The sequence below is a fragment of the Carassius auratus genome, unplaced genomic scaffold (assembly GCF_003368295.1).
Source record: "Carassius auratus strain Wakin unplaced genomic scaffold, ASM336829v1 scaf_tig00016634, whole genome shotgun sequence".
Taxonomy (NCBI): Eukaryota; Metazoa; Chordata; class Actinopteri; order Cypriniformes; family Cyprinidae; genus Carassius; species Carassius auratus.
Genome location: NW_020524697.1, coordinates 458 through 72,546, shown reverse-complemented (window position 1 = coordinate 72,546; position 72,089 = coordinate 458). Strand labels below are relative to the sequence as shown.

General features: G+C 37.1%; 3 protein-coding genes and 1 long non-coding RNA gene across 37 annotated transcripts in view; 1 reads left to right on the top strand and 3 right to left on the bottom strand.

The window, feature by feature from the left end:
* LOC113075265 (LIM domain kinase 2-like) overlaps nt 1-18,728 on the top strand; it is a 26,729-nt gene extending 8,001 nt beyond the window's left edge. The window contains exons 3-16 of the mRNA XM_026247960.1: nt 3,983-4,118; nt 7,189-7,298; nt 7,997-8,188; nt 8,549-8,654; nt 10,978-11,189; nt 11,397-11,583; nt 11,956-12,042; nt 12,927-13,058; nt 13,624-13,680; nt 14,213-14,278; nt 16,479-16,656; nt 17,302-17,357; nt 17,602-17,759; nt 18,477-18,728. Coding sequence (XP_026103745.1) covers nt 3,983-4,118; nt 7,189-7,298; nt 7,997-8,188; nt 8,549-8,654; nt 10,978-11,189; nt 11,397-11,583; nt 11,956-12,042; nt 12,927-13,058; nt 13,624-13,680; nt 14,213-14,278; nt 16,479-16,656; nt 17,302-17,357; nt 17,602-17,759; nt 18,477-18,639 — 1,840 coding nt within the window. The 3' untranslated portion in view covers nt 18,640-18,728. The remainder of the gene's footprint in view (nt 1-3,982; nt 4,119-7,188; nt 7,299-7,996; nt 8,189-8,548; nt 8,655-10,977; nt 11,190-11,396; nt 11,584-11,955; nt 12,043-12,926; nt 13,059-13,623; nt 13,681-14,212; nt 14,279-16,478; nt 16,657-17,301; nt 17,358-17,601; nt 17,760-18,476) is intronic.
* The window catches only part of LOC113075267 (uncharacterized), a 25,462-nt gene extending 5,201 nt beyond the window's left edge, over nt 1-20,261 (bottom strand). The window contains exons 1-2 of the long non-coding RNA XR_003280904.1: nt 18,724-20,261; nt 18,451-18,610 (exon numbers count right to left, since the gene is read on the bottom strand). This is a non-coding gene — a long non-coding RNA (uncharacterized LOC113075267). The remainder of the gene's footprint in view (nt 1-18,450; nt 18,611-18,723) is intronic.
* Nucleotides 20,262-21,013: 752 nt separating this feature from the next.
* LOC113075266 (phosphoinositide-3-kinase-interacting protein 1-like) lies at nt 21,014-28,321 on the bottom strand. Its single transcript, XM_026247961.1, has 6 exons — nt 27,882-28,321; nt 27,466-27,564; nt 26,948-27,064; nt 25,416-25,610; nt 25,245-25,323; nt 21,014-22,382 (listed from the first exon to the last, which is right to left on the bottom strand). Exons 1-6 carry the CDS (start codon nt 27,955-27,957, stop codon nt 22,166-22,168), a joined length of 783 nt encoding a protein of 260 aa, XP_026103746.1. The 5' UTR covers nt 27,958-28,321; the 3' UTR covers nt 21,014-22,165.
* Nucleotides 28,322-38,669: 10,348 nt separating this feature from the next.
* LOC113075261 (calcium/calmodulin-dependent protein kinase type II subunit beta-like) lies at nt 38,670-71,498 on the bottom strand. Of its 34 annotated transcripts, none has more exons than XM_026247923.1 (19): nt 67,827-68,757; nt 67,608-67,691; nt 66,870-66,964; nt 66,107-66,229; nt 65,914-65,997; nt 65,784-65,826; nt 64,294-64,389; nt 59,750-59,787; nt 55,940-55,972; nt 53,897-53,965; nt 51,056-51,100; nt 49,277-49,325; nt 46,993-47,067; nt 45,717-45,857; nt 45,411-45,578; nt 44,165-44,240; nt 43,972-44,066; nt 43,649-43,883; nt 38,670-42,667 (listed from the first exon to the last, which is right to left on the bottom strand). In XM_026247923.1, exons 1-18 carry the CDS (start codon nt 68,080-68,082, stop codon nt 43,651-43,653), a joined length of 1,803 nt encoding a protein of 600 aa, XP_026103708.1. In that variant the 5' UTR covers nt 68,083-68,757; the 3' UTR covers nt 38,670-42,667; nt 43,649-43,650. The 34 variants fall into 34 exon arrangements, with proteins under 34 accessions (XP_026103708.1, XP_026103709.1, XP_026103719.1 ...); XM_026247924.1 differs by having other exon boundaries at nt 59,750-59,784; XM_026247934.1 differs by lacking the exon at nt 64,294-64,389 and having other exon boundaries at nt 59,750-59,784.
* Between the last annotated feature and the right edge of the window lie 591 nt (nt 71,499-72,089).

The following is a 72,089-nucleotide window of genomic DNA, read 5'->3' as shown; positions in this document are numbered from 1 at the left end:
TGTAGACAGGCTTGAAGATTTTGTGGCCTTCTCACAATAATGTGATCATTATCAGATCATCTCAGCACTATGTTGCTTTTCCATATCCTCCCCATTTTCATTCCATTGAGTGTTTTTTTTCTTTCTTTTCTTTCAGTTTTCCCCATTTCTTTCCTTCTATTTCCCCTTTTTTAGCACATGGTGTACCGGAGCATGCCAGATGCTTCCCTTTGGCACTTTGTCTTGTTGGGTTTGTCAGAGAGTTGTTTTCAAGTGATTGTTGGCCTTCAGTTTACAGGCCTTGATTTAGATGCTAAACACTTTGCAAAGCGTAGCTCTAAATGTGAACTGCAAGAGTTCTAAAATTGTGGAAATAAAAACTAGTAGAACTTGCTTTAATTTTAGTTAGTAAACCCTTAGAAATGTCCATTCATAACGCACACCAAGACATTCATGCTGTGTGCCAAATCAGTTTTAATAGGGTAGTTAAGTAGATTAATTGTTAATCCCTTCAGCACTGTGCGCTTCATTGTGGAAATAAAGATCATTGTACTTCTGGAATATGGCCTGAAGACGATTTCCTGCTTGGATGCTTTGGTTCAGACCTGGCTGTCTACCTCCTTTCCTGACCAGAGTCTTATAAAAATTTGGGTAACTGTTTTCCAAACAACATGATTAAATATAAAATTCTGTGCAGAATTGTTGCTTCACTTAGTGGAAAATATGACCTTATTTGCTCCTTAGATTTGTATTATTTTATTTTATTCTTTTTTTAAACACATTTGGGAATATAAAATTGACGTCTAAAAAAAAAAAATTCACAATTTGTTCCTGTGCGTGACCATAACGTAAAGACTGAAATGACATATGCAGTCATGTAAATAAAATAAATAACATAAGGCTATTTAAATTTGTTGAATAAAATAACAAGTTATAGACCTGTTCTATCAGAAAGGTAACTTTAAATTGAAGTTCTTTTGTGATCTGGCACTAAAGAGAACATATTCTTAAATAAAATTATAATATAATGGCAGGGAAACACTGAATAATAACTTCACAGTAAACAGGTGTACTGTTAGTGTGTTTTAGCAATTGATTTATGAAATACTTGACGTAGTACTGCACAAGTAAGCTGGATGTCAGTGATCTTCATTTGAGGTATTCTGTTAAAATGAAAGTGTCTTCAGCCAGTCTGTGTTCTGTAATTGATCTCGACTGCATTGTTTGAGATCGCAGTTGCTGATTGTAATGTTACTTTCGCAACCTCTATGCACAATGTTTTGTTTTCCCCCGTTGTTTTAAAAGAGAATTATTGAAATTATTATTAGGAATTTATCTGTTATAATATTTGAGAGTAGGTTTTTGTTACGCTAGTTTTCATAACAGGGTGAGTGTATATCTCTTTGATGTTTATTGATATCCTATAATTTTAACCATCAAACAGTAAGATTAAAATATGACTACTGACCAAAACACTAACAGGACAAGTTTACTAAATATGATAAAAACTAAAAGTTACATGTGACACAGGACTAAAGACTAAATTAAAAATAGCTTACAAAATTAACACATCTGTCAAATCCTGGGTGTTATGACAGTATATATCTTAACTGCAGGATATCTATCATTAGAGATTTTGCTATATTGTGTATTCCTCAGTATGCAAATATTTCTGTGAAACCATAGTACTACTTAAAAGTTATATACACCTTGGAGAGACAAGGAAACATGCAAGAATGAGAAAATAAAGATAGTTGATAGTTATTAAGTGCAATAAGCAGTGAAAAATATCTCAATGCAGTGCTCGCGATTACTGACACACACACACACACACACACACTGAGAAAGCCCCTCTCTCAGACAGCATGCAATTTAAAAAAATATCTCTTTTGTGCTTGAATGTTCAAATACGCACACAATTATGTCAAAATGCCCTTCGTGTTTAAACATAGTCAGTTGTGTCTTAAATAAATGTAAATAGTCGAGTGAAAAACGGATGTGTATCAGTTGGTCTTAAAGGGATAGCAGTCTAATTTACCTGCTGCTGTCTGTCATGATTAATGTTAATCACTCACTGCACTTGACTGAATCACTTTTGGATCTTTAAGAATCAGTTTGATTGATACAGTGAAGACTATGCAGTGTTTTATACACTAAATTAAATTTCTGTGAAATTTCTTACTACATGTTAAAGGGGTCCCAGGATATACCCATTTTTCACAAGTTGATATGATTCTTTAGAGTCTTAATGAAAAGTCTGTAACATAGTTTGTTTAAAATTTCTGAATTGTAGTGTAAAAAAACTTTTTTTAATCGAGATTAAAATATTTATTATATATATATTATCATAATGTAAATCGAATTGCATCGTGAGCTGAGTGAATCACTACATCCCTAAAAATTAGGATTGTTTAAATTTTTGTTTATTCCATTATATTAATAGTTGTTTTGGGATCATTTACACAGCAGCACACATACAGTGACTATGACTGTGTCTGATGTATATTTAGAGGAAATACCTTGGGCATTCATTAAGGTACTGCTATTTGCCTCTAAGGCTGTAATTTTTTTCTACTAAAGTTATGTACCCATTAGGTGTTTCACATTTGATGTAGGTCCCAGTTGCCCCCCTCCTCACCTCTAGTCTGGCAAACAAGTTGTGGCATGTAAAAAGGAACTTTTTGCTTTTTATGCATCCTTCCCTGTCTCCTCTGGATAAATGATCCTTTATTGTTTCAAAAAAGCCTCAAGGTACAAGTGCTCTGCAGTTCTAAGTCTTTAATTAGGTTCTTTTTTTTTCTCATGGGAAATAGATAATAGTTTAATGTGGCATAGCTTGTGTCCCAGCATCAGGTTCCAATTGTAGGTAGGGTGGCTGGCATGAGAGAGTGTGTTTGTGAGAGTTTCATGACTAGTTTTGGCTCATGGCCCAAATTCCTTAACTATAGTGTTTGTGTGTTGCCTGGTTGGACTTTGTCTCAGTCACAAGTGAACGGCTATTTTTGCATGTACTGTATGTGTCTTCTTTAACATGCTGTGTGTGATGTGTGCAAACCTGGTGACCAACTACAAAAAATGTCTTACCTCTGTATTTGCCAAGGGTTTATGTCATGTACTAAGTCATGTTTTGCTTGGGGATCAAATAATCATTTTACTCGCTGAAATGCAAATCAGTTTCTAACCTTTAAATAATGGGGGTTTTTTTTGGATTGTTTTGGTTGGTTTTCTGTCTGCTTTATCCATTAAAATAAAACTACCATAAAAATTTACAGACACTTCATTTCTTTGTAAGTGGGCTAACTTACAAAATCAGCAGGGGATCAAATAAATATTCCCCCCACTGCAAGTCTTTTTCTTTTTATCTGTATTTATTATCTTTATATATTTTTATATATTTTATCTATATTTATTATCTTTATACTTATTTCTTTTTACTAAGTTATTAAATTACTGTTCAATTAGTTTAATAATTTTTCAGTACTTTTTGAGGATTTGTTTGAATTTTTACTTCTGAATTACCATAGTATTCTGCAGTGAAATTTAGTTGGTATCTAAAATGTAGACGTCATAGCAACCTTATTTAAAGTAAATTATTTAATATTTATCAAATATATATCACGTCTTTAAATAAATAAGTTGTTATTTTTGCCATAATTGAGCAGCCCCAGTTGTTTTTCTCTAAGAGGAACAGAATAGTGTCTATGATATTCTTCAATTTTTCTCCCTTTTGTGTTCCATAGCTGACGCAGAGTAAGTGATTGTTAGGTTAATTATTTTTTTTAAACTTTACAGATGAAATTCCAAGTATGCAGTGAACATGTCAAGTACCTAAAGCAGTCACATGCTTCAGTACTGTTTATGGCCCAACAAAGCCATGATCCTCACTTGCCAAACATTTCAGTCACACAGGTTCCTTCTTTTTCTTGGAGAGCTGAGTTCAGATAAGGGAATGTCTACAAGCAGAATGTTTCACTTACAGATTTTTCCATTCTTGTTCCTGCAGGTGTTCTGTTTGCTTTGATCTCCTGACAAACTGGTACTTTGAGAAAGAGGGGAGGCTGTACTGTCACAAACACTACTGCGAGAAGTTTGGGGAATTGTGCCATGGCTGCTCGCTGCTTATGACTGGACCTGCTATGGTAAGAAAAGCCATGTGAATTTGTCTAAATTGCATGTCAGTGTGTTTATTTTTCAGAGTTTCAGCAAAAAAAAAAAAAAAAATCCTCTGAGAGAGTAAAGAATTAGACTATTCTTAGAAAGGCCTTAAGAAGAAGATTTCACAAGGCAAATGCTAACCTGCACAAGAACCACTTAGATAACATGCCATTGTCTCTTTAAGTAAATATTTGCATGGCTAAAACAAGAGGTCTAACGAAGGCAGGCAAAAGTCAATAAGTGCAGATGTTTCATGGTACTGAAGAGGTCACTGATAAGGTTAAGGGTGGTTTAAACTTTCTTTTCCACTTTTCCACTCCTAATGTGAGCAAATGAATCACATAAGTGATACTTGTGGGAGCAAATCATATGAAACACACAAAGCTTGAATCTTTCCTTGCGTCATTATTACAAAATGATTTCTCATACTTATGATTCTAAAACTTCCCTGCAGCTGTCTCTCGCTTGAATCACAATTTACTTAACCTCATGTGAAGTATCATGAAAGATTTATTGAAGAACATTTCTGTTGATTTTATCTACGAAGATCAACTGAATCTAATACTGTCCAGCTCCAAAATGAACATTTTAATTAAGCTTTCAGAGCTTAAAGGTATCGATTCCCAAGACTCCCTAATATGGACAGCTGTAACATTATTCAAATATTTGTTTTGTGTTTCTTTCTTCTCCTCCTAGGATATATAACTCATTTGTTTGTCTTTGAATCATAGTGGTCTTTATATCATATCTCACTGGAATCATATCTCGGTCTTGATTTCAGACTAGCTGTGATTGCTGACTATTATAAATGATCTCATTCCTGTGAGCAGAGTGACTGTGATCTGAAGGCTGGAGTGGCCTCAGTGTTGTGTGCTGTTTCATCATGCGTCTGGAATGCCTTTGCATGGTCTTCAATGAGGAGCTGTGTAATTATGACGAAGCCGTATCAATGTGTGAGAGAGACTTTCAAATCCATCTTTTATTTAATCGAATCAGTGTTAAAAAAAAAAAAAAATGGTAGTTTTTCAATGGGTTCAGAGAGAAAAGGGGGAGAGAGAAGAGAATTTGCCAGCGAGCAAATCTCATAATGGGCCTTTTCTGTTTGGGCCCAGATTGACGGATGCCAAGTATTTCTGGTCAGGGTGCGTTGCCAATTGTGGGCTCAGAAGCACAACCGGCAGGGTGTCAAAACCTCTGAAAGACAGGCAGGAAGAAATCACATGCACAGCTGAAGTGCTGGTTTATATGTGTTTGTGCATTTGCATAGACCATCCATGATAATGAAAACTTCTCTTTGGGTGGATTAAAGTTACTCACTGCTCAGCTGAGTTCAGTTTTTAATCGTATCCCCACCTCTTTTCTTCATCCTGGAGTTTAAATTGTCTAAAAGCTGATGTTGTGGATCTGCTACCGCTTTTTAGCATATCAAATTCTTGGGTGACCAACTCTAATGTAGATTTTTATTTATTTTTATTTATTTATATGTTCTGTGTTCAGTTAGCCATGGTGATATGACTCCTTGTGTCCTAAGGGAGGGGAGGCTCTTTCACAAAGTAATGCTGGGAAACAGTCTTTCTCACATGCACATTCACACTCTGCTGTAACACACAGACAGGAATGATGTATATGCACAAAACACTAGAACACCATGCTTACTCACAGGTTGAACCAAGTGTCAAGCTGTTACACTAACTTCCATTGTAAATGTAGACATTTGATTACTCCCATACTTTGTCAGGACGGTGAGTTATTATTTTATATACAGTACAATGCATAAAAAACATATACATACATATATATATTAATTCTGTGAATGTTATTATTATTATTGAGTGTTATGGTAATTTGCCATGGTGAGATTCTTTGACATTTTATGCTAGAATGACCAAGTAGTCATAAAATCCTCTAATTGCCTGTCTACATGTTCTGAACTCTGATTGTTGAATAGTTTAGACTTCATGAGGGGGTGTGGCTTCCCCAGCCAAGAAATTACCCAAGAATTTGGTTAGTCAAACCCCGGGACCGTTGATTCACAGCTTGGTAAACATAACTGCTAATCTGCCTTTTGTGGTTCACATTAAATGAAACCTCAACGTGACCTCATACTTTCTCAATTCAGCCACACTGAAAGGAAGAGCCAGAGGGTTATTGGTTAAATAATTTTCCATTCAAATAAAAGAACAAAAGGTTGTTTCTAACCCTTCTTAATTGACAGCTATTTTTATATTGAATTTATACAAGTAAATGAGAGTGGGCAAACCGTGTGTTTATCTTGGTATTGGTGTTTGGTATTGAGACTTTTTGAGTAGTTATGCTATATACAGTGTGTGTGTGGTATGTGTGTGTATATGTGTGTGTGTATATATATATATATATATATATATATATATATATATATATATATATATATATAAACAATTAGAGCTGTAAAGAAAGGAATCTGGGGTAGTTCATTGTTTACATTTAAAAGATGTGCGGGTGTTTGATTTATGCAGTTGATTTCTGTGGAATTTTATCTGCTAATTACTAGTAAACAGATGTTTATGGTTAATGTATTTCCTGTCAATTCTCAGATTAAAATGTTATGTATGGTTGCATATTTGAATGTTTTTTTCCGGTTTATTAATTTTTCAAGAGCCTGCGTTAGAGGTAGGTGGTGTTAAACAGAGATTGACAGAAATTATGTGTTGTCTAAGGGCATGGGATCATGGCTGTGGAGAAGGGTCTGGCAGCCTTATGTCACTTCTGATAACAGACAGACTCAGACACATGCAGGTGTTACAGAAAAAGACAGGATACACACTCACGTCACTGTTAAAGAACGCAGACTGTAGGAAGACCGTGCACTGACACAAAGCAGCTAAAGCACAATGAGGGCATGATCCACCATGTCTGGGCTTGGCAGAGAGAGCAATCTGCATACACGCAGGATACAGGAATATCGCAGAAAGAGTGCATCTGGACCACTGTCAGGCCTGGTGTTGCTGGTACTGAGGATTATTGTAAGACTGTATGGCAGTGTTCTGATGTGGACTGGGCATTCGTGTGTTTCAGGTGGCAGGAGACTATAAATACCATCCCGAATGCTTCGTGTGTTTAAGCTGCAGAGTGGTGATTGAGGATCAGGATTCCTATGCCTTAGTGGAACGTATTAAACTCTACTGGTGAGCAACTTTACACATTTCACCTTCAAACTGTACATGTATTTACTGTAGACTGTACTGGTGAGGAAACTTTACACGCATTAGATCCAAACTGTAGTGATGATTCCTCTCTGTTGACTTTACAAATCTTAGCTAGGGTGACCAGATGTCCCAGTTTTATGAGGTGTGTCCGTTTAGTTTTTTTGCAAGGAAACTAATTTTATGCAAATCTGGCTTTTTGACATTCATTTTAAAATCTTATTGATTCATTCTTTAATAAATTGACCCATTTATTTGAAAGTACCAACTTACAAAATAATGGTTTTATGTACACACATTTTTTCTATTCATGTTTCATGAATAATGCCCATTAGTTCAAAATTTTACTGAGGAAACATCACATAACTGCGAACAACCCATAAGTAGCCTTTTCAGGTTAAATTCAACCTGTCGGAACTTAAATGCATATTTGAGTTCAGGTAAGCAGCGATGTTTAATACTTGTATATTTAATCATAACCTCCCAATCTCCTTTATTTATTTTGACTGTAGTTTCACTTCATTTGTTGTTTTCAGTAAAGCGCAGGCAGGTTGACACACATCTGTGTGTTTCATAACATGTCTAGAAATGACTTGCTCTTGTCAGGTCTTGTCCTGAAAGTTCAGGTCCTAAAGTTTTCGAACTCTAGTGATGCATTTCAACTTCTCTCTCTTACTCAGTGGTAAATGCTACAAGCAGGTGGTCCTAACACCAATGCTGGAGAAGCGGGGTTTGGTTGACTCTCCAACGGACCTGCTCCCTCACACAGTGACTCTGGTGTCCATGCCTGCTGCCACCAATGGCAAAAGAGGTTTCTCTGTCAGTGTGATTAGAGACTGCACCAGTGCCACGGCCAGTGTTCAAGTCAAAGAGTAAGTAAAGACATGGGAAATTAACACTTGATGTATTTTTTAATTACTTTTGCTTGAGATCTTTGTTAAGCAAGCAGTCAAATAAAGCTGAATATGTTGAGAAACATTTGGAATAATAGAGACTTGCTTAAGTTATTTATCACCTCGGAGATTCACCACAATGTCACCACACCCAGTGCCAGAGACAGATGGAATGTGTTGCATAACTGTGGTGATACGACTGCGTATGCTGGACTGAGGGAACAAACTGCAACTTTCTTTGTGTTCTTCAGATGTGAAACCATAACAAAAAGCTATGAGATTCATATCCATATTCATGTCTTTTCATGATGGGAATCTCCCAAAATCTTATCCTTATAGGGTCAGAGGGATGCATATTAGTCCAGAGGTTCGGAACGCCATCCATGTTGGGGACCGAATTCTGGAGATCAATGGACTCCCAGTGTCAGCTCTGATGGAGGAGGAGGTACTTTGCATTTTTACTACTACCATGCTTGGTATTAGTTTTGAGGTGAGGTGAAATTGTGCCAACGTTAACTTGTTTAATCAATGTGACAGTACAGAGGAACAGTATGGTAAGCATTTGGAATACAAACTCATACTATAGCTTGTCCTAGAACTTACAATGACACTCCGTTCATCTATGGTAATTATTTTAACCTGGTCATGCACTAAATTTACACAACTCCCTAGAAACAGGCTGTGTTTGTTATATGGCTTTGATGTGTTTCTTTTTGGATCATAATACATGTGACACTATGGCTGCATTTATACTTGGCATTAACACGCGATGATCGTGATCCGATCAAGCAGATCGGATCATCAGTCAATCAGAACATGTGTTTTTACACTTGGCAACATCATCTGACTTTTCTGTCTGGATAACCAATCGGATCTGTCTTTCCTGCGCAATATTTAAGTAAATCTGCAGAGGATGGCCCAGTGCAAAGTCAACCTGAAGCGGTGGGTTTTCTTTTGAAAATCATTTTCAATCGTGGGTCATTTTACAAATCAGAGAGGGGTGTAGGAGTCTCATAGTGCTCCACACAAATTTTTTTTAATGACAGTTCGCGAAAAGGGGGTAGCGTTTTTCGTAATGTCGACCTGTGTATGCAGACACGATGGCTGGATTGCGTTTACATTGAGATCCACAATGCGTCCCCGACTACCTCTGGACCAGAACACGCTTATCGAATAACATTCTGATCACAAGTGCATTTACACTTGTCTTTTCAATGTGTATGTGGACAACATCCGGATACTGGTCGCATGTTGATGCCTAGTGTAAACGCAGCCTTTGTTGATGTTGCATAAGCAGTATTTAGTTTTCTAAAAAGTAGTGCAAGAATTTAACTTTGTAATGCATACCTATCTTGGGAGTTATGTGTATGTAGACTCTTGGACTAAAGTGACTTGTCAGCTCCTACAGTATGTAAGTGCTTTGCATTCTCATTGTGCATTTGTAAATGTAATTTAATTTTCCCACCATTTCTCCTTAACGTCTGAATTCCACTGCTTTACTTCTGCTGTCATGGATTTGTGTGCCTTAATTTAATCTTGTACAAGGAGGTTTTTGGACAGACTTTGTTTGGCAGCCCTCTGCCCGATGTAATAAGCAGCCTAAAGATTTTTTGTTATTAAGGACGTAGCACTATCTGATCACTTCTGTATTATCTTTGATATATTGATCTCTGCTACCACTGAATCTAGATCTGTCTCTGTCAGAAGGAGATGCATTAACGAGAACACAATTCATTTATGGAGGCTATATCTTTAACACCACGCATTTCTGCAGACTCTGTTGAAATTGTCCTTGATTCCTTCAACTCAAAAATTAAGAATGTTATTGATGATATTGCTCCAATAATAGTCAGTAAGAAAACAAACATACATAAATCAGTTTTGAGAAGATCAACAGCAGTTCAGACTATGAAAAGACAATGCAGAAAAGCCGAGCAGATGTGGCGGAAGACAAAACTTGAAATTCACTATAACATCTATAAAGACAGCCTTAATGTGAAATTAGCCACAGCTAGACAAAATTTCTTCTCAAACCTTATAAACAGTAACTTAAACAACACTCGTACTCTTTTTGCCACTGTTGAGAAACTGACACCCCCCCCCCCCCCCAGTCAGATTCCCAGTGAAATGCTCTCAGACAGCAAATGCAATGAGTTTGCTTCCTCCTTTTCTGAGAAGATCATCAGTATCAGGAAGGCGATTAGCACATCCTCAAGCCATGCAGAGGTCAGACAGATTCAGCCACAATATCAAAAAGATACTATGTCTATTTTTGAAGGAACTGATAGCAAAGTTCTGGAAGACATAGTGCAGCACCTAAAATCGTCCACCTGCTATCTTGACACACTTCCCACATCTTTTTTCAAAAAGTGTGCTAAACTGTTTAGAAGCAGATCTTTTAGAAGTGGTGAATGCCTCACTTCTTTCTGGGACATTTCCAAACTCCCTGAAAACAGCAGTTAAGCCCCTCCTGAAAAAGAGCAATCTTGATAACACCATTTTGAGCAATTTTAGACCAATATCTAATCTTCCTTTTATAGGCAAAATTATAGAAAAGGTAGTTTTTAATCAGCTGAACAAATACTTAAACTCAAATGGATACCTGGATAATTTTCAATCTAGTTTTTGACCACATCACAGTGCAGAGACAGCACTCATTAAGATAATAAATGACTTAAAGCTGTCCTCCAGGTTTTATTGCTGTTGTGACCCTAATCAAAATAACCACAAGAGTATATGAACTTCTGAATTTGGATTGTTTGTTCAAGGTGGAGGACTTGATCCATCGGACCAGTCAGACACTGCAGCTGTTGATGGAATATGATCCAGTCAGACAGCGTCTGGACCGGCTCCGCCTGGGCTCCTGCAATCAACTGGGTGTTCCCGCAGCTTCCCGTATGCGTATGTCCTCCTCAGCAGATGCTGAGATTGAACGAAGTGTCACAGTGGGCAATGGGACGTTAAAAAGGAGGTCCCTCAGGTAACTTATGTCATCCAATTAGGTGTCATCACGAGGCATGTGTAGGTTCAACATTCAAAGTTGGAGCACATTTAATTAATATTTTTGATTCCATGTGGATGTGGATATACAAAGGTGGTGCAAATAAATACATTATACAATTGATTAACCTTTTCCAATTGATATTAAGTTTGTAAAAATACTTTTGTCTTTGTCTTTGTATTGTAGACGTAGCAACAGCACCTGCAAGTCTCCAGTGTCTTCATCTCCAAAGGACCCTCCGATTCTAACTCGAGATATCGGGCGCTCTGAATCCCTACGTTCTACTTCCAGTTGCTCCCACCGTATATTCCGTCCCTGTGACCTCATCCATGGAGAAATCCTAGGAAAAGGCTTCTTTGGACAGGCCATCAAGGTGTGTGTTCATTCAACCTTTCCTCATTTTCTGTTTATTGCAATGTCTAAAACTGGTCATTGATTCCTTAATGTTGTCTAGAAGAGCTGGTTCACTGCATTGAAGCTTAGTTCAGTGCTGGAAGACAGGCTTGAATTTGCTTTCGTAAATGATGAGAAGTAATTCAGATTCCAGTTATGAATTGTGGTTTCTTTGTTGTATTATTGAATAACTTAGCTAAAGCACTTCTTTAGTGGCATAGTAGTTCCATTCACAGTTGGCAGAAGGATGCAGATGAAATTCATTAAAACTATTTGGTTTCAATATTTTGGAAGATCTGGAAATAATTTATCTTCCAAACCTAATGCTGTGTGATTTTGATTTATTTTGTAGGTGACCCATAAAGCCACAGGTGAGGTGATGGTGATGAAGGAGTTGATCCGCTGTGATGAGGAGACACAGAAAACATTCCTAAAGGAGGTATGAACATCCCTTTCTTTCACCACATGCATCACTCATTTCTCCCATCTGATTACCATGTAATTTTTTTCCTTCATGTCTCCTATCTGCTTTTATTCCTTCCATCCCACTGTTGTCTGCTCAGGGCCAGTATCAGGGTGATTTAAACAGCAGATAAAACAGATCCATGTGGCGCCGGGATTCAGTGTTGCTGTAGCGTTTGTGATTGTTTTCAGAGGAAAATAGACTTAGTCTAGATTTATCCAGACTGTATTTAGTATGAATCATTTCAAGTCAAGTCAAGTTGGGCTTTATTGTCATTCTGCTACATGTGTGGACATACAGTGGAACGAAATGTCGTGCCTCACAGGACCACGGTGCTACATAAATACAGACATACAACAATTAAGTAAAAAAGTGTAAACCTTTAAACAACTAAACTACTGACGGATTTTGACAATAAATATACTATATATAAATGTTTTCTTATACATAAACTTAAAAAAAAATAAATACAGACTAGGGCTGCACGATGTGTCGTTTAAGCATCGATATCGCGATTTACGAATCCACGATATGTCAAATGCTTTACATAATACTGTACATGTGCAAAGGGAAACATCATAAGTCAAGCAGCTGGCTGGGGAACAGTGCAAGATGATTTGTGGTGCATGAGCATGTAAACATACGTATATTACAGAGTATTTTTTTGGATTATGTACACACTGTAGTGTGTGAAAAGTGTACAGGCCCACTCACCTGTGTGTAGCACACTTCAATTTGCACACACACACATAAAAAGTAAACAGTAAAATAAAAAAAGTTTCAGACAGTTTTCAGATTTTAAGAATCTTAGCAATTAGTATTTACTCCCCTCACTTTCTCTTTCCCTCTCTCTTTTGCAGGTAAAAGTGATGAGAAGTCTTGATCACCCACACGTTTTGAAGTTCATTGGGGTTTTGTACAAGGACAAGCGGCTTAATCTGATAACGGAGTTCATTGAGGGAGGCACTTTAAAGGATTTTATCCGAGATGCGGTGCGTCCTGATTTTAAAATCCCCTTTTTCCTTTCCTCTTGCTTCTAGGAAGGACTGTATATCAAATGTTAGTGGTTTAGTCTTTATCACTGTCTTCGTTCACCTGAGATTAACTTTATAAGGTGGAAGGGAGAAGGACAGGGTATAGGGGCTATAAAATACAAACAGTCGTTAAAAATGAGAGAAAGAAAATGCAGTTGTGTGGTTGCAGTGGATGAGAGGTAAAAAAGGTATGAAGTGTTTCCAGGTGAGGGATTCTAGAGAATGTTTTCCAGATCCACCAGTGGGTTTGCTTTAAAATATGGGTCTCAACATAAAACACAAGGATAACAGATGATATACCTCTGCTTCAGTCTTTCATTATGTCTCTCTATTGCGCTATAATGTTTTCTATAAAAGTGTGTCTGTAATAAGTGGCTGCCGTTGAGTATGATTTCCTCTCTAATTCATGGATAGCATAGTGTGCTTGTCACACTGGGCTGTATTATAGTGTGGTTATAAACTAGGCCAGCAATTCCTCTCTCTCTCTCTCTATCTCTATGTTTTTGTCTCCCTGTCCCTACAGGACTCATTCTCATGGGAACAGAGAGTTAGTTTTGCAAAAAGCATTGCATCTGGAATGGTGAGTGGTCTTCTGGGTCTGCACACTTATAGCTTGGTAAACAATAAAAGCTATTGTTGTAAAATATTTGAGGTACTATTGGTCCAGAGTTGACAGTTATATATACATACTTTGAAGGAAACTGTGAGATTATTAATTTTTTGGGGATGTAAAAAAAAAAATCCCATTCAAGCTTAATATTCAGAGACTAAGAGTAAGACTTCCATAGGTTGATTTTGCATGTGAAGTGTCAACAATTTGGGTCTGGTACTTCCAGCATTATGTTGTTGTTTTAGTGTCTCAACCAGTCTGATGCAACAACATCTGAGTAGTTGAAGACAGACAAGCAACTTTCTGTTTAGCAGGAGGATTTGTTGTGTCCTGTTGCCTAGTGCTGCTGATTGCATCACTTTTTCAGTTTTTGTCTTTGTTCTTCTTTTTGTATTGGCGATCAAGAGGTCTCATGCAGTTTGGTCTTTCCTTGGATGCAAGCTCTTTTTCTGTCTCATCTGATTTATTTATTTATGGTTTATTTATTCTCTTATTCTTTCAGGCATATCTGCATTCAATGAGCATCATACATCGAGATCTCAACTCTCACAACTGCCTGGTCAAACTGGTACGGGAGCACCCATTCCACATATTAACTCAGATTAACGTCTACACTTATTTGGCCTTGCTTGCAGAGTCAAGGGCCTAGAAACAGGTTTTCATAACCAAGAAGAGCTGACAGGCTTGTGTCAGCACAAACAAAACTGCTAAAGTAGACAAGTACTTAAGCGGTAGAGAGAAACCTCACTGAAGGGGGATCAACGCTTCATATTTTTACTAGTCCTGCCAACATTTTCAAAAATCACTAGCCAAAAATAAACATTATTAAAGACAAGTGACAACCAGTAAATAAGAACAAATTAACAAATTACAAGTATAACAAATTACAAGTAATAGGACAATTAAATATAAGCCTATAGCACAAAGATAGAAATGAAATGATGCTTAAGGTTTTTTTATGTTTGTAGATGTTTAGGTACAGAAATTGAAAAGTCACATATAAAAAAACATTTGCATATTCTTCACAAGTGCAATTTCTGATTTATATTAGATTGTGTAATTTCAAAATCAGAAGCAAAAACAGATTAACCTGACTTCAGCTTTGTGAAATTATGCTACATAAAACTTCTGTCTGAAACAGAAACATCAGGTGGGCTGAATGAGATGCAGATTCACTCTCTGACAGCAGGTGGCGCTTATGGATCAGTACAGTAATGCAGCGTTTCCTTTGTAACTGTTGTAAACATGGCAGGAGTGTGCATATTAACACTAATTAAAGACCGCGTGAATCGAAAGTTTGCGACTGATTTTACTTCCGTATTTTGACGTACTTCCAAGAGAAAATGGTTTGATTGAAAATAGGGTTTCGGGAGAACCTCATCATAAAACGCACCTCCTTGCCATTTCTGTTAGTTACGTGTTGTTTCCTCCACGCAATGTCAACGTTCATGGGGCACTGACAGTTGGAGGGGCGTGCTTAGGCTAATGCCTTAGGTCAGACTGACGTCATCACAGAAGGTCCGTCGCTTAAGAGGAGAGGAGCATTCTCAGATTTGTATTGAAGATTACGAAGGCAAACTATTTTTTTTTGTGTGGATTGACTTGCACGGATGGATTGTTCACCACAAAAATAGCAATGTGCCCTAACAAAATAAATATAATCAATTTTGATTTAATGTGTATTTTAAATGCATTATACTGAGACAAAATGAAAAGAAAACGTCAATCTGAAAACAGTCACTTATGTTCCCCTCAGAAATGGATTCTTGTAAAGTTCAATGTTTGGATTTTCTTTCTATATTTTGTGCATCATGAACAGTGGCCTGCTACAGTATTTTCTCCTCTTTGTGTGCGTCTTCAGGATCTCTGGCCTCTGTTAATGGCTGTTTACAGTTCAAGTATAATAAAAACAATATTTCCACACAAATGGCCAATTTTGAGAGAATTATTGTAGTGCAGTTTGTGTGCAAGCACGGAACAGAAGACAGTCTGAAATAAAACAAAAAATGTACAGTCGCTCGGTGCATCTGTACACCATTGTATAAATTCAATATAGATGAATCATTGTTAAAGCTACAAAGTTACTTGCCAGTACGGGTATTCTGACATACTTTTGTATGTATTTGCCCGTTCATGCGGCAGAACTGAAAGAAGTTGTGGCCTGATCGGGCAAGTGACAAAATCCGTCTGACAGATCCGTCTACTGTCCCGAACGTCTTTCACGCTGGCCCCGGGCCATCGGGCAGTCCTTATTATTGTCGAGCCCCGAGGGTGAAGATCTGTTCACTCTTGAGGATTGTTTAGTTAGTGGAAAGAAGATAAGACAGGAAATGCTGGCTGACCCTTACTGACCTCAGTGTTTCACATATCATGAGTGAATCACTTATGACAAGCTATTTAAAGAACCTTTTTTAAAGAGAACAAACCGCATGCCTTTGGGGCTTAGTAAAACATTTAGACAAGCACAAATAGTTTAAAGCTAAGATAGACTTCTGGTGTTATCAAAATCTTTCTTTTTACTTTGTGAATTAGATTTTTTATTTTATTTTCATTTTTATTTTTTATTTTGTTTTTCTTAATTTAATCTATTTATAAATTGATTTTTATTTATTTATAAATACATTTGCTTTTATTTATTTACCTTTTTCCCAAAATTCTTTAGATTTACTTTGTACTCCTTGAATTTATATCATACACCTAGCACTACCTGTCATGCTAAACATTTTTGCATATTAATATTTTTTGTTCCACTTGTCTGACGCCTGCAGGACAACACTGTCGTTGTGGCAGACTTTGGTCTGTCTCGTCTAATCATGGAGGACAAGGTCAAACAGCCAACCCCTGACAAACCAGCCAATAAAAAAAGACTGTTTAGACGCATTGACCGTAAGAAACGCTACACGGTGGTGGGGAACCCATACTGGATGGCTCCAGAAATGCTTAATGGTGAGAAGAGAGTATTACACTAAAGATAGTGCTTCCATAAGACTTAAGTTCAGATTTTGCCACCATGGTCACGTAATGAATTGTGGTAGTCCATTAAAGATCATTTATACAAAAGGTTTTTCAAATAACTTTTGAATCCAACATATTTTTGTTTTGTTTTGATTTTTCGTCTTTAATCCAGACTCCAAGCTCTGGTATAACCTTCACTTACATAAATGATTAATTTTAAAATTGGGTTAGTAGTATCACTTTCAACCCTGGATTGTGGTGCCAAAGATAAAATAATTCCAGTGTAGTGATGAAAGGTTCTAAATCAAGCTGGTTAAAAGCAAACAACTGAACAATGCTTGTTTCTTTAAATCTTAATGGTAATCTGGTAATCCCAGAAACATTTACATGCTGCATCTGAAAGATTAAAAAAATGTCAAACAGTAACTAGAATGGTGTACTTCCTCTCTGTTAATCTAATTTAACAGTTTAGTTGTATATAAATAAATAAAATCACCTTTATTGCTTTCTGAGAATATTGTGCTCAAGTTCTTTGTGCGTGTGTTCCTCCAGGTAATTGGCATAGTCTGCTATAAACATAGGTGTTTTTGTAGGCTTGTTTTTCTTAATGAATGTCTTTTATCTGTGTGTAAACAGGTAAACGCTATGATGAGAAGGTGGATATTTTCTCCTTTGGCATTGTGCTTTGTGAGGTAAGAGTCGTTTGTTGTGGTAAACATCTCTGACTTTATGAGGACAGCACGGGTTCTTAGAACTGTCATTTATGTAAGCACTTGCATACGAATGTCGGAAAGCCAAAAGCAAATGTTACGCTCTACTGGTTTGAGTCAACACTGCTATATTTCATTTTCAGTTATGTAAGAGGACACTTAAAAGTTTCCTGTTTACTTCACTTCCATTTGTCCTTCTTAATTCTGAACTCTTCTTTTGGTATAGATTATTGGTCAGGTTTATGCAGATCCCGAGTGTCTCCCGAGAACGCTGGATTTCGGGCTCAATGTGAGAAAATTCATTGAGAAATTTCTTCCTGAGCACTGTCCTCCGGCTTTCTTCGCATTGGCTGTGGCTTGTTGTGATCTCACCCCTGACAACAGGTTAGTGCCACTATGTTTTGTCACGAACGCCTTTCTTTTTTCAGCAGTAATAATGAAAGGTGAGTTTAAAATGGAAACAAGACAGATGACAGATGTGAAATGATCATTTCCCTTGGGTGGGTTAAGGTGGTGTGGCGTTATGATTAAAGATCTGCGCTGGTAAAACCCTGAACTGGGATTTTTAGAGTTGGTATCATACAGAGAATACTTTTATTCAGCAAGGATCCATTAAAATAATTAAAAATGATCAACTATTATGTGAATGTATTGTTCAAATAAATGGTGTTCTTTTGAACATTCAGTTCAGCGATTCCGAATGTTTTCAATTTATAATAATAATAATAGAAAATAGAAATTTCTGGGAATGATATAAATGTTTCTTGAGCACCAAATCAGCATATTCAAACAATTTCTGAAAGATCATGTGAAGACTGGAGTAATGATGCTGAAAATTCAGCTGTCATCACCGGAATAAATAACATTCAAACTTATTCAAATATAAATTTTGAATTGTAGCGGTATTTCACAATATCACTGCTTTTACTTTTTGATGAAAAAATGTGAGCATAAAAGACTTCTTTCGAAAGCCATACTGACCCCAAACTTTTGAACAGTAGTGTATCTAGATATTTTATGAATAATGGTGATTTAATATTACCCTATAATAGACAGAAATAGTTCCTGTTCTTACCTCTTTCCACTTCCGGTCTCCTTCAGGCCTGCTTTTCAGAAGTTGGAGGACTGTTTTGAGGCATTGACTCTGAATCAGGAGTTGAATATCCCACTGCCTGCAGAACTGGATGATCTTCAGCAGAAGTTTTGGAGGACTTATGGACCCAGTGAAATTGCGTCTGAAAACCAGGAGAACATCATAAACTAATCCAACAGCAGCACAGGCTGAGATATGGGCTGGAATCCTTTTTATTTTCTGGATTAGTTTACAGAACTGAATCGGAGCATTTACCTTGGGTTTGCATACGGGGAACATGCTGTTGCTGGCGTTCTTTGGTGAGATCTGTCATGACACTCAGAAAACGTCTAGAACTGCGAAGTGTTCTTGGCAGACGTCTGTTGAAGAAACGGGTACTATTTCAGTGACCCTGAACGTCTTTCTGACATTTTATTTCCTTCTAATTCCAATGGTTTAGTTATGATTTAACCATGCATCACAAAACCTTTAAGAGTGCCTACCACTAATTAAGTTATAGATTTGCCTAATGAAGTTTCAAATGTCAGATTTATGTAAATGAATTGTGTAGCATCCATTATACTGATCAATGAGTATTTTTCAATCACAACGAAAGTGTGTTCGTCATTAAACCTTTCAAGAACATGTCTGGGTCATATAGTTCCCCCCATAACAAAATGTTGTGAGAAATTTGAGACCATTAAGATTTGACTTTTAGGATCGTTTTGTTCACCCCCTTCCCAGATTCTCAGTAATGATATTTAAAGTTGTATTGTTAATGCTGATTTAAATAATAAAAACACCATTGAGGATATTGGGAAATATAGTGCTTAGTTGTCATGGAAATTTATTTTAAAAAATAGGATCAAATGTGACCTTGACATGTTTTCAGGTGATTAACCTCTTTATTTCAAATAATAAAAGATATGGAAGGTTCTTTTGACTCACCATGTTGAAACTCTATTGTTGAACCACACTGCCCCCTGCAGGTAGTAGTGCTTAAGTGCACGCAATCCCTTTACCACTAGCACTTGAGGTCCTGACCTCTGCAACTTTACAATCCAAAGACAGAGAGTGATAAAACTCTTATGAAAGGAAGTAATAATGTTTCTGAGATCAGATTTGATTTCCTATGTGTGGTTTCTTGGAAATGCGTCTTACATTATTCTTGATACATCAGCAATTTGAAAACTGGAGTTTATTTTACTGTTATGGACTCACCTTGTAAATATAACATGACAGGGTAAGGATCTTTTTTTTTCTCCGTATCTAAACCTGTTCTGGAGTTGTATTCTCCAAGTGAAATGATAAGTGAGATCGTAATGCTGGATACTGACCAGCTGTGTCTGTACTGAAACAGGCTGTTATCGAAATGTCTGCAACACAGAACTGAACGAGTGACGTTTTGTGAGGACGTTTGAAAATGATTGTCATCCATGTTTGGATAACAAATAACGTTTAAATTAACTGGATATATATTGTTCATGTTTGTATAGATTTGCACTCATGTGTTGGGATAATGTGGATTTGTAGTTTGCATATGTTTATAGAATGTGAAAAGCTGTAAAAGAGCATTTTTTTCTAATCTTATCTGTCAAAGGTACTGACAAAATACAAAAATTACAAAAAAAAAGTACAAAATTATAACCACTACTTGTACGCCACAGAATTTCTCACACTAATGTTTCATGAATAAAGATGAGTACGTATTGGCTTCATCTTCATTTGTTCTCTTTTTCACCAACAATTTAATATTTCTAGTAAGTGTTTAATCAGCCACAGGGAGGCGCTGTTGTATAAGATACTGACAATAAACGCAGATGACCTACCAGATTTGCTCAAATGTACCAAAACCGTATCCCATAATGCAGTGTCCTTGTCTTTAACTTTTCTTTTGTGAGAAAACGTACTGGACGTTATATCTGCGACTTTTAACATATTTTCTTGACCCGTATTTCCACTTGATTAATAAATTCAATACACAGAAGCCTCTATCGGAGTCGAAACAACACACAGAATTAATAGTGTAGTGTTTTCCAAACTTGCTCCAGGATTATCCCCGGCTCTGCACGTTTAGCATAGTTTCCAAACTCGATTTCATTTTAAACCGCTTAAAGGCTCGTTTCAAACCAAAGTGTACAACCGAATCCTTGCTGTAAGGGTTATTTTCGAGGCCGTTACTAAATTCTACACGCCGTGGTCACCGCGTCATTTTGCCGTTGATGCGGTCACGTGCTTCTATTCAAATCTCGAACTTTCTTAAAAAATAAAATAAATACCTGTATCGTGGTTTCCACACTTAAGTAACTCAACCATTTGTAATTAATGTAGCCTTAATGAACAAATTCTAAAAAAAATAAATAAAAAAAAGTGACTTTTGATCATTTCATAACTATATGTACTTTTTATAACTACTATAAACAAATAAGTAATATTCAGTGTATACTGCACTGTATGCAAAACTTTTTTTTGCCCCTATGCTCCCATAATAATGTGCAAGAAAGTGACCATTGCTACTAAGTGATACATGGAGCACGTCATGAACTTGTAGTGTACAATACGGCAAGAATGTCAAAAAATGTTTATTAAAACTGCTGAAAAAAAAAAAAAAACAAGATCTTCTGGAACCTCAAGCAGCTGTACAATCAACCATGGGAAAACAAATGCATACAAAAAACAAAAAAAACCTCTGTAAAATGAGACCACAGTGCTTTATTTTACTACGCCATCTTGTACCCTCTCTGTTTCAGGTGCATGCTTTAAAGTCCATCATCTTATTTCTGAACATCTGTACGGTCAGGAACAAATAAACACTGATACAGATAATGTAACCAGAGTACGCTAATCTGACTCGCTCTGACTGGTTTACTGAAGTGATGACCGCGCTCACTTGCTCTTTATCAGATTGGGGCCACAGGAGCAACAATACATTCAAATGTAATTTACTAAGGCAAGATCTCCGGAAAGTGTTCCACTTTATTCAGTCAAAAGCTTCACCTAGCTTAGCTCTAGCATCCCAGGCCACATGATCTGCCTAACGAATATCAATTTCTGGAAAAGAGCTATCAAAGGCATTTAACTCAATTAGCTGTAGTTGCTAACCAAAGCTCCCTGCAGAATGAACAGCCCAGCTGTAGAGCAACAGATTCAGTTACACAGGTACAATTTCAGTTTCAACTCTCCACCACAACTGCATTAGGAACATAAACAACAAAAAAGTCAGGGAAGAAGATAAGAATGGATTGTCTTTCTTTCAAAACGCCAGAACATCAGATGATCTGATCCATCGATACTTCATTAGAGGACGTGGATCTGTTAACGGGACTGTCACCCTCTTATTGGAGTTCAACAAACAGGGAAAACGCATGCCCTGTGATGATATGCATAAAAAGTACTTGCAATTTTTCTCCAGGTCAATCCCTGACATGCATGTTTATACAAAACCACCATATCACCTTTTCCAGTGTCTCTGCCTAAGTCCTACTTTCCTCGACAACTTTGCTAAGGAAATAAGGACACTGTCTGGGACAAAAAAGCCAAAAGTTTCCACCGCTCTCTCAGGGCATATGCCATACCTTTACCATGAAACTGTGCTGTAAAGTGAAAAGAGACAACAGACAGAAGGAGGTGGATGTGGAGTTTGGTCCTCTGAGATTCGCAGTGCTGCACAGACAAGTCTCAATGAGATGCCTTTCAAGGCACTCTTCCCGTTCCTCCATCAAGCTCCAGGGGTCCCCGCCGTCCCCATAAGGGGGTCGGCTCCCTCGACCGGCTCCTGAGTGGGGGTCTGGTTGATTGGTTCAGCCGAGATGATGATGGTGTTCTCGTCCACCAGCTCACAGGTGGGATTAGCAAAGGCAGAGAGGGGAAGAGTGATGCGATGCATCTCCCGCTCATAAACCCGCTGCTCGTGCTGTTTCTTGAGGTCACGACCCCTATGAAAAAAAAAAAAAAAAACATTTCACTTCAACCACTACCACAACACCAAGATTTTGTCATGTTTATGTCACTCATCAACTGAATGAATAAGAGAATGGGGTATAAAAAAGTATTTATTTTTATTTTACATTTTTTTACTTTCAAAATCTTTTATATTTTTTCATGACCAATTTTTTATTTTTAGTGTAAAGTTTCATAAAACATAGTGCGGTTCAAATGTTTCTTCTGCGTAAAGCCACAAATAACAATATAATACATGTATATTTTGAATATCTATACTCTTTCACATGACATTAGTAAATGTTAATAGTTTGAATCTCATGAAGTTAGAAGTTGCTTGGTACTAGACATATTTAATTAAAAGCTTGATTAAAAGTGTAATAGTAATTAAGTTTAACTTTTGTTTTTGTGGCCTGAATAAACAAAAAGTGAATGTTACATTACAATTTTATGCTTTAACATAAAAAAATCATTTGTGCCTGAACCATGAGGAAATGGTGAAGAATGGAAAAGAGCTTAGGCCGCCATTGTTATGTTCTCATGATCTTTGATTAAAGATGATAGGACTTCAACTATTAAGACCCTGTTTTTAAACTTATCAAACGTCTAAGATTTACAATTAAATGTTCCAAAGAGACTTTTCCAAATTCATACTTGCTGTCTTGAAAACACAGACTCGAAGAGCCATTCTGAATTACATAATCAAAATGAATGACTTATTCCTCAGTGCGTCTACTTCATCTCCTTTGAATATTCTGAAGTGACGCACTACAGACAGAAGGAGAGATTTGTCTCCAGTATAACCTATCTTTAGCATTGAGATATAAATGTGCTACTGTGGAGAGGACTAGCTCTAATTCATAATTTGCTGCCAAAGAAGAAACCAATCTCCTTTACTGATTCAATATGATGGGATGAATAATGCAGAAATGTCATATTACAGGACACACCCCATCTTATCCTTCCTTTCACTCCATCTCTAGCCATTCAGACTTTGCGTGGCAGTTTTGCGGCGTTATGAAATCCTCCTACACTTACCCAGCACTTTCCAGCCTGAGTGTCTGCAGTCAGCTCTGCTTCATCACAACTGAACTGAGCACTACCGCTCTTGCAAAAAAGTAAAGACACTGAAGAAGAGTTTGAATATATGAGATCCATGTGCTGTTACATTATAACATGGGTGACATTGTCCCGGTATTAAAGGTAAACCCTCCTCTCAGCCAACATCCTGCCTCTGCTTTTTAATACTGAGCAAATTAATTGCTAGATAAATTATGTCATATCACACACTATATGAGATTTTGATGGTATGATAAGCAAAAATATAACTATTATCATTATTAATATCATTATTTAATTTTAGTTATATGATTCATATACATATCATTTATATAACTTAATATAATTTAGTTATATAATAATAATCATACACATAATTAGATTTAATAATAACCTAATTTGAAGCAAAAACAGAATGTTCTGACAAGCTTTGTGAAATTATACCACGCAAATTTTTCAGAAGACCCTCAGCTCCCCTCAGAAACAAATTTATATAAACCCCCAAATCAATATTGAGGATTTTCTTCCAATGGTTTTTGCATCACGAACAGTGAGTTATTTGCTTGCTACACAATTTTTTTCTGTGCGTCTATCTTCAGCATATCTGGAAAATATTAGTGGATTTGAAACCGTGAAATTTTTAAATCGTGGAATACCTTGAAACCAGTAATCGGCCCATGCCTATTACACACATAATCAGCTGGTGCACAAGTGCATGCTGCCCAAAGCTATCGAGTCCCATGCCAAACTACTTACAAGATAGAGACAAGATATAACTGTTTCAGACTTAAATTCAGAAGTTTATCATCCATAAAGAGGGTGAATCACATGAAACCCACCAATAGTATGTCCATGTCACCAAATATATCACCAAAATCCATATGTCACCAAAAATGTAAAAAATAATAAAATAGGAAATTATAAAGATTAAACATTTTTCTATTGTTAAAATTTAATACGGTTAAATTTTATATTTGGCATAGTTTCCTACCTTTCATGGTAGTATTTGTTAGTGTCTTTAAATAAAAAAAGTCATTGTATTACAGTATTTCTTCTCATAAATTATGACTATGTATGTCACATGGTCCAACAATAAGATCAGTTATTTTAAAAATGATTTTAGGGTGAAATGTAAAATTTACCCAACAGTGAAACCTCAAATTTGATGGCTAGCTTACAAACCTGCATTTGCAGCACTTCTAGTATAATATGGGTTTGGGTACATTTACTATTATATCAATATTGATATCAGCTTTCAGAGTCCTTCTGTTCCTCCTCAAACTCAACACCTACTTCTATACGTCAAAACACCCTCCTAAATATAGACAGTCCAGATGAATCCAATATTTACACCCACTCACCATCTCTCTCATGTGTCTGATGTCATTAAAATGACAGTGTTACATGAACCTTGTATGTGTTTCCAGCTAACGCCTGATCTTGTGTTCAGTAAAATTGTATTCCCTTGAAAGCATGTAGCAAACCCAATCACATCCTTTATCCCTGCTCTTTAGAAAGCACCTCCGAGCTACTCAGAGTAGATCAAAACCAACATCTCAAAAGTTCAGACTATATCCCAAACAACTGTGCTCTCCAGCAAAAAAAGAGACTACAATTATTATGAACTGTACATGAAGTACTAGCCACACATCTCATCTCAAGTATCCTCATTCTGAAGAACCGAAGTGCCTTTTTTTTTTTTTTTTTTGTCTGTGGTCCTTTTCTATTGAAATCAGCTGTCTATTCTCCATTCTTAAGTGCGCACTGTAATGGGACATTGTGTTTCAGGTTATACTGACCGTTTGTAGAAGTATCCTATTGTGATGCCACCTCCAAGCAGGATGATAATGGCCATCATGAAGACAGCGAGAACATAACCTGCCAGGGTAGCAAAGACAACCAGTATACCTATGAACTTCTCAGTTCTTGAATGTATTTTGAGGTTTTAGTAATGTCAACCCAACACCTACCAAGAGTCCCAAGGTCTTTCTTCTTCTTGGGTCCACTCCTGACCTGCTGATGGACTCCCTTCACGGGCTGCACCACCACACCCTCCACCTGCGAGGGAAAGGAGTCTGCGTTTTCGAAGGTCACTACCATTCTTGGGGTGAGTCCCTGAGTGGGGACATACTCTTCTGGAGCCGTGGCTTCTGTGGAGTTTTGGTCTATGGGGTGACATGATAAACAGGATATGAGTGTTTTTCAGCTTTTTCTCAATCTGTGCTGCTAATGCAAGTCAGCTCTACACTCCCATTAGTTAACCAAATATTTATACTAAACAGTTTTACTGTGGTCTGGGAGCGAGTGCTCTCAACTGACAATTGTGTTCTCTACCATCCATGTCTCTCCTACTGTAACAAGGTTTTTTTTTTAACATAAGCAGCAACAAATGTTTCCATCCCTGTTGTGACATACATCCAGAGTAAAAACAGACTCTTGAAAAAGAAAAACTTTTCAATAGCCGTTATGCTTTTCTAAACAAAGCTTTAGTCTTTACTGGACACATCAGGCCATTACTAGGACTTTTTTTGTTTCTTTTTGAAGCATGCATAATGAGATCAGTTTTGTCTATTTTGATTTACACGGGACATTAGGTGGATGTGATATGCTTCAGAGGTCCCACGGGGAGAATTCACATAAACATTTACTTCTCTTGCTGATGTCCAGCTCTCAGAATTTTTCCACCACCTCCTACTCTGAAAATGTTGTTTACAAACTCGAGAAGAATTAAAGAACATGAGTTCACAGCTCAGCTAGCCAATCAGTGGCTGTTGCCGTGGTGTGCATCTTCATCACGACCAATCAGAATCCCAGAGGGCGAGGCCTACACATTCTCCTAAACAGCTGCAGAACAAGTTTCCTTGTTTGCTCCTTTGTCTGCCCCGGCTGAGGAAACCGAGGCTGATGAGTTTAGGCTTATGTTGTTCAAAGTAATTCTTCCTTGCAGCATGTTAAGTCAAAAGATAATTCTAAAGAAACTGCATAAGCATGGATTAAAACTGGCCTAATAGTCTCAGCAAGAGTTTTCTTTTTAATAAACCAAATAAAAGACAGCTAGCTTCTGGAAAAATGATTAAGAGCACAAGAAAAGTTCCGTTTAGTGTAAGCTCAAGGGAAAGTGAATACATTAAAATATTTGGTGCTGACCTTGTTCAGTCCCTAGAGAATGTTTTCATAATGCCATTTGCTTTTTCCCACAAAACTAAGATTGCACATTTCTGCATCATGCAAATATTTTAAAACTAACTTCTAACTAACGTTAGTGAGACCCAGCTTTGAAATGCCTGAGAAAGACGTGTTAAATAAATCACTTTCATAAATCAAAATCATATTTCATGCTTAAGGGTTTATCTAACCCCCCAAAACACCAAGTGATTTGTGATATTTTATTACTTAGGTTCAATTTAATGCCAAGAATTTAGAAAATTAACATTTATATGAATGCATAGGAGCTGCTGTGATTTTTTAAATATTTTGTTTAATTAAGAGTGAACATGGCTACCTTGGCATGTCATAATATCACACGCTTCTTTTCTGGTCACTCCATCGGACCCGGAGACATAGCACCAGGGCTTCTCTGAACCATCTGGGTTACGACAAAAATTGTGATCTCCAACATCTGGCAAGAAGTAAACAAAACAATCAACTTTGAAAATAAGATTTAATGGATACTTCATATTTTCTATCTAAACACATTTTGTTTGTGTGAGCATGTGTCCCACATGCACATCCCCATAAAAGCCCTTGTCTGAATTATAGAAGAGTGATTACTCCGCTTTTTGAGTTGTGCTCATAATATAATCTGGGCAGCATGCCCACATCATACATAACCATAATGTGTACCAGTTTGCAAAACTGCATTCTCTAATTAATGGATACAGTCTGTGAATATGCATGATTGCATGCATCCTAGCTTGATTTCCCCAAATATGATAACATTGTTTAGGGGTGTTGTTTGATTTCCAATTTTTTTAAGTAAAAATGTACAAATATATCATGAAATGTAGAAACATAAGTTACCTGACTGAGAGTTTAAACTGTTCCAGTTGAGACAGATATTCCCTGTGGATGTCTTCTGCTGCATTCCTTTATAGTCTTCTCCATTAGAAGTTATACACTCTGGGGAAAACAAATCAACTTCATGTGATTTGGAAGACTGGTTTCAGTTCCATTCAGTTTAGAATAAATTGGTTACATGTTCATGTTTAAATTTCAACATTTGCTAAACTAAGCATAATCCTTTAATACTTGTCCAGTTAAACACCCTTTGTTATGAACAGATATGGAATGATAATTTAGAAACAGTGATGTAAAATGCAAAATGGTGAGAATATATACCCTCATTCATAAACTCCAATACTTATACTCTAGAATTTATATTATCTTTTTTCTTTTTCTTTTAGAAAGTAATTGCAACACATTGAAATGGATCTTACCTTCAACAACAGACAAACCATCCACCAAACCAGAGCTCAGCAGAAACACAAAGTACAGCAGCTGACACATTTTCATTCGTCGATGTTATTAACAAGAACAAGTATTATTCATGACGGATCGAAACGAAAAAGATCTGTTTTAAAAGGAAGAGCCTGTGGTAAACCGAGCCACACTGCTCTCTCTTGTTTTGACTCGAGCTCTGAGTGAGTTGGTAAACAGCCCTTCTGTCTGTGCACTGATGCCTTGCAGTGACGCCGCGTCCTCAGGGTCCTAGAAACACCATCTTCTCTCACAATATGATGCATTGACGGTTCATGTGAATTATAATAGACGAAATGGCTGGAATGTTCCAGCAAACGATTTATTGTGTTATATATTATAAAAACACACAAATGTTTCACATTTGACAAAGGTAATTTGTTTCAAGAAACTTTTTCTGTATAAATATATTATTTAAATGTTAGTCTGGTCAATAATAAAATATAAATCGAATGTATCTATCTATCTAGAAAGAGAGAGAATTTATATAAAAATTATGAATATTTGTATTCATATTTAAACGTTCTTATAGAATTGTGTATTGTTTAAATATTCTAGATTTAAAGATTCGGTCAAGCATACCAACACCACGGTCATTTAACGAACATCAGCATCTTCAAAAATCTGGTCAGCAGAAGGAAGCATGAAGTGCTCCAAAATGTATTGGGTGAGCGGGTGCAGTGAAAATGGACCAACACCAGCAGATGACATTTCACCCCAAAGCATCACAGATTATGTAAACTTAACACTGGACTTCAAGTAACTTGGGCTATGAACTTCTCCAGACCTGAGGACCTTAGTTTCCAAATGAAATACAAAACTTGATCTCATCTGAAAAGAGGACTTTGGACAACTGGGCAACAGTCCAGTTTTTCTTCTCCTTAGCCCAGGTAAGATGCCTCTGACATTGTCTGTGGTTCAGGAGTGGCTGATCAAGAGGAATACGACAACTGTAGTCAAATTCCTTTGACATTTCTGTATGCCTTGACCCCACCCTTAGTCAATTCCTTGTGAAGTTCACTTAAATTCTTGAATGGATTTTGCTTGACAATCCTCATCCTCATCAAGGCTGGTTGGTTGTGCATCTTTTTTCTTCCACACTTTTTCCTTCCGCTCAATTTTCTGTTAACATGCTTGGATACAGCACTCTGCGAATAGCCAACTTCTTTAGCAAAGTTGTAAAGGGTGTCAATGATCGTCTTCTGGACAACTGTCAGATCAGCAGTCTTCCCCGTAATTGTTTAGCCTATAGTGAACCAAACTGAGAGACTATTTTGAAGGCTCTGGAAACCTTTGCAGGTGTTTTGAGTTGATTAGCTGATTGACATGTCACCATATTCTAATTTGTTGAGATTAAATTAGACTTAAACTAAAAATTAGATTAAATTAAGTAGACTTAAACTACTTCAGTCTGTGTGCATTGAAATTATTTAATACACAAGTTTCACAATTTGAGATGAATTACTGAAATAAATGAACTTTTCCAAAACATTCTAATTTATTGAGATGCACCTGCAGCAGAATTCATACATTCATGTGTCAAACTCTACAATTATGATTATTATTATATAAATAATATAATAAATACATTTTGGAGCTTGGAAGTAAGCAATTACATTTAATTAGACCAGATTGTCTGCTTCCTTTCCATGATACTCCTGCTAGGCTAACTGACCCACTTTTTTCTTTTCCAAGAAATTACACAAAGTTTCCAACCCCAGTCAAGTTGGCAGCTTTTTATTTGTGAGTTGTGCACCCAAGCAGATGAGTGTGAGAGAGCTCAGACATTCAATCACTACAGCGTTACTTTGTTTTAAAGTTTGAAGATTGCTGTTTTTGACATCCATCTATTACTCCTGTTTGTTTCAGGAAGTCTACCTTAATTTTAAAAGCTTTTTGACTGGTTTGTTTAAAAAGTGTTATTTAAATAATAATAATAATAATAATAATAATAATGTAAACATTCTGAAAGCTTTCAGAATAGAACACACATGCATAGTCATAAACAATATAGTGAAGAAACATGATTAAACTTCCTATTTACCTATTTAAATGGAACCAAGGACAAATGGTACAATAACATTACCATGTCTAATATACTGTCTAGACATTTCTTAAAATCTAACATAACTACTGTGAATAAAAAATAACTAATCCAGAGGCAGAATAACTTACCATTTCTTCAGTTAATATTGGATCTCCATAGGAGGTAAACAGGAAGTGAAATGTGGGTTACTATGGAGAAGACAGAAGATAATGAGTGGAAAAAGCCAAGCCAAACAGATTGTTCTGTTGAATCCTGTAAAAAGACTGCCATATATTTAATTTGCACAAGCAGATGTCTCACATTCAACAACTCTGTTTTAAAACAGCTTGAATTAATAAAGAAACAGAAAGTCTTTTTAAGAGGCAAATTTTTTAAAATAATATAAAAACAGGTATAAAGACTGCTATTGTTTGTCATTATTTATTAGTTGTTTTTTCTCTCCAGATTTTAAAATAACACCCTCCCAAGAAATCCACCTGAATGTCCTCTAGACTCTAAAATAATCAATATGTCATTTATAATACAATTGCAGCATTCATAGAGGAGTGCGAATCACTTCAGCGTCTGCTGTAAACTCAGACCATCTGCTCCACGGATGGCTACTGGGATACCCAGCTGCGTCCCAACACTGTGTCCACAGCAACTGAGTACATATTCCAACCATGAATCATGAAAAAGCCCTGTGCTGAGGGCAGAAAATGGACACTTAACCTGGGAGAAGACCCCCAAATGTGGCATAAAGCATACACTCTTCTACTGCTGTTATCGTAGGGCAACTTTACTGTTGCTGCAAAAACCATTAGATCAGTGTTTGATGCATTTACCCATGCAGTGGAAACCAGAGTAGAAGTGGCCTTCGCAAAGATACGATGAAGATGAAAAAGGGGTACAGAAAGTCACAAAAATATAAAAACAGAGGGGTTAAAATGATCAAACATGTATTGGGAATACAAGAAAGGATTAGGATAGAATGAACCACAGGAGTGAATGAGAGCAGCTGATTGCGGCTGCTTTGTGTGTATCAGAAGATGCTGTGAGGTTGGTGTGAGGCAGCTCAAACCGGTTTGGGCTTTTGTGATGTGTTGTCACAGCGAACCGTGAGCCACCACTCCAAATAAAACCAAATGAGTCTCTGAGTTCGCAGAGATTGGCTATCAAAACTTCAATCAGCTAAAGATAAGCAGCATTCATTTTCTGGCATACAAATATTTGTTATTGGGATCACAGATCAGTGTTAGCCAGTAAGTTCTAAAAATGATTCAATCTTTATTTATTAAATATGTAAAACATATCAATATACAAGCATGAATCACATTTGGTTCAAAAGAGAGATTTAGCTAAAAATGTATGTACCATGCTCAGATGCTTGCTGAGACTTTTTTCTTTAGAAGAAGAAGAAGTTTTCTTTATTATCGCTCTTGTTTCAAACAAAGGACTGTTATTCTTCCTTTCTAATAGATTAACCTCAATATGTCAACAAAGAGCCAGCTTTTCCAGATCAATGGATAATAATTACTCAATTAAGCCTTTAACTGCAATAATGCTACCTTGATCTGTGACAACATTGGATTCATCTGTCCTGCATCAATGAAGACCTGAGACCTTTGCTTCGTCTCGCTCATTCAAACTGTGTCCTCTCACCAATACGAGAAAAAGCAAGGTAAAATATAATAAATGATATAAAGATTAAAACCTACCGAATATGAGATGTTTTGAAAACTACACTGAATTTTCTGCAACAATTATACAGTCTTCTCTGTCACATGATGCTTCCGACATCATTCTTACATGCCAGATCATATTGTCATTTACAAGCTGTACAAAACTGGCAAAATATGATCGTGGGTTTGCACAGCTTGTCAGTGAACAACGGCCCGGTGTAATAAATGCTCATGTGAAAGCACGTAGGTGATGGAGATTTACCACTGATTACAGAACCGGCTTTACTGACAAGATGCACATTAAATATTGCATGCGATTTAGCGTGCAGCCCTATTAAAAATATAGATAAAATAGAAAAAATGTTTTATCAGTTTGCACAAAAATATTAAATATAAACAAATATGAAGAACATTAAGACTATTTAATAACATCAAGCTAAGCACATTAACATTTGGCTGCATGACAGGTGAGCTTATCTGTGACAAAGGAGAAGGCAGACTGCACACAGAGCCATGAGATCAGCACAGGTCCTCCTCTGACTCCAGATCAGTAAACAGAAGCTCCACACACTCCTGCAGCCATGTCTCCTCAAACCCAGAAGAATAGGACAAGACTCTCTTCCTCTTAGGTCATAACCTCAACTAATGCAGTCAAGTATGCTCCCCTGTACTCCCTTGGCATGTTCTGTTCCAACAATGCCTACTTCAGGTTGGCCTGCAGGTGACGGACGCTGAAATAACAAAAATAACTTTTCCATACATTGTAAAAAAAAAAAAATAATAATAATAAAATTATATATATATTCTTGCAATCATGATATTTTCATTCTAATGAGAAGGGATTTAAAAGCATTATAAGGCTGTGGTATATTTTCTCATGACATGTAGAGCAGTTTGGTGTTTCACTGACCTCACATCAGCGCTGGGTGGAAATCCTGGCCAAGTCCAAACCAAGTCTGTTTTTAAAGATTACTGAATACAATCTCTAGCACAACGTGAAGAGTGTAACAAGATCTACAGGCTGATTTCAGGGCAATATGTTATAAAGTGAGGCTACAGCAATAGGGCTTGGGCGTCGTGACGTCATTACTTGGCGTGGCCACCACATTGACAGCCTCCTTTACTCCTACTCGGGCTACTGCGCAGTGTTTAGACGTACTCCCTCTCATCCGTGTATCTTAATTTGATTAATTAAAAATCTATTTCAACCATGGTAAACCGATGCTGTATTGTGGGGTGTAAATAGCGCAACATATAATCGCCATGGGGAAAATAAAATGAGAATGGATTAACTTTACACCGTTTTCCTGCTTGGAAGCGCGACGGAGACCATAACATCTGAATATTCATTTATATAGCTTAAGTCAACATTGAAAATAAGGGAAATTTCTTGGGTTACTCATCCAAAATACGGGAAATTTCAACATTCATCTTTTTGTTGCTATCACTCTGCTGACATAAAATTACAAAAATTAGAACTACAAAACTGCTGCATTAACTAACGTTAAGCGATTTGTGAAGCTAGGTCTAACTTGACTTTAGTTACAGATTGGCGTGAAATCGTGCTCTTACAACAACCACGCTATCTTAAAAAGCCCAACATCACGCTAAGGTTTCTTTCAAGTAAGCAAAACGATGCTTTAAAAAACAGCTGTTTCGCTGGAAGGGCAAGGAGTAGCGACAGGACAACAACAGAGACTTGACAGGTCAGATTGAAGAGCTCACGGGATATTTTACAGGAAAATACCCATCCATTTGTGAACTGTACATGAGACTTCAATGACTTGTAGCTTCGGAACTATTCTGAAGTGTAGGCGCTCACAAAACAAACAAGGTAGCCGAAGATATCTATTATGCAAAAGTGCGGCAGCAAGTCTCCGTCGGTACCACTATTTGTTGGGAATTTCATATGGATCCAAACCGTTAATAGTAACGATTTTGTCCACATACCGGTCCCTGGCATCCATATTTAGCGTATCACTATAAATCCCACAACCTTTTCACGATTTTACCATCTTTTCTCTTTCTCCTAACTCTGCTTCTTCTCGTTCGTCTTGATGTATGTTTACATTCGAGAGGCTGCCAGCAGGACTGCCACGTCCCAGAATGCAACGCGGCGCCCAAGCCCTATAGGTACAGAATGTACCATGTTTTCTTTGTCAAAAACACTCATTCTGTGCTGCTTACTTTCAGTCATGAAAACATTCATTTATTTACAAATATTTTATTATTATTATTTCAATTAATTGTCTTGATTTAACATTATATTGTCCGCTATATCGAACATTTTTATATCGATTTCAAAGAAGATGTACCGTTAATAAATATCGATAGCATTTTATCGCCCAGGCCTATTATACAATATAATGCATTTATGTTAATGCAACTGTATGCATGGATTGACTGTACAGCAGTACACCATCATACCATGTCTGTTCCTCAGCACCAGACTGTATTTTGTCGAGCAGGGTGAGGTCAGGGCAGAGGAAAGGGTGTAGAAAAACGGTGGCATCATGAAGGTCTTTAGCCCTGCTTTCCAGCGCCCCCTGGAGGAAAGGCTTTAGGAAGTAGAAGACATGCTGGAATGAGCCCTCTTCACCGGTCGGCTGTTGTCGACCCAACATTCTGGTGCCATGAGAATCAAACAAGTGACTACTTCACAAAGGTTGAAATGAGAATAATTGTGAGCATGACTGGCTCATACTGTAGAGCTGCAGGGCTGTGTTTCTCATGTCCCAGCACAGGAAGCTGGGGAGTGAGAGTGACAGGACGGCCTCCACAGGGGTAAACTGTAGAACAGCTACACTCAGACTGAAGCCCTTCACCAGCGCTTGAAGGTTGTGAACAGCACACACCTTTGACATATGTCTGATCCAGCAAAACTGTAGATATATTTAATAAGTAGATCATTTACTCCACCTGTGGTAAGTCAAGAGTTTGGTCCCAGTCCTGGGGAAGAGGTACTTTGGCTGTGTCCAGTAGGGTGTTAATGGTTTCGGCCAAAAGGGGCGAGACTTGCTAGAGTCATCAGAGCACTATATGATTTTTTTTAAATAAAATAAATAAAAATAAAACAAAAATGTTTAATGGCTAATTAAACTCACATAATTTAACTTGATTAGAATCTCATGAGTTCCTTATTGAAAATGAATCATTCACTCTGTTCTACCTGTTGTAAATGAGGGGTGGGATCTCACTGATCTCTGGGTCAGAGCATGGGTCAGAGCTGCTCAGTAGAGCTCTGCAGTACTTTAGTGAAGCCAAAACAGCAGACCTCTACTGCCACCTAATGGAAGATGAGAGAAAAAGAGAGAACAGGACCACAAACAGATGTTACTGGAGGAAACAAAGGTGTTTGGACATCAGTGTGTAAAGAGCAAATCTGTCTTCCCCAGTGTCTACATTTCAGAATGTTGTCTTTAAACACTTTGGAAGCCCCTTGGGACTCTTTCACACTCCATGTCAGTTCTTTACAGTGGAGTGACAGAATTCTCTCCACCAGGGAGCCCAGAAAAATACCAATTTCCTAACAGGAAAGTAAATCATCCACTGTATCTTAGTCATACACAATGCTTTTTGTAAACCACAGCTTTAAACCTAGTATGCTGATGTTCTGTCATCCTTCTAGCAGCTTTACCTTCAAGAAAACCCAGCAACACGTCAGCACAAGACTATGTTCCTCAGAGAGCAGCACATTCTCCATCCTCATCAAGCCCCGCCCACACAACTCACCCTGACCAATCAGAGAACTGATTGCATTCCTCATGTCATAGAATGATGGAGGCACATCTGTGGCGAAAAAAGAAAAGTATATTCTTATAAGAAAATATCTTTAGACATATTTTTTCATTATAACTTGGATCACATTTGCAGTTTCAGCGTACCTCTCCCCTCAGTGTCCTGGTCCCCATACAGCACACATAGCAGCAGTAGAGAGAGCTTTTCTACTTAAGACACAATGTCTCCTACAATACTCTGGGTCATTGACTCTACTAGGACCCGGGCACCTCCAGCAACCCCCTCTGCACAGTGCTTACAATACCTGAAGTTTGAAGATCACCAGTTTGGTGAAAAGTAATGTGATCAATTTATCAAGCAGCCCTTCTGCCCGGCTCAACAGCACAGCTGTGACATCATTAGGGATGAGGGAAAAATTCAGAGAAGTATATATTTTTATATAAATATTTATATATATTTTAGAATTTATTCTTAAGACAACAGAGCTGATTTTTTAGCAACCTTAACTTCAGTCTTCAGTGTCACATGATCTTTCAGAAATCATTCTAAAATGCTGTTCTGGTGCTCAAGAATCCTTTCTTGCTTTCTTTAAATGTCCTTACCATCACTTTTGATCAATTCAACGCATTCTTGGTGAATAAAAGTATTAATTTCTTTAAACAAATCTACCTGATCCAACAGTAGTGTATATTCATTTAGTTTGACCTCATTGGTTGAATCTTCTAAACAGCCAATCAGGACAAATATCTTTGACTTTGAGAAGAAATCCCACTTTCCCTCTCTTTAGCCCAGTTTATAAGAGTACGCTTATTGTTGATTGGTGACAAATATTATTTCTACACCTTTTAAATAGTGTTGAAATCAAATATAAAAAAATATAACATGTTTTTTTCATAAAATTTTTGTTTCAAAATTCCTCACCGACTTCTAAAGCACATGGAGAAAGGTGATTGGTGGAGAGGCATTTTAGGATGTTAGAGGGAAGAGCTGGATACAGTTCCAAATCCTTTTAGGATTAGAAACTACATTTAAATTTACATCTATTTACAATTCATTTTATAAAGCTTATTTTCCAATTCATGTAGTAATTACATACAAATGTATTTCTGATACAAATATTTTTTTTACATTTATATCAAATGTATATTATAATGGATATAAGAATAAATGTATAAATATTTCAAATGATTTAAAAAAAAACCTAGTTATAACTACAATATTATTTATAATATGCACATTATATTATTATTAATAATAACACAATAGCTAAATAAAAAAATGTAAAAAGTAAAATACAAAAATGGGGTAGAACGAATAAGGCTCACTCCTCTTTACCTCGTCTGTTCCTGCGTATGGTAGAATTGCAGTGTGAGTGGTTGTTGCCTGTACAAAACTGCTTGAGTGTTCTGAGTGGTTTTAAAACATGGACCTTAGGGGTTTGTTCAAATCCATATACCTTAAAATAAAGAATATTTAGGTTCATTGTACACAAAAGGCTTACTAGGCTGTCTCTCTGAATTGCTCCAGATGATTTGTCCAAAAACTCACTGAAGCACTCTTTCAGCCTCTTCAGCCATATGGTAAACACTACAAAACACATATTCACACAACCTTTGTCACTGCAGTCATGCACGGACCCAGCGATCTACAGAATGCTGATGGAGAGCTTGAACCATGAAAAACATAGTAATGACAGTCAAGCTTTTCTTCACAAAGAGCTGAGATGAAGGGGAACAACCCATTCAGGAGAAGACAAGGCTGATAAAACAAAAGAAAGAGTAAGTAATTATATGTTCCACTTTGGATCATTCTTAGAAAATCTATGTGCTGTTTATGTATCATTTTTTTTTGCCATGGTGACTGACAAGAATGTCATTTCTGCAGTAAGTTAACAACCCCCTGCAAACAGCCAGTCTGTCCACTCTGTCCTGATGTCTGGGATGACAGTCCACCTATAGCTCACCTACTGTCAATCCACGCTTCTGAGATGCACGAAATTCACATATTATGGAAACAGACAATTAACCAAGCAAATCAGTTAGTTAAATCGTACGTTATAGATAAAGACATTTCTAATGTAAAAATTATGTATATTTCAAATAGAAGCTCTCTGTTAATCAAAAGCAGCACAAATATTTTTAACATTTACAACTGCAGAAAAGGTTGCTAGGATGTTCCTGGTGTCCTTAAGTGTGAGCAGTAATAATAGTGATCTTTACCTTTACCAAAAATCTGTAATTGTCTGAACGGATTATTGTGAAGTTCATCTTGTGTCATATGTCTCATTCAGGTCACGTTCAGAGTAACTGGACCTGTCATTACTAAGTTCTGTTCCAGATCCTGAACGGAGGATACTTCACTGACTGTCGGCCAGCTCATCTAAGAGCCTTCGCTAGAGAATCTGGAGTAGCAAAAAACTTTGGGAGGCCAGTGAGAGACTAGTTCAACTGGCCTGATAACTGTATACATTGCTTTTTTGTTTTTGGTTTGTATGAATTTGATTTTTATGGCACTGTTTAGAGTTTTGATGTTGTGTGTTTGTGTGTTGCTTTTTACAGTACAAATTTTTACAAATTACTTTTACTTGATGATGATTGATGTGGTTTCTGACCTGCAGTATTGAACTGCCAATGTTTTCATTAAACACTTTAATTAGTGAAGAATGCAAATAGGTCACTACAAATTCCATTTAAGAAGATGGAGGGTGAACATTTATAAATGCAAACAAAGCCAGAAAGCACATAAATCTAGCAGAATTAAAAAGGTTACATTAATGCATTTGGCATATGCTTTTATCCAAAGCAATTGACTTTTGCATTCATACATTTGAACACTCCATGTCAGAGGTGAAATTTTTAAACTTTGAAAAAGTTAATTTTCCCCCAAGGTAGAATTCTTTAATTAAAAAGCATTTTAAATGCTAATGGAAAAATAAAGATAAAAAAAAAGTGGTTGAAAAAGCTATTCCCATTAGAATTACAGTTTACTGAGCAGTGACAATGTTAAATATTATGTGATTTTACAGATTGTACTTATTGCCTTAACCTATTTCCATAACCTAACAGACCTAAAAAAATGAAAGTTTTAAAAATCCCTGATATAGAATGCAATAGTCAGTTTAAGGAAATAAAAAATCTCAGTTATTTTCTCAATAGCAGAACTGATTTTTAATATGTTGAAATAGACCAGCTGGGAACTACGAGGTTGTTGATTGATTGTATAAGCCATCAGCCTGCGTAGTTTCAAGTAAAAACCCTTTAAAAACATATTGCTTGTCAATTTTGAATACATGCACAAGATTCTTCAGTATTTAAATCATCTCATTTATTTATATCTTTTGAACACATTTGCTTAAGTCAGGGAATACACAGAGCATGTTTGAGAACAGCAATAACAAGAGTAAGAATCATCAGAAATCAAAAAGAATATCTTCTTATACAGGAAAACAAAACTAACAGAGGGCTACTGTGAGAAAACTCAACTTCAGAGAAACTATCTGGTACCGTTTCCAATCAGAGAAATTATATTACGAGTCGAACGCAAACAGTCCTGTGCTTAAAGATGGACAATGTTGTCGGTGCAGGCAAAAATACACTGGATCTCTGCTATTTACTGAGCTGTAGTTGTTAAATTAGTCATAAAAGACTGATAAAATTCAGAAACAATCCCCAATTTTATTGGCCATTCAGGTTTGGAGAATATCCGCAAAGCACAAACAGCAGATCTTTGATACAAATTAGTGATTTAAAGAAAAAAAAAAAAACATGCATATTTAGCTAATATTGCAAGTGCTTCTCTGAAGTCAAGCAGTCTCATACTAATGAGAAATCTTATAATCGTTAATATAAATATCAGTCACCCTGCATTGACAACAATCAGCTTAATACAAAAGCATGCAGTAGAAATATCACCATTTCCATAATCTTAATATCATTGACATTTCCTAGCTATCTGTAGTCTTCGTCATTTACGCTGCCATTGTCAGCATAATTTTGGGACAAAAATATTATATGTATATATCTATATATATATGCACTTAACAAAGATGGTAAGACAGATATGAGAAAGGTTTAGGTAAACCAGCATTCAATAGAAAAATGAAATCAAATAGTTAAATAACACCAAACTTAGTGTTCAAGTGACTATCATGCAAAGAAATTCCAGCTGAAATAAACTGCAGTTTCAGTACTGTGTGTCCTGTTTTTATATTGATGTGACTTTCACTCTTCAACGTTTATTTTCGTGGTTAAACACACAGAGAACAGTACACTTTTTACATGCGGTTTTGTTTTATTTTATTTTATTTTTTAGGGAGCGGTGTGCGGACAGGTGTGGAACTTTTTTGCATGAGATAAAACATCCAAGAATGAGACACAACTGTAACAGAAGCAGAACACCGGAGCACTAACACAAGTACACGTGCCTCACGGGGTCACTTTGTTTGAGAGACATATTTTGATTGGATTTTAAAAGATTACCTCTTTTTATCTGTGTGAGAGGCGCTTTGGAAAAATTATTTTCAAATACCAACAACGGAAAAAGATCAGTAGTCATCATTGATATGACATGGCTCAAAACTAGTGAGTTCAAACATTAGATAAAGTGTGAGAAAATTAAGAAGCATGTAAGAAGCTGCGATAATAATATAAAACAAATAAATACAACCTGAGGACACAAGGTCAATAAAATAGTCACATGACCGGGGGACGATGTCACACTGACACGTCAGTTAACCAGAGTTCAAACCCTTCAAAGTAGAGTGAAACCAGTATAAAGTTCACAAGGTCTGACATGCACTCCATAAACTATCTTATCATCTTCTGACATATAAAACTATTGCTGCCGATTTTGACTGCAAACCTTTTCATTCTTCCAAAGACTTTCACACTCCTTGCACTTTGCCCATCCAAAGGGTAAACACTAGTGGTCGACCGATATGTGTTTTTTGACAGCCGATGCCAATATCTTGGAAAGCAGTGGGGCCGATAGCAGATATAAAACCGATTTTTTAAATTATTATTATTAATATTTAAGAAATTTGAAATCATTTGACTATGGATTAAAAAATAAATGTGTAAAAGAAATAATCTTATGCTTTATATGACAGTATTTTTCTCAAATAAATAAATATTTAATAAAAATATAATTAAAAAGAAAGTAAACACTGTGACCAACTGGGGACTCAGTAATCTGGTAAGTTTGTGTGCACTGGGAATCATATTTTTCAAATAAAGCCAGGGTAACCCTCATTTTACATACAGCACAAAGTGAAAAATGACATGAATATGATAGTGGGCAAATGCATAAAGCGCAGTATTATTTGAAATCACCAGTTTATATTTTAAAGCATTCAATTAACACTGACGGACCATCACGCAGCGAACATGATCATGCTGAAATAAAAATGCACACTTCACAAGATTTCACAGATGGATTCGACTAAGTTTGCAAGGTTTGTGAAATTAAATGTTCATTAGTCATTCAAAGATTTGTTTAAATTATATAAATGCATATTTGCTTAATGCTGACGGCAAACGCTAAAGTATTTTAATGTTTGCCTTTCTATTACTAATAGTCTTAATATAAAAGCAATCATTATAATACTTTCTGTATACATTAATTTCTTTGTTTAACCGTTCTATCTGATAATTAGACAGACTTTTATCTGTATTAGACAGAACGATTAATGATGACGATGAACAAGAGAGAGAGTGTGAGCACTGCGTGTGCTCAGGTGCTACCGCTCTCAGCGCCGTCAAAATAAAAGCCCCGGCTCGAACACATCGGCTAAGCAGGAAAACTTATCGGCTCGATGCCGATATTTGAAAAATGAAAAATATCGGCCGATATATCGGTCAACCACTAGTAAACACACTTTGAAAATGTTCAAGGGTAACAAAATGTTCACTCTCCTTTAAAATCTCACACACAGGTGACAAATTAAATACATATAAACTCTTAAAAATAGAATAAGTAATATAAGTCAACAATATGCCACGAAGAAAAAACTAAAAAAAGCTATATGTAACTGTCAGCTAAAATCACCAAAATTCATTCAATCAGCTGCTCTTTAATGGCCTCCAATGATTTTAAACCTCCACTATAACTAGTGTAGAGATACAAGAGTTTTATTTTTAAGAAAAATTTCCTCTAATGATGTAATTGGATGTCCACATCTTTCCATAGTCTTAAAACAGAAATGAAGAGGTAATCTGGTATCCCTACTGTATGTTAAACTGAAGTATGCTTTTAGTTTGATTCAATCGGCCCAACTTGAATAGGCGCTTTCCTAATACCACTGACTTGGCTGAAGAAGTAACAAAAAAAAATTCTAAACATTGCAACATTAAAATAACACTAACATTGCAATTGGTGTAACAGGTTACATATAAAGCACGATTGTGGCTTTCCAGAAAAAGGAATTATTCATTCAAAATGCAGTTCGACAACTAACAGCAAATCTGCTGAATTATTCCAAATCTGAGCTAATGATGTGAGAAATAATGACTGGTATAAGCTGGAAGACCCCGGACGTCACGTCGTTCTTTATCAGGCTCTGGTAGAATCTGCCCCAAAACAGTCACACATACCAACAAATGTCTGAACACACATGGACTGACGCATCAGTTGGCTGTGAATCACACGGAGAAGCCTGTACATAAACGCTTTTGATATACTGAAAAAATCATGCTCTTCAAAAACGTCAGGAAAGAAAAGGCATAAATTCAAAATCATTGGCATCCAGAACATGAATTGTGTGAAAAATTACTTTTACAATTGCTTTTGTTTTAATACTAATAACAACAGTAAGAACAATGTTAATAATAATAATAATAATAATAATAATAATGATAATAATAACAACAATATTGAAAATCTACACACTGTAAGTGAGGACGGCGAATCAGTGTAACATAACTCACACTGGGAAGGTGCAACAGAAAGCACTTCGCTGAGGCCTTATTATCTGTACTTATCAAAGACTGTCCAACTCCACACAGCACATGTGCACAACGAGGGGTGTCTCTGCACGGGTGTAAAGATACAAGGACGGTGTCTGGGAGGGAGGGGGGAAAGTTGAAGGTAAGACAGAAGACGACGCACAGAAGTGATTGACAGGTGAGGGGGCCGGGCCCAGTGTGGGAGGGTCAGGCACTGAAGACTCACAGCCACCCATCACTGGGCTTGCTTTCCTTCCTCCCTCTCTCCAACTTCCCCCCTCCCTCACGCTCTCTTTCACTCTTGCACTCTCCATTTCTGGCTGGGCACTCTTGTTAGATGTGGCTACAACGAGCTCAACCTGAGGAAAAAATGTCTGTCAGCTGCATACAAAAACAAAGTCTATTCAAGAATGTGCAATGAGCAGACCAAGGCAACATAAAAAAACTAGTGTAGAAACAATTTTCAGTCTGAAATTGCCAGTAAATTTCACAATAACAAAGAAATACTGAATTAAGCAGAAATTTGTAGAAGTAGAAAGACTGAAATGGTATTTTCTAGTACAACATACTAAAATCTGAAATAAAAATTTTTTTTTTATAGTGTAATTGCCACAACAGCTTTGTGAAAACTGTGAAAAAAAACCTAAATGTTTTCTCTAACAGCGGTGAATTATTTAATATCAGCATATTTTAAGGCTACTATATAATGAAGATGCTGCTAAATATTTTTGTGAAAACTAGGGATGGGCGTTTTCCGCAAATATCACATTCGAATATTTGAGCTCACAAAAAACGAATATTCGAAGTGAACAAAGAAAAAAACGTAAAGCAGCCTGCAGCAATTAGGCTATTGTAGAAGGTAGCCTACACTTAACTTTTAAACTGTCAGCAAATCTTTTTTGCTTTTTTCCTATTGTTTTACATGTTCGTTGCTTGAGAGATGACGCAACAATATTCTTGAATTCGGTCACTTTCTGTGATTCTCCACGGCATCTTTGAAGTACTGTTAGATTTTTGCTTTCATACACCTTCATATATCCGGTGGAGAATCACAGAAAGTGACCAAATTAGTTTTTTGTTACATTTTTTCCTTTTTTTTTTTTTGGCGAAATTCTAATATCATTTTTATTTATAGAATAATTAGAGCAGAACGAATATTCAAATGTTCGACTATCCGTGCACACCCCTAGTGGAAACGGTGATATATTTTATTCAGGATTCTTAGATGAGTTTCAATAAGTTTCAAAGAACATCTGACCGCAAACTTTGTTGAGCACAAAGTTTGCACCATCAGCATCTGTTATAGACTGTACCATTAATCTGTCAATACAAGGATGTACCTTCACTGTAGAGGGGCGGCTGGAGCTCCCGAACAGTGGAAATGGACATTCTGCCATTTAGAGTCCCGGCGATGCCACACCCTCGTCTCTTCTGATTGGCTGCTGTGCGGCCGGCCCTGCCCATCCACATATTGCGTGAGGCGGATGTAGGCGATGCAGGCGGCCTCGTCTCCAATCAGGTGCACGTGAGGGTTCAGGATTGTGGTGTGGATGGGCTTACTGTTCTTAGACAGCACTATGACAGAGTGAGAAACGGCCACACTTTAATAAACCGACGTCATGACCAAAGGGGTAGAGGTGAAGAGTAATCTGACTCCGCTTACAGTTCTCAAAGTAAAATCTGTGGAAGTCCATCCCCTCCACAAGGTTTCCCAAGGCCTCAGGTTCAAAGCAGGTGAGTCCAGGGTCACAGATTTTACTGGAAAGAATTAAAACCATTGTTTCAGTGCCATCTCATTTACTGTCAGTTGTTGGTAAATAAAGTTAAAAATACACCTTTACACACAAGTAACTTACGCATAGGCTTCAAAGTCGCCATTGTTGTTGGCCTCAATAAGCTGTTCAGTGATTTTGATGATCTCCTGTTTGCGTGCTGTAGAAAGAGAAAGTCAGTGTTAACCGAAGCCAGTTTATCCAAACTCCCTTATATTAGTATGCACACGAAGGAGGAGCATTATGGGTAAGTGGCCTATATATCTTTTAAAACACTGCAAACATGTTCAGCAGGCTCACTATAATTTATTCAGCAGACTCATTTCTAACGTGTGTCTTTCTGCATCAGTACACAAGCTGCTGTGACAGACAGAAGCTTATAAACACAAAAATAAAAAAACAGGTTGTCTGAACATCCACCCAAACAGATTTCAGCCACCTACACTACCGTACGTGCGCTCACACACAGCATTTCATTTCCAGCTCTGTTAGTCACAGGACTCAAACAACTGAAGGTTAAGATACAACACAATCTCTGGAGGAAACACAATTCAAAGATTCTCTGTAAGACCAGGTGCTCCAATCACAAGTAGTTTGTTTAGATTATTTAAATATATACAGTATGCATATATTTTATGTTGGACTTACATATTTTACATTAAGAAGCTTTAAAGAAGGGTATGTAAAAAGACGCAAAACAAATCTGATAATTATGACAGCATGGTAAAAGGTTTCCAAGAGTGGTTTAATGTGACATAATATCATATATTTCTTATAATAATAAGTAATGCTTCTCGAGCAACAAATCAGCATATTAGAATGATTCTTGAAGGTTTAATCCTTATTTTTAAGGATTTTTTGACACTGAAGAAAATTCAGTTTGCCAATGCAGGAAAAATGACTTTTTACTTTTTTTAACTATCAACTTTTTATAACTGTGATAATATTTCACATTATTTCTGTTTTCCTGTATTTTTCATCAAATAAATGCAGCCTCGGGAACCATGTTAGACTTGTCGATAACAAAAATATCTTACCAATTCCAAACTTCTGATTAGTAGTGTATCTTTTCTATTAATGTTATTTGATAAAAACCAACTCCTGTATCGACCAGCAATAACACTTGAGAGAGTCCTCTTCATAACACAAAAGTGGTCAGAGATGACTTATTTGAGACGCATGTTACTCCCAGGTGTCCACAGTGATGTGATTAAATCACCCGAGAAATCCACACTGCATGCATGTTAGTCCAATAGCATCACTGCTGCCTGGAAATCAAAAACTCATGCTGCCGTGCCAGTACTGCAGGACACTGACACCACATACTCACAATGTGCTAACAGCAGGGGGCTTGAGGACGTTTGGGCAGGGAGAGGGGAGGGGTGTGATGGGGCAGATACCGGGGCAGTAAGGGGTCTGCTGGCTGCTGATGGCTCACTGTCTGTATGGGTGGCTATAGGTCTGCGTACACTGCTCACTAGATCAGTCAAACGTGACACTGGATGCATAATTGACAGAAGGCAGATGACAGGAAAAGACAGATAATAAACATGGACTCTAAACAAGTTTCTAATAAACATGGACTCAGCAGAACTTCTGAATAACCTGTCTGCATGCTGGTTCATCTGGGACTTACTCTGTGTGGGAATATTGGTGGTCTGGGGTGTGAAGGGGGCGGAAACAACAGCTGGAGTGATAGTGCTTCCCCCCTCAGCATCACATGTGGGCACAGAGCCCCGACGAACCACACCCAATAGATCAGTGAACTTAGAGGCAGCTGTGGGCCCAGACAGGGCAGGACAGAAATAACAGAGTGGAGCTTAGCTTAGAGAAGGAGCAGAACAGATAATAGCAGTCCTGTGTGCAGTGGCATTAAACGAACAGATTACTCGAAAATGAAAATCTATTTCATCATTGTATATCCATACATCATTCAAACATTCAGGACCCTATCATACACCCAGCGCAATGCTACGCAAGGCGCAGCGCAAGTGTGTTTGCTAGTTTCAGTCTGGCGCCATTCGCATTTTCCCGTCCAGTGCTACGTCGTTTAATAAGCAAATGCATCTGCGCTCATTTTTGCGCCTATGGGTGTGCTGAAAGATGTGTGTTCAGGCACATTGCTGGTGCATTGCTACTTTAAGGAGCTGAAAATAGACTGCGCCATAGACCAACTCAAACCTGGTCTAAAGTCGAGCACAATGTTTTTTCTTTGTTATTTAAAGAGCGTACACGCTGCAACGATGTGCTAAAAAGGAAAAACTATTCCAGTGGGTTTTTGTGTACAAAGACGACAACTTTGACAAGTGTCAAAATGATCCCTGGATCCATGAAAATGACTTAAAACGCTTATATACACCAGGCCAGTAGTTGGCAACATATTTTTAAAGCAGCACTATTCAAACACGTACTGTGATACATATGTCCATGACATCATGAATTTGATTATGTTGGAGAGAATAATGGTACCTGTTTTCAATTGCTTAAATTGTCAGGCACCCGAAACACCATTGTCTTGTAAAAGAATGGTGAAAACGTGTAAAAAGGTTTCAGTTTTTAGCTGAAATTGGCATTTTTGTTTAAACATCAAAAGAAATCCATACATACCCGGAAAGACACGAAGGTAAGGTGAGCATATGTTAACAGCTTTTTTTTTATTTTTTTTACTATACTTCTAAAGAAATCCAGAGAAACTGGTTAAACAAACAGGACATAGAAATTGGCAAGATTAGATCTGATTAAAAACAAATTATCTGTTTACTAATGAGAACACAAATTATGACAATTATCTTCAGTAATGCAACTCATTTAATGGCACTACTTCACAAATTTTAGTGCTGATCTGTATCACACACATGCAAAAGGGGATTATGGTAAGATGGGTGAGGTCATGGCAGTCAGAGGGCACTTACTGAAAAGAGCAGGGGAGGGGCCAGGAGGTGTGTGGGCGGAGTCAGGCATAACTGAACTGTTATCTACAAGCTTTCCTGTGACACCCCTCCCAAAGTCACACAGAGAGAGAAGGAACACAGAAAGCATACTGACATCAATTTGGTTTTTGCAGCCATTCTCTAGCCTAGCAGTCCCAGCTAAGAGTTGCTTCAGTATACACGACTGATGAATGAAATGAAATGCAAAAATCAATTTTTTTCAATCAAAGTTCCTTAATGGAATATGTCACCCTAAAATAAAAAATTATATGGCAGTTGTGCAGGTCTAACTTCATTTACATCCCGTGGTAACTAGGATTTACACAAGCTCAAGTCTGGATCCAGAACACATGAGAAGAGATGATACCAACCCCTCAGAGGACCTCAGATGATGCTAACCCTGAATCAACAAACAGAACTAACAAATATTGCTACAAGTGTGACTGCATTATACAATAATTGCTGCTAATAATATTCATCGTCTTGCTGACTACGTCTTGTATTAATTTTTCTGAAAAATCCTGTCATATGCACACAAACTAACAGTCACCACTTATAAGCTACTTCTAAATATTGTAGAAACATCATTTTCTGTAAAGTAGCTTTGTAATGATTTGTTTCGTAAAAAGCGCTATAAAAATAAACTTTAATTTAATTGCATTGTATTTTGTCTCGTTCCACTGGCAAACACAACAGAAACACAACAAAATAGAAAGTTTTACTAAATCAAATCAACATATTCAGAGTTTGAAAACACTTATTTATAGTCCTTATAAACTGGCTCTATTCAAATAACTTATTTAAACAGAAGTGCTTTACAGTAAAGCTAGCTTAGATGTTATTAAGCTAACTTCTCACAGCTGTGCTAGAATTCATCACTCAACTATTTCAGCCAGATATTTCCCAACACCATCTCGAAGTAAAACTCACACCCTTCTCATCGTCTCTTTAGTGTGATCTCGAAAACAAGACATCACGCTCCTGTCATGCACATTGTCTGCCCAGAAATTTTGCGGCAAGTTTTCTGCTCTTACGCACACTTGCACACATGCTCTGAAATAGCCAGGGTCTCTGTTTCCCACTGAGCTTAATTATAACACAAGGTGCCCTTGCCTTGTTCTGGGGCAGAGAGAGCTGAACACAAACGATGAAAGTAGGAGTGACACCAAGTGAGCACTGAATGAGCTCAGGCTAAAACTTTTCACTACATTTCTCAGTTTAATATTAACGGACCATGAAGTGAATCTAAATGTTTATATTTTTGTTGATACTCTGCATAAACTACCATTTAAAAAGTTTGGGATCAGTAAAATTTTTATGTTTTTGAAAGAATGCTAACCAAGGCTGCATTTACTTGATAAAAATTTCAAGAAAACCAGTAAAAATGTGAAATATTATTACAATTTACAAGAAATGTTGTCTATTTTAATACATTTTAAAAGTTTTTTTTTTTTTTTTTTACCATTAGCCATTACACCAGTCTTCAGTGTCACATGATCTTTCAGAAATCATTCTAATATTTTTTTGCACAATAATAATAATGTGCTGCATAAAATTTTAGATAATAATATATTTTTTTTTAAATTAATAGAAAGTTCCAAAGAACAGCACTTATTTGAAACTGAATTTTGTAGTGTTGTAAATGTTATTACTATCACTTTTTGTCAATTTATTAATTGCTGAATAAAAGTTCCTTAAAATTAAAAGATCCCAAACTTTTAAATGGTAGTGTAAATTTGATTTGTTTTTTCAAATATGAACTTTAGGACTGACTGTATGCTCTGTAAGTATGTAAAATCTGATGAGTACCTTTTTATTTTATTTTGTGGAACACAAAAGAAGATAATCTTAAAATTAATCTGAAGATGTTTTTGCTTTGGACCTCACTGACTTTCACTGTATGGACATTCTTTAAAATCTGTTTTTTTTTGTGTGTGTTTTGGAGAAGAAACTAAGAGATACAGGTTTGGAACAACACAAGATTGAGTAAATAATTATTCATTTGAAAGATTTAATACATAATTTCCATTTTTTGCCAAACACTCCCTTTCAAATCAGCCCAATGTGAAAACACATAAGAGAGCAGGTCACTGTAGAAAGATGACAACCTGAATGTACTGAACACGTACTGAACATATTTTTGGGATTTTGAACTAAATACAGTATTATATTATATTTGCTATTCAGACTAGAAACAACTATAATATTTTTGCAACCTTAGTGCAGTGCGTGTTGTTCCATACAAATACTGATAGTTGAGTCTTACCTTTCATTTCCTCATCCTCCACTGTGGCATTACTGCTGTCCGACGACTCCTGTGATATTCAGACACAGAACACCAATTAGTCTCACGAGGTATTAACATTTTTCAGAAAGTATACCAACTAGTGCCAAAGTCCTCACTCGCATTGTTATACACACAATATAAATGAACATGTAAACAGCAGAACTCTGGGGAATCACACGCACAATTAACCGTTCAATAATGCATGTCCATGTCAGCACAACTGTTAGAAGAGGCTTGTTATGTTTGTTTTACTTAACGATATTAAACACAGGCCACACCTCCAACAGGAATGAACATTATGAACTCAATACTCTTTCCTAATTTCACAATATCCTGTGCTTAAATCTGAGAGATGCACTAATTTACAAGAGTACGGCAAACGCTTCAACGTGCAGCATATGGGTGTAAGGAACAGCATTCACCTGTTTAATAAATCATTTCAGTCCTGTGTTACGTCACCACTTGATGTCTAATTTAAAGCAGAGTCCTGATGGTTTGCAATTCTTACTAAAGCATTTAACAACTATTTCATATTTTCAAATGAGCCCAGCTGTATTGAGAAAACAGTCAAAGCTGAAGGGTTTGCAAAAACACACTGTTGTGGTAAGCATTTACACACGGCAGCACTTCTCATTGTACCTTATCGCTCAGCTGAATTAATCGACAGAATGATGTCTCAATAGGAAATGAGGAGGAGGGGGGCACGGTCACCAGTGATACGGGACTGTGCACCTGTCACAGCGTAACTGTAGCAATCACCAAGGACACCAGCTCCTGCTGTAAATAGGCCATTAGTATGTGGGGCGATATTATTAGGTGCTCCTGAAAAGGCTTTTGTACTCTTATTCCATCATCTATGCTGCACTACAGACCTTGTTACACCTATATAAAGAAAGTGGCAAATGTAGCAAAACAGACAGTGTCCCACGCAAGGGTCTAGTAGCTCATTTTCTAAGGGGAATTTTAAGACCAATTCAGAATTCACACAGAACAGCAACCATTGGCAGAACAACTCGGCCCAGATCTAGACTTCACTACTGCCTCCTGGGAGAATCAAAGTGTGATGTGTGACATCACTGTTTGCGACACCTATTTTCTTCCATTTGATTTCTATTCTGTTTTATTTTTTAAAAGAATTATCTTCCACTAGGAGTACTACAAAATGCTACTTAAAAAATAATGACTGTCAAAAATAAATGTTTTCATGTCAAGGGAGATAGTTTTGCAAGTTGCACTATCAATGAGCACCACAAGAGGTCTCTACGCCACACAGCCGGAAGCAAAAGAGACCCGAGACGGCAGGTTTAATATTCTCATCATGACACAGATTTCTAAATGTTGCTCTTCGGCCTAATACTGCAAATGTCTGATGTGTCAAGAGTCATTTCCCATCATCACAATCATGAATAAACATCACTACTAAACAGACCGTCGATTAATCGCGAAACAATCGCACTAGCACGGAAAGGAGCGCCACACAAACAACTGGAATTGCGTTTCATGAGAGGAACATGTATACTCATTTGCATGTAATGTTTAATTAAAACATGCAATTTGTTATTCAACCAGATTTAAAGAGTACTAGTGCGAGAACACATTAAACTTCAAAAAGGTCATGCATGCAGCCAACAGGCACACACGCTCAGATGACGTCATAGTCTGTGGACACATTAGCAGAAATGCATTGTGGGGATGCAGATCAAACAGAGGACGGATGGTGGGAAGGAAAGAAAAAGAGTGGTGGTGGTGGTGGGTTACCTTAATCCCATCCACTGCATTATGGATGACAGTGGTCTGTGCCTCCTACAGAGCGACAGGGGAGGAGGGGGTGGAAAAACATGAGGAGAAAAAAGAGGAGAGAGAGAGTATGTGTGTGTGGGTGGATGGGTGTTTGTGATTGCCAACCCAGTAAAAATTAACAAACAAAACATGCACAAAAACCACCAGAGGTTCAACAGCAGAGAGCTTCAGAAAACAAATTACTGCACGTTGGGCTCTAATTTTTCTAAACCACCAACTACGAATGCACAAAACAAGCATCGTACCGCTGAAAGTGGAATAGCGGTATTTTGACAGAACAACTTTGGATGCTATCGCAGCCATTAGACTAACATGTTTATTTTAATCCGTCTCCTTATGTGTCAACCCAGAAACCTGCTAGCTAGACACACATCAGACCGCATAAATCTGTAATGAACACTTCTCTCTTGCAGGAAGTAACATTCCCTCACTGTCCAATCGGCAGCCTGTGGTCCCCGTCATTATCAGGTATTCATCACCATGACAACCGTTGCCCGTGCAACAGGCAGCAATTGCATGCTAAGGTTACTATGAACCACTCAGCTATAATAGAGAACATAATATAATAATTATAATGATATATATATATATATATATATATATATATATATATATATATATACATACAAAAGAGTCTATAAGAAGCTGCAAATGCTAACCGTTAATTTCCCTCTTAAAGGGAAAGTTCATCCAAAAATGAAAATTGTAAAATAAAAATATCATCCAGTCCTACATAACTGTAGTTAATAGTAAAGCTGGAAGGGAACCCATGGAACGAAGCACTAAGGCTAGAGTCTTTACTGACCATAAACACCTCCTCACTTCACTTCAAGGTTGAGTAACTAAATCTGCTCCATAAAACGCACACACACAAAGAGCACACAAACTCCACAGTGGCTGCATTAAAGGGCAACTATAAAAGATCCTAAAATTCTGATGTATTGAGCCACGTGTTGCAATAACTGTATATATCATGGAATGCATGTCATGCTTTCATTAGGAGCTTCCTTCCTTAATGCTCGTGGCTCACTCTAAAACCTCTTCACAGTACTTTTACAGACCACAGAAAATCTACAAAATTCCCCTCAGAACATAGACTATCCATCTGTATCACTCAAGCATGTCATTAAACATTAAATAATCACATCACCCATGTACCCTCCATGCTGGCATAATGACATTTATTAAATTCCCTGCCAGCTCCAAGCGATAAACAACCTTCATTATCTACCGATCAAAGCAGACACTGAAAGACAAACTTGCATTATGCAAACAAAAAAACAACCCCATAAATGTGTGGCTAGAGTAGGGCCTTTCGCAAAACAAACTGGAACTACCCACTTTTGGGCATTTTCGCACCTCCGGAACTAGGTGCAATTTTAGTAGCGACCTACCTTTTTCGAGAACCAAATTAGCTCCTACTCCACAGCAGGGTCTAACCAGCACAACTTTTACTAACCATGACGTAAGTAGACATTGATTGGCCAGACATGTTCGAAAATGCCCTCACCCTCCACGATTTAAAACAGCATTTAAAGACACTTGCGAGATAATTAGACGCAGTGTTTGCAGTATGATGAATGGCGATAAATATACACTTGTAGCAAATGTAGCACTGCCAGTTGTCATTGGCGATTCCTTTTTTACGTTCTTTCAATCCCTTATAATTCTACATTCCACATCCATTTTAGTGAAACCCACGAAACACAGCTCCCTCCATATTCTGTTTGTTAATGCTGTTGAACACCACGCAGAAATGACATAGCTGTCGAAACACTGGGAAATAGTTCGCACAAAATCGTCCCAGTAATTTAGTACTGTACATTTAGTTCTGGAACTAAAGCGGTGCGAAAGGCCCTATAGTGTATAGTAATATATCAGAATGACAGAGTGCATGCAACTGAATCAACAGAGATTAATTGGGTCCATGGACAGAGCCAAAAAGTTGAGGGCTCAATTAAAAAAAAGATGTGCCACTTTAAGGCTGGGTCATTTAAAATGTTCATAAAGCACTTATAATAGCATTTAACTAGATGGCACCTGCTATGGAATAGAGCTGCACCTTTAAATTTTTACAAATAAATGCTGATCTTCAAACTTCAAACACAGTTGGAATGGCAACAGCACTGCTCAGTACTGTAAACATTCAACTCACTTGACAACTAGTATACTAGACCCAGTGGATTTAATTGAGGAACACCACTGATTCTGATTCTGATTCTGATTAAGGATTGCCGTGAACCAAACATCCTCTTCTCACCACTGCATCCAGGAAACCGTAAGAACAGCTTAATTACTGATTAAGAGTTCTAGGAGGAGTTCCTATCCCCAAACCAATCCAGAACATAATGATGATGCTGCAAATGGCCTGGACACTGCTCACAGATCAAATATCCTTAATATAAAATGCAACTGGTTTGATATCCAACTCACTGAAATTTATACCATTTAAGGGCAGCTTCAGTACACAAATGCAAAGACACAAAGGCCACTGTATTCACTGTATATACTCTACATACATGTTATTCTCTGCTCTAAACACAATATCTTTGCATTTAACATTTTTAATGCAAAATACATAGTTTATATTAATACATTTTACTACTAGCTTTAAACTGCAATTTATTTATTTTTTATATACAGTCGGCTTGCACTCAGATGCAATGTAAATTTGGTAAAACAGCACATAAGAAAACAAACAAAAATCCTTATTGTCCTAAAGATTGCAAGTACAGTCACAAACAGAGGGAGGAAAAAAGGATAGATTGGAAGAAAGAAAAGGACTAGAGAGGTAAATACCAGTGCAGGAGAGGGGAGGTTTCCCTTGGGACTGGTGACTATGCTGTTTTTGGTGCTGTTTGTCTGGGGCTGTGCAGGAAAACACAACATACATTCAGTTAAGCAAGGGTCAAGTTGAGAAAGAACGAGGGAGAGTCCGGCATGCACATGTACACAAACACTCTCACACAAACACATGCAGTAGGGTACTGTCATTATCTGTTTTAAAGTAACTGACTGATGTAGTGCCAACTAACCATTTACATGAAAACGGTGTTATTCATTGAGGCACAATGTTCTCTAGCAGCGAAAGGGAAAGGGGAGGGAGGGTCATTATTAAAATCTATAAAATGTTTTTTGCTAATCAGCCACATAACATGCAGAGGCGGATTAGCTAGGGGTGTTTATTTGTACTCAGTGTCCCTCGGGACTCATGTCTATTAGCTTGCAGTGGTATCTAACGGTCCATTTTCCCTTGTACAGCTCCGGCACTCATGCGAGAATGTCGTTATAATGCGTCTATGAGCGGGAAGCATGGTCAAGGGAGATGAATGAACCGCAGCCCACAACTACTGGATGAAATAAATTCACATAAACGAGCAAAAACACATCTGGGCACACATATCCATTCAAATACACACTGTTCCTAGTAACTTACAGAATTCATTAACAATTCTCAAAAACTTATCAGAGATGGTCATGCATCTCCATTGAAGACCAACTTTATCCAAGTAAACTGGAATATTGTCAGGAAAGAAAACCAGCAATACTATCCTCTTATGGGACCCATAAGAAAAAATTCCTGAACACTGAGAATATAAGCCTCAATCCTGCAAAAAAAAAATGTAAGTTAAAGGAAGCAAGATTTGGTGCAGTCAGAACCCTGGAATGTGTATAAATAGGATTTTCCAGATCTTATGGAAATATTGGGAAAAACACAGGCAAAACAAAGGGTCTTACTCTGCATGACTACTCCAGTACCTACCTGTGTATGAACAGAAAGGCCTCTCCTAAACCTGCTTTTAAAGCTTCCAGAGTGGTCAGTATTAACCATGAGATCCAGGAGGTTCGTGGTGTCCATGGAAGCCAATCAAAAATATTCAATCAAAGGAAAGAACAACGAGGAGGAGGAACTTGGTGTTTGCCAGAAAACACTCAAGAAAGCAGGACACTTTTACTGCAACCAAGTGGTCTCACAAAGCCATATCTGAACTCCAAAAAGTCTAGTCCACAGAGCGTTCTGGCCAAGGACCATGCACTAAGACATTCAGATACTGATTGACATGTAAAGCAACAATTCTGTTCTTTTAGTTTTTATGTGCCACTTAGAGGTGGGTTTACTGTATATGTAACTGTTCATACAGTATAAAATAAGACTAGACGTGTGCCATTTACGGCCTGTTCACACCAAAAACGATAACGAGAACTAATAAAGGCCCAATATGCATCAAACACCAGGCCAAAATAAAGTTAGTTTAGGAAGCTTGCCAAAGCGAGTTTTCCAGAACAGCTCCATGCAATAGTTCCAAAAGTTCCAAAGCTGTTGTTTTCCATCGGTTGGAGGCAGGCTCCATCTTCTTTTACCCCTCAGCAAAGAATGGAAAAGAACTTTAAGTGTATTAGGGTTTAACTATATGATTTTAGTACGTGTTCTAATTCTACAAGGGTTCTCTTCTGCAGATATGGACACAAACATAGCTACTTTTAAAATTCTTGATGTGAACGGGCCTCTACAGAAAAACTGTTTAAGTCCGCCATTCATATAATATGAATCAAGTGCTCAGTGGACTGTGTGTGGACAGTCTTTGAGGCTGAGACTAAGATCCAAGATTAGTTGACCAGTAAAAACATGCATTCATTTTTTTTATATTTTTTTAAATATAATAATAATAATAAAAAAAAAAAACGAAGATATATATATTTTTTTTTTTTTTTTTTTTGATACTGGCAATAATTTCATAAGTAAGACGTTCGAAGAAAGCGTTGCATTGGTACAGTAGGTGGAGGTACAAGAAGAGGATGATGAAAGTAAAAAGAAGGGTGCAAATGAAACAAGATTCTCACCATGTACTGAATGGTAGAGCTCGACTTCCGCTTCTACAGAGAGAATGAAAAGGAGAGAAGTGATAAAAATGGTGCAAACTGTGAGACGAAATATAAAAAAGTAGCTGTTGGCTTGTTTGATAACCATGTTCATTTGGAGTGAAGAGAAAAGTGCTGGGAGGATATCTCAAATGCAGTCAGAGCTGTGTGTATTTTAGTCAAAGAAAACGATTTGAAAAATTATTTTGGAGTGCATGTGAAAGTTTGGGTTCAGAGAAAGGAAATATGTAGAGGTTCTTCTGTACAAGAGGATTTGGAGAAAGAGGAACAAGGAAGGGTAGTGGGTCAAGTGGAGGAAAAAGGAGAGAGAAACATGCTACTAGAAGAAGAGTAGTTGAAGTGCACCTGAGGAATGATCAGCGTAACCAAAGTTACCTGATCTGGGGTCAGTTGTTTGTGACATATGACAGTTACCGTTCAGAAACATCTGGCCCTGAACCTGAAGCAGGAAAACAACGCAGGAGCTTACACAAAGTAGGAAAGACGTGCAAGGACAGGCAGGGTTGCTGAGAGAGGAAGCAAGCAGAGTCTGTGCGGTTCAGTGATATTTTTTGTCCTAAAAAAAAAGGGCAGCCAAGAACAAGTTATATTAAGCACAAAATGTTCTCAGACGCGCTTTCGTTGAAAACGAAGCAGCACAACTTCCAATCGCTGCAACTACCATATTTAAATAAATTCATAAAAATGCCTCCAATTCTAAAGCAGAATTACATAACCAGTGGTAGTGCAAAGATTTAGACAAAAAGTAAATAAGTCAGCTTCCGTTAATATGAAAAATAATGACAAGAGACTAAATAAAGATCAGCTCAGCTTGAACTCCGAAGACAGCGATGGAGCATAAAGGTGAAAGGAGGAAAGCGAGAGAGAGAGAGCAAAGTAATCATGAAAAGGACAGAAGAAATATTTTAAAATGGCTGGAGAGGACGTGGGGGAGCCTGTTGCTAGGTGACGAGAGGAGGGCTGTGCTGCTATTTTCGTCTCAGAGTTTCCAGGGTTTCAGACTCGGGGCTATTCTTGGAAGCAGAGTCACATTCCCCATTGAACTATTTCTCAGCTCAAACACACACATGTACACACATACACATGGAGATAGCAGGTGTGAGTCACATAGGTGGGTAGTGGGGTGACGACAAAGTAAACACAGGTAGAAAAATGTGTTTGAGTGTGTGTCTGTGAACACTTCCCTAAGTGTTAAGCGCAGTTCATCTTTGAAAATCCCTTTTCATGAATCAAATTACTCTAGATAGATCCCTCAATGGCATTACAGCCGTCATAGTTATATCATTCACCTAAATGTCTCCCACACGCCTAAAGGTGGTGACGGAAATAAACCTTAATTTCGTCTCATCTTTCAGTGGTATTGCTGGCTTCATGACCGGATAGAGCTTATTATAGTGTTTGGTAATACTTGATGTTTCAATGCTCTTATGTCAGCTAGAGAGCCTGGAAAATTCACTGAAATTCTCACAGCAAGGTTCATTGTGTAAACTGCACTTGATTTTTACTTTTTGGCTAATGTGTGGAATTCTGTGGGATGTATTTAAATACAGAGAGGTGTGTTAAAGGTAGGTTTCATTTGGTAGCTTAATAATCATGGATTTTCATGCTCATATGACTGCTGGAGAGTCTGTGAAAATTCACTAAAATACTCAGAGGCATTTATACTTTTACATTTCCATGTGAATGTGTGGTATCTTTGGGGACGGATTTAAAGAAGGTTTTAATGGTAGATAATGGGCCCTATCTTGCACCCAGCGCAATTGACTTTGTACACCGACGCATGTGTCATTCCTATTTTGCACCCGCGCAAAGCGCGCTTTTCCCTCCACAGAAGCACGTCGCTAAACTAGTGAATGAACTTGCGCTCCCTGGGCGGATCAGCGCAAAAAAAGAGGCGTGTTCCGGCGCAAACAATCCCTGGTGCTATTTTGTTGTTCCATTAAACAATTGCGCCACTGACCAGAAAAAACCTAGTCTAAAGTCAGTGGCGCGTTGCGCGCTGTTCATTATGCTATTTTAAGGGCGCATGCTTGACCTTAATGTATATAGCGTGCACAACGCGCATACACTTTGCTCATATAATCTACACAGATTTTTATTAAGATTCATAAATTGTTACACTAAAAAAATATTAACACATGAGATGACGGAAATCATTGTGGTGTGCCACGAAGATGTGAAAAAATAGGCATAAATCTTGCTTACAAATTATTCAGGCTAATTGTAGTAATTAAGGATCAGACCTGTTTGCCCAATAGTGGCAAGACATATATGTATATAAGGACATCTGACAAATTGGTTTGTCCGTCAAGAACCAGGAAAAAAAATCGATGAAACAGTTGTGGCTATTTCCTCCCACGCCTGTTTAACCGACGCAATTTTGGGTGGGTTTCTCCAATCCCCATACAACACAATTTCTCTGTCTTTCATTGCTTTTACAAGAACATAAGTCTCCTCGGCTGTGAACCGCTCCTGGCGTGCGCCTGGTAAATACGCCATAATAATAGCAATCCATAATGGAACTTGCGCACCTGCTTTTAAAGGGAATGTTGGATGACGCTCTGATTGGTTTATTTCACGTTACGCCCAAACCACACCTATGAATAATGAAGCTACTTCAGACCCACCCATTTTAGATTTGCGCCGGGCGCAAGAGCCATTTATCCCGCCGGGAAAATAGCAACAGCGCCGAGACCCGCCCACAAAGTTACTTGCGCTTCGCGCTTTGACACTTGCGTTTCAGATCGTTTAAATAGGGCCCAATAGGGCTGTCAAACGATGAATCACATCCAAAATAAAAGTTTGTGTTTAGATGATGCGCACACATGTCCATATATAAGAAAAATTAAGTATTTATATATAAAATATTTATATATAAATCTAAATTATATATAAATATACATAAATCTTTTTTTATATATACATGTATGTGTATTTATATACACATAATAAATAAACATCGCACACACATATATTATGTGAACACAAACTTTTATTTTGGATGCGATTAATCATTTGAAAAATAAGCAAATTAGCAAAATATATTTACATTTTACCCTTAAATTAAAAATCAGGGATATTTCACCCATTTACCATATCGGTCCAAATCCTTTTTGTTTTTTCTTTATGGAAACACAAAAGGTGATGTCCAGTCTGCCTGCTCTTTTCCTTTAAATGAATGTGGATGGTAAAGATTAGCTGTCAATGAACAAATTAGCTTACAAGTCTTCTGAAGATATGCGAAAGCTTTGCGTGAAGAACATAAATTTGCTTGACAGCCATTATCTACCATCAGCTTTCCTTGTATAAAAAAAGTGCAGCTTAAACTTTTCTAGTGTTTAATGTAAAAACTACAATCAGAAATACATGAGTTTTGAGTAAATGATGACTAGACATCTCTAATCTTTTTTTTTTTTTTATCTGTCAATAAGGTAAAATAATTTTTTAGTAGAGGTTGACTAGACTTAATCAGAACGACACTGAAATATACTGTATTTTTATAAGGTGACTTTAGGTGTCAGTGGTCGGGTTTTAAATCTCTCATGTCTTAAAACAAACACATCTATACACACACATCAAACACAATATCAACTAATAACACTTGTGTAAAAAACAATCATGCAATAAAGAACACACTCTAAACACACTCTACGCAAGCACTGACAGATTAGCCAGGAAGATAAAAGGAAAGAGAGATGGAGTAGTGTAAAGAGAGAAGACATCTGGTCATGTCTGGGTCCCAGAGGTCAGAAGTTCGACAGATCGTCTTACCTTAACGTCAGCTTTTTTGTTCAACAAGCTCTTGGCTGCTACAATGGGAGGAAATAAGAGAGAGACGTTAAATCAGCAACACCACATTGCATATTACAAAATTTCCATTTACCCAGGCTATATTTCCTAAAATGAACTTTCTATTCCTCAAGGAATCATAAAAAAATTAATCACTTATACAAAAAATTTAACCAACCCTCCTTTTGAAGGGTGGTGTGTATGAAATGAAATACAATTCAATGTTTCATGATAACTAACTATTTGTTTGTTAAAAAATAATGATCTATTAAGTACTATATAAAAGTAACAATGACTTTTAAACAGATTAAGATTTATTACTGGCCCCTCAGATTGAACAGTTCCCCATTGTCTAAATAATAAAAATAACATTTAAAAATACATCTTACAGGAAAGACATTTTTATCTGCTTCATTATCATAGAAACAACGCTGCCACAGATATCTCATTACTCAGTCTACATTTCTTAACATTTTATTTAATTTTATAAACCTTTTGGAAAAGAAACAATCATATGGAAGGGAAACAACTGAATACTTAAAATGAGCGTTTTTAGGTTCAGCCAAACAGTGTAGATGACAGTGAAATTTATCCATCCAAGGACTAAGGATAATTAAAAAATAAATACATTTATGCTTTTCATTGTTCTGTACAGCATCATGGTGAACAACATTCATTAAATTAATATAAAGCAATCATTAATGAGTATAAAGAAGCATCTGACACAATCACTGTCATTCATGGTTGGTTCTTGTACCACTTCATGATCAAAAATAAATATGCAAATAAATGCACACACACTCTGTCAAGCACCTTTGAAGCACCTTTTGGGTATGTTTGTGTATAGCTGTCACAACATCAAATTCAAACTGAGACACGAAACAAATGTGTTTTCATTATTTACATTCCGAGTACTCTGGTACTCGTGCCCATCCCTATTAAGGATATCTTAACGTCTCGGTTGAGACAACAGCTCTAGACACTGTTCATTTAATACAATAATTTCAGCAAAACTCTGTCATTCAGAAAATTCTGTAAAATGATCCTACAGATACAGCGGTGTCATCATTAAGATGGCATGAGCTGGAATTATGCATTAAAAAATGCAAGAGGTACAACATAGCAAGAGGTTGCACAAGAAATTAAGTCAAAGTTGAATGCATTTGCTGTATTTCTGATAATAAACAAAAGAACAGGGTCACTCAAGATCCTCCTAGAACTGAATCTGGGCCACCAATCCACCCATCTGGTGGCCCAAAGAGATCAGTGAGAAGAAATGAGCATGTGTCCCTGTAGAAAGAGCAGCAGTAGTGAAGTAACCTCTAATACTCTAAAGTGAGTGGAGCTCCTTACCTTGCCATTAACACAGAAAGCAAAAGAAAGAGAGGAAGAGAGAATGGAGAGAAAAAGAAAGTATTGGAGAAGAGGTCAAAATATCTCGTGTGGTTTATCTATGAATGCTGAAACTAAACGACTATTTATGGAGCTGTATCTATATCCATGGACTCAAGAACAAAAAAAATGTCAACTTGTTTTCAGTAGTCATCATTTATCTCAGAGTTTATCTACCTTGCAGAGAGTCAGCAAATAAGGTTTAGCAAAAAATAGCAGGCAAACAGGTTTGTGCCAGGCTGTTTCGTATAAGCAGTTTCACTACTCTAAAACCTATTGCTCAATTGTTCTCCAATGCTCAAATACAACGCAATTCAAATACGTAAACATTAAATAAATTAATAATTACAATATATTTTTTATTAAACAAACATACAACCAAATGAAATAAAAATATATTTATATCTTAAAATGTATTTATTTTCATATATATATGAAAATTTCAATCCATCTTGTGCAATGTATAGCAGTTGCACAAGCAAAACTAAGCATAATTATCGATTGAGAAGACAGCTTTTTGCAACATTATGGCCATAAATGGAGAGTTGATCCATCATTTGCGGTTATAACAGCTTTCACTAAAATGCCCAAACTAAAAAATGGGTGTCCACATAACCTAAAGTATAATACATAAATATGTTCTCTTATATGCACCGTATTAAAGTCATATATGAGGATTTGAAGTGATCCAGGTGTCAGTCCCATATGTAGTGTAACTGCCTATAGTGCAGTAGTCTGGTTGCTCAGGCTGGGGGTAGTAGAAGGACAACAGAGAGAGGCAGCACTACATAAATATTTGATTGCAGGCATGTGCAGGGAGCATTGAATATAAAGAACAGCCTTCACATTGAGCCACAGCACACGCTCAATGTACCAGCTCAACCCTTCTGCCTCACTCATGATGCACTCTATGTTAAAAAACAAAAAACAAACAGGAAAGGAAAGGAAAAAGAAAAGCTGAAAAATAAACCCAAATCATGTTTTGCCCTTTCAAAAAGGTAAATGGCAAGACAATGTCACTGGCTCCTCCAGAACAGCTGCTTGGATAAATCTAGAAATTCTAAATGATCAAATTTTTTTGCCTATACGCTTAAATGCCAAAGGCTGTTTGGTCGAAATGATAATTCCACTGATAGAAAAACACCATTTTAAGCCATTTTAGAATAAATAAATAAATGTCAAGATATTGAATACAATTAAAAAGCTGAAAAATATCTACTATACAGTAAGTCAATCTACAACACATCCAGTCGAAACTACAAAATTAACTCTATTAGCTTCCACACTAGTGGAGTGTTGGAGGAATAATGTAGTGACCCAGAAAATATTAAACAAATCAAACCCATCTTGTATTTTGTCATCAGCTTTTCTTTTACTATCGGGTCAAAAAAATAAAAAATAATACTTTGCTCTGGAATTGATTTGTTTTGTGATAGATTAGCAGTGGCTTTCTTTGTATTGCTCTGGAGGAGATGCAATGATTATAAAATCTTTAAAGTAAGGCGCAAGAAAAAGATTCCAAATGACAGGCTTGTAAATTGCACACATAGTGTAGTCATCTATGCTAAACCCTGCAAAATAAAACAAATACAGTATACTGCAACTGTATATCCACTATAGCCCAAAAGGGAATAAAGAGAGATTTTGTTTCCATGCATTTCCCCTCATACCGTGGATCCAGTTTCAAGTAATGTTAACAACAAGTAATGTTAACTAAAATTCTACATAATTCTACATCTTGTCCATACACAAATATGAAATCCTGATTAAAAAAATGCTAAAAAAAAAAAAAAAAACTGTTGTCAAGAAGCTTTGACCATGCACGAGTGCACCAGATTCGTTCAGCACATCACACCCCCAAGTTAGTGAACATGCATTAGTCCAACCTCCCATGCAGCATTCAGCACAACAGCAGGCAGACTGTTCCACCCTTTGAAACAGGGGTGAACTTCAACTTCACAGACCATATTAAAGACAGAGTAAAGGAAGGAAGGAAGAATATAGAGGATGAAAGTGAAGAAGGCTTATGGGTGTCAGATAAAAATGGAAAAGAAAGGCAATGAAGAGAAGGTTAAGAATAAACCAAAAAGAGGCAGTGATTTATGGCACATATGAAAGGAAGAAATGATGGAGAGAACAGGACTCAAAAAAGAGAGTGGGAGGGGAAAATACATTCATCATGTAAAGATCTTGGCGTAGATCCTCTGTGAAATAAATGAAAGATGAATGAAATGACAATGACAGACCACTGAGAGGACCAATAACCAATACACATGTTATAAGATATGAACCACAAGAGAAATGAGGTGAATAATGACACAAAAGTGTGGAGGACAAGAAAGTAACAGAAGAAACAGCTGGTAAGAGAGGTAGAGGGTGAGTCATCATGCATGCTTTAGCCCCATGCAGAGACAATCATGGACTAGTGAGTGACAGAAAGGATGTAGAGGGAGGATGAAATACAGAAAGTTTTCTTTTGTAGAAGTAACTAACAATGGGGGGGGGTGAAAAAGAAATGAATTAGACAAATAAGATAAAAATAAGAAAGAAAAGCTGAAATCAATCAGAAAAAGAGAAAAGATATAAATAGAGAAAAGGAAAATGGAAGGAAAAGGGGTAAGAAAAAGGGAAGAAGAAAGAAAAAGGTAAAAGGATGAATAAAGGGTAAGGGAAGGGGCAATTTCAATTGAAATAAAGGGAAAACAAAGGAAAAAGGAAACCGAAAAGAAGGGAAATTAATAGAGAAGTAAAGAGGAAAGGACAGGACAGAAAAGGAAATGGAAAAGGTAAAGCAAGGAAAAATTAAAAAGAGAGCGAGGAAATAAACAAAGTAAAAGGGAAATAGTAAAAGAAAGGAAAGGAAAGGAAACATTAAACAGATAATGGTAATTAAAAGGAAATGAAAGGAAATTATATGGGAAGTGAAAAAAGGAATTAACAAGGGAAAATAGAGGAAAAAAATAAAAGAATGAAAAATAAATTTCAAGGACAATAGGGAAAGAGAACAGATAAACAGGGGGGGGGGGAAACTGTGGAGCACACTGTGAATAGAGAATAATGGAATGGTAGGAATAACCAGAGGAGCGGAGAGACAGAAAGGGGCAGAGGAGTTGTGCCCCGCAGGGCGGCGCTACCTTGTTCCACCAGCCCTGCTGTGGTGCCTGCAGCCGCGGCTACTGCAGCCGCAGCCGCAGTGACCGAGGCGGGAGCCGTGGTCTGTCTGCTACCCACTAACACACACATACCCACCCACACACAATGAGAGGGAGGAACAAAAAGAGAGAGAGAGAGAGGGAAGAGGAAAGGGGGCAGAGTGAAAGAGAACCATTCATTAGTCTACAGGAGAAGAAACGGTCAGTTATAAGAACACGTCAAACCAATTTTCTTATTTTTTTTATTTCTTTGAGAGACAGGTGGCTTGTAACAAAATGATCCCCACTCAAACAAGAGCCATACTTTCATTACAACCAAAGTACAACAAAACAAGACTCTGACCCAGAGGGAATCATAAATCCTAACATTCAAACCACATATATATATATCAATGTCCTTTGTTGGACCATCATCTGAAGCAGTTACAAGCAGAGCCCTGGCATCACAGATGAGTTCAGAAGGCAGAAAGTGCTGCTATAACTACCGGTACTTGAATTTTCATTAAGGATAGAGTCAAAAAAAAGAGAATTGACAGAGAGAGTTAGGCAATTTACATGTGCAGGAAGAAGTCTAGAAATGCATGTTATTTTGAATTATGCATGAGATCTGTGATGTCAGAGCTACATTAAAACTGCAAACTGCAAGATGGAGAGGAAAAGGTTGTATGTACAGTAAGTGGTGGGCAGGGCGTAAAAATATAAAGAAAGTTGTCCCAAAAAGTATGTGGACCGTTAAACCACACTTAAAAATGTATCAATGTCATCACATTAGATATTGACCCAAGTGGCATTCATAAGTGGTAATTTGTTTAGTCAAGATAATTATTATGATTTTTTAAAATAAATTACAAACAATAGGTCAAATAGTTTTTCACATTGGTTAAATATTCAAGCATTCAGAAATTGAATAATCAAATCTAATTGTTTTTTTACTATATTTTCTCATTCATGCATGTTTTCAATGACACTATGTCAATAAAATTAAGTAGCACTGCCTTTTTTGTATTTTGAATTTTTTGGTGGTTAAATGGCTTATTATGCAGGATCATGAAAATACCACATTGGTGATTTTGCAATAGTAGAATCACAAAAAACTGGAGAAAACTCTCTATCATCATTTGTTTTTAGGTACCATTTGGTTTGATATCTAATTCAATAACATTATAACACTAAGTACAACTTAAGTCATCGAATACTTTTTATGGCCCCAAAATCTGTGCAGCCCAAATCTTGCCCAAAGGTCACTTTTAATGAGAGCAAGAGGCTTCAAGTATTTATTTGACAGACAACAGACAACAAAAGCACATCAAGACGGAGTGGGGATCTTAAAAGACACACAGATGATTCCCTGGAGAACCATCAGAACATACACAGAACAGACCAATCAGAAATCACACATATTCATCAACTCAGCTGTCAATCAAAACAGTTCCAAGGTTAATCTGCAGATTCGTCACACCCGAATAACTTACCAGAGAAGTTCCGTGACACAAGCATGGTGGTGAGGATGGCCCCCTGTGAGGACAATGAGGAAATATAACCTGTGTGTGTGTGTGTAAAATTAGAATTGAGTGAGCATGTGTGTGTGACCAAGAAACACACCTTGAGTTTCCTCCTGGCGTTGAACTTCTTCAGGCATTCCACAGTTTCTTGTCTGTGCATCATGGAAGCCACAGTAGAGCGTTGCTATGGAAACAAATAGGGAAAAGATTTTTACTGTATATCTACATCTGCGTTTTGCTGCTTTTGTCTAAGTGTTCTATATGTCTGCATTTGCGCGTTGGTGAATACATACGCAGACCCATGGGTGTTTGAGAGCTTCCTGTGCAGTGATTCTCTTGGCAGGGTTTATGGTTAGCATTTGATTGATGAGATTTTTGGCTTCAGGAGTAACTGTGTCCCATTCGGGAGATGGAAACTATTAGAGAAATACATTTTAAAAATGCGATTACTATACAACAACAGATTAGCTCTGTCAGCAAGCACTGCATCATATAAACCATCTATTGAAATTAGCAATTTCTGTAACTTTTGACTAGAAATTGTGCGTTTCTAAGAAAATGTAAACACCTATTGAAGTTCAATTTTCTCAATTTAATGAACTGGCATTAAGATGATTCATGAGTCAATGTTGGGTCAAGCAAAACTGAAAAAAACCATACCAGTCGACAACTAATATGAATCAATATTCCCAAAAAATGTTGAACCATATAAAATGATGCTAAAAGTACTTAATATATCAATATTATCAAAAATCCCCCACTTGTGCTGCATCTATCAAATAAATCAGTCTATTCTATGAAATAGGCAATTTCTATTTTAAAAATGTATCACGTAATTTTTTTTTGCAGTCTATTAGACAAATAATGTCTTTAAGTGTTAAAAAATTGATTGTGCCATCTAAAGTTAAATTAATAAAACATTCAATATGATATTCTATACTTGTGATAGCAGTTAAGTGTTTTGATAATTTGAAAACCAACACATTTCATCATATCAAAGTTTTGGCGTTTTTTGGTAAATACAGAACGCAAAACTGAAAAGATCATAAAACTCACATCATAAGCTCCCGCTTTGATCTGCTGATAAAGTTTGTGCTGATCCTCATCCCAGAAAGGTGGATATCCAACCAGCAGAATGTACAGAATCACACCTTAATAAAGACAATTAAAAAATAAATTTAAAAAACTATCTATCTGTTCCAAGTAGAGCTTAGGTAAGCAGCAATTTTAAGGCTGTTGAATACAGTACAGCCAGTTATACTGTGTTGCCAGTTATATTATTTGTTCTATACTCAAAACAAGTATGAAATAAATGAGGTTGCTGAGTCTCTTTGCCTTTGTTTGCTTGTAGGCTTAATTGGTATCATGCAGGTTTAATGGAAATCACCAACTCTCACTGAAAATTAATGACTACTTCTATCTGTCACTGCAAATCTCTGAATGTATGAACATCCCTTTAGGACCCTGCTGAAAACAAATAAACCAGCCTAAGTCCAATTTCTTCCATCTTGGTCAAGCTGGTGTTTAGATTGTTTAGCTGGCGGGCCAAAAAAATTAGAAAGTGTCCAAAACCCCTCTAAAACAAAGACAACCAGACCAGCTTGACTAGAAGAGGAAACCAACTGAGAACAGAAAACCCTCTAGGGCTGGTTTAAATAGCTTTATATCAGCAGGGAAGGTAGACGGTGAAGCAGACAGCAAGGCAGCTCACTTAGATTTGGCACAAAGCACATAAAACTCCTGTAATTTCTTCAAAATGAGCATGTGCTTGTCACTGAATTTGAGTTTATTTACCGCAGGCCCAGATGTCCACCGGTTTGCCATATGCTTCTTTCCTCAGCACCTCAGGGGACAGGTAACCTGGTGTCCCTGCAAATCCTGTAAATGCACAGTAAAATGGGATAATAAAGGTGTAAGCAGTACAAACAAGTTCTAAAGTGTTTGTTATAAATCGTGTGGGCGTCTCTCAATATCAAACTACAGGTTTGTGTCATTGTAGCAATGTCTTCATACCAAACCATGCCTGCTGGTCTCCCTGCACCTCAATGGCCAGTCCAAAGTCGGCCAGCTTCACAGCGGCGTTCTTGCACTTACTGGCCAAGAGCAGATTCTCTGGCTGAGGGGAGAGTGAAGACAACATTTCTCCTGCCTTAACACACAACTTTACACTCACAGTAACAAACACACTGTGCATGCTGACACACACTTCACAACAACAATAGATAGTCAGATACCCATCACGTGTTCTTAACATAAAACCAGCGCACATTTTAAATGTGTATAATATAATCAACCTCCCCAAATCAGATTCTGTTAGACATTAGTTGAATGGTGGGTTTCGCTGAACTTTCAGACTGCAGAATGTTTCTAAATAAAGGATTAAGAAAAAAAAAGTTCTTCACTGGTAATAAGTGTGTTTGTGCGGGCATGTTTTCCTCCCAACTGACCCAGATTATCCATCCTCATTATTCTCTGTCACTGATGGATGCTAATAATGTGATATCTCCTCTAGTGCCTTCTGCTAGCACACACATGACACGATCTTATAAATCATAGTGCTAGCAACTCAGGCTATTTGGTTTGTTAGCTAGCCCTTATAGATCAGTCACACACACCTTTAGCTCTGCAGCAGAGAGTGAAATCTCAAGGAGATTTTCCTGCATTGCAGGGTCTGGTTGATCTAACATCCACTTCCCTCACTCTCTTATTCACATTGTAGACTGCTACTAAAATGATTTAAACTGAGAGAAATGACAACTAAAAAAAAATAAGCTACCGTTTAACAGTTTGGGGTCGGTAAGACTATTTAAAATGATATCAATACTTTAATGCTGCAAGGATGAATTAAACTAATCAAAAGTGACAGATGTTTCTCATTACGCATTATAATGTTACAAAAGATTTCAATTTCAAATAAATGCATTAGTTTGAACTTTCGTTTCTTTAAGAAATAAAAAATAAAAGGTCACTGTTTCCACAAAAAATATAAACTAGCAAAAACGTTTTCAATTGTAATATTAAACGGTGTTTCTTGAACTTCAAATCAGAATGATTCTGAAGGATCAAGCAATACTAAAGAGTCATAAATGACTGATAAAAATCACAGCTTTGCGATCACAGGAAAAATAATTAAATAAATAAATATACATTCGTTCATATATAATTACTTCATTGCTTTCATTAGAAGCTAAGAGTAGACTGACTGTAGGTTTTTTCTGATTATCATCAATATTTACTTTTTTTTTTGCATATGCAGAATAATCTAACATTTGTAATTATAACTAGTCCTATGAAAAACATCTAGATATTAATACATCTGAATATGTTCATGCAGATACACAGTCAACTTGCTCTCAAATGCTCACAGACCAGCTTGCCCATGTTTAATTAAGCCAGGGGGCATTTACTTTTTTAATAACATTCCATAACACTCATTATCACAATTACTTCACAACCTTCCCTTCATTAAACATTTCCTAGATTTTGTCTCCATCCTCAGCAGCTCTCATATAGCATAGCTAATGCAGATTGCCCCCCCCCCCCCCCCCCCCGACAAAAAAAAAAAAGAGGTTAAACATGCACTCTGTTAAGGGCTGGAACATCAGGAGCTAATCCCAGCCTTAAAGCTCAGTAGTGGGAGGAATTTTGATGAACAGCACCCTCTGAGAACAAATCTAGCTCTCCAATGCTCTTTCACGAGTGTATACCCTCTGCAGTGAAATCAATGACATGACTTCCTAGCTAAAATCTCATCAGCATGGGCACAGCTACGAATCAAATTATATGCATTATATACATGTATATGCATATACTGAAAAGCACAGCTGGGTGCACCGATTAAATTGGCATGAGTTGGTTTAGTTTACTTGCTTTGCTCAGTAAAATCCAAAAAATCATGGGTGTTGGTAGATGTGTGAGATTGTGTGTATGTGCAATAATATATGTGCAAGACCGCTGCTCTTTTCTGCAGTGGCATTCCTGTCATGCCCACTCAGATTCCAGCTGTGGGAAGATCGCGTGCCCCAGGCTTCCATTTTAAAGGGCAGACACTGAGAGCGTGAAACCAAAATGCCATTTTTAGCATTTACCTGGTTTCGTTTTTCTTGATGCTGCTACTGTGAAACTGAGGCTTGAATCTAAATGTATACGGATTAAATCTAGTGATGCACCAAAATTAAAGCAATTTAAAATATTTGGTTTAAAACTGCAAAAAAGAACTCATTTCAGTTTTCAAAGGAAAAGGTTTTAAAACGCCAAAATCATTGACCGAAATGAGTGATGTTTAATTGGCGTTTCTTAAATGAGTCGTTTGACTATTTCATGCAAGTCTATCGCAGATCTAGACATTAATACTTGTAAATAATTATGGCTGCAGTTGTACTAGGGAGGAATGTCAAGTGTTCACGGTCCAATATTTGGCTAAAACAGCAAAAGAAGTAATGATTTTTTGGTTTCAGATTAAATCATTTTGAAATGCTGAGAGGCGACTTGTTGCCAAACTACTATGACTAAATTAATTTATCATCTTAGAACACCACACCTTTAACAGCATACCGAGGTCAATTATCAAATTACGCAAATGTAATTATTACAAAAAAATTTCAGTGGCAATTTAAATTTCAGTCTCATGTTTCGCTAAAACTATAACTTATGTGCATTACTAATTAAATCAGATTAAAGCACCTGATTTATTGATATACATCTGGATATTATTTTGCACATGCTCTTTACGGAGTCAACATGTCAATAAAAGTACATAATATAAAGTGTACTGGATCTGTGCATATTGAAGAAAAGCTGCAGATAAATGTGTATTTATAAAGTGACATCACAGATCCAAGTCACAATCAAACCACTTATACATGCATACATAAACATGCAGCATAAATTCTGAAGCGGTGTTCACCCAGCAGTCATACATTTTTTTGTGCCAGTTACGATAAGCATCCTAGGCTAATATCTGGCCAGTTTGCACTGTAATCCGACTGCAAAACATGCCAGGTAACGTGAGATTAGTTGAATTATGTCTAGGAACAACACTTTCCCGAAGCTCACTGCATTTTAGAAAAGGTCAAAGGTCAGAAGGGAGCAGTCAAATGGCATTGCAGTGCACTCAAACCTGGACATGAGGACTGGTCTGGGACTGGGACCCTGATGTCTACACTGACTCTCTGGTCAATAAAAGCAATCTAGATAAGAGTTACATTGTCATAGTTCATTCAATTTTGTCTATATTTATTTATATTATTATATGATAATAATTGCATGGGATTCATTTTAGTAGGAGCACTTTTGAAGTGCAAAAGAGACATTTGTCTTGATCAATAAACTAAAATTAATGTAGCTCTTTAAGTCAGTCCAATTAGCGCAGTCTTACCTGAACATTCATGAAAGTGAATTTATTACCAGCAATGGTCAAACACTGCAACACTCAAGCATGTATGCCATGCACTATCACTGTGTGAAATCGGACTGACCTCCCATTTTTAAATATTTTTTCCACCCATTTTCGAAGGGAGACCAAGAGTTCCTATCAGCAATTATGTCAGTGCCCTTTAAATCTACACAGTAGTAGGCACAGATTTCCACATAGCAAGTTTATGAGCACATACACAAGTTCACAACATCACAATTGTCACTTACCTTCAGGTCTCTGTGCACCACGCCCATTTGATGGCAGTGAAGCACCCGCCTCCAGGATCTGCTGGATGCAGTGACTGCATGCAAACAGCAGGGGGCGTAGGTTAGTTTGAGCAGCGCTACAGTCCCCGTGCACCAGGCCTTGGGTGATGGGTATTTGGGGCAGGGTAAAAATGTAAAAGGGAAGGGGAAGGGTATCTTTCTCTAGACTCAACCTTGCCTCCATGTAGCTCAAATATAAGCACACAATAACTGAAATAATAATAATGATAATAAAAAACAGTTGCAAAACTGCAGGTGGAGGCGCAGCGCAAGTGTGTTTGCTAGTTTCAGTCCGTCGCTGTTGCATTTTCCCATCCAGCGCCCAACGTCATTTAATAAGCAAATGCATTTGCACCCATTTGTGCACCCATGGGCGTGCTGGTCTAAAAAAGGGTGTGTTCAGGTGCATTGCTATTTTAAGCGAGCTGAAATTTTTTTCTGTTATTTAAAGAGCGTACACGCTGCTTATTATATCACAGGGACGCACAGCAGCACACAAACATGCCAAATATAAAAAAATAAAGGATTGCAATATATAAGAATTTTTGTAGGCTAATAAAATAATATATATATATATATATATATATATATATA

Bases quoted from the DNA above. Each gene is read 5' to 3' on its own strand.
- LOC113075261 (XM_026247923.1), bottom strand. From the start codon at position 68,082: ATGTGCGCTGGTTTTATGTTAAGAACACGTGATGGGTATCTGACTATC. The intron at 59,788-64,293 runs GTAGCGCCGCCC...CTCCCATTGTAG, and splicing joins AGCAGGGCTGGTGGAACAAG to CAGCCAAGAGCTTGTTGAAC. The intron at 45,579-45,716 runs GTAAGTCCCAGA...TTATGCATCCAG, and splicing joins CACCAATATTCCCACACAGA to TGTCACGTTTGACTGATCTA.
- LOC113075266 (XM_026247961.1), bottom strand. From the start codon at position 27,957: ATGAAAATGTGTCAGCTGCTGTACTTTGTGTTTCTGCTGAGCTCTGGT. The intron at 27,565-27,881 runs GTAAGATCCATT...TGTTTTCCCCAG, and splicing joins TGGTTTGTCTGTTGTTGAAG to AGTGTATAACTTCTAATGGA. The intron at 27,065-27,465 runs GTAACTTATGTT...ACTTCTTGCCAG, and splicing joins CAGTTTAAACTCTCAGTCAG to ATGTTGGAGATCACAATTTT.